The 72,089-nt window shown below is 38.8% G+C and overlaps 2 long non-coding RNA genes and 1 other non-coding gene across 3 annotated transcripts; all 3 read left to right on the top strand.

The window, feature by feature from the left end:
• The first annotated feature begins 19,219 nt into the window (after nt 1–19,219).
• LOC136211642 (uncharacterized) lies at nt 19,220–19,857 on the top strand. Its single transcript, XR_010678843.1, has 3 exons — nt 19,220–19,366; nt 19,443–19,511; nt 19,618–19,857. It is a non-coding gene; the product is annotated as an uncharacterized lncRNA (long non-coding RNA).
• Nucleotides 19,858–46,060: 26,203 nt separating this feature from the next.
• On the top strand, nt 46,061–46,167 carry LOC136216239 (small nucleolar RNA R71). The gene has a single exon (XR_010683234.1). It is a non-coding gene; the product is annotated as a small nucleolar RNA R71 (small nucleolar RNA).
• Nucleotides 46,168–66,683: 20,516 nt separating this feature from the next.
• On the top strand, nt 66,684–67,281 carry LOC136211631 (uncharacterized). The gene is made up of 3 exons (XR_010678832.1): nt 66,684–66,784; nt 66,884–66,952; nt 67,035–67,281. It is a non-coding gene; the product is annotated as an uncharacterized lncRNA (long non-coding RNA).
• The last annotated feature ends 4,808 nt before the right edge of the window (nt 67,282–72,089 follow it).

Below are 72,089 nucleotides of genomic sequence, written 5' to 3'. Positions count from 1 at the left end.
ATTGGTGGACATATTTTAGGTAGTTAATTTTTTTGGTTAACATGGAAGGCACTAGGCCCAGGGAAAGAAGAAGAGGGGAAAAAAAAGAAAAAAAGAAAAAAAAGGGAGAACTAAAGAGCAACTTTAGCAGCAGACAGATCTGCTGACAGCCGAACCCTGACAGTCTGCATAGAGTATATCCTGGAGACCTGCAGGAGGTAAATCAAACTCTTGATAACCCGTGATACTAGAACCTGCGAAGTTCGCCAACCAGTCGGCAGCATAATTACTCTCTCTGTAAATGTGTGTTATTGTGGCAGTCCAGTTTCTCACTTTTAAATCCCGGCAGCGATCAATAATCCAAGAATAGAGGTGACACCGATCCACCCCTTCATTTATCAGCTTCACCGCCACCTTCGAATCCATTTCCACCATGACGTTCTGAAATCCTTTCTCCCAAGCTAACCGCAAACCATAGTATAGACTGTTGGTCCCTAGTAATTAGTTCCAAGGGGGGGGGGGGGTTAGGAACTAATGTAACTTTTTCGCTTTTAATTATGCTGACTTAATGTTATTTTAAGAGTTTGATAACTCAGCGTGTTGGTCAGCACGGGCGATTGATCAGTCAGACAGTTTTAGTTCTATGCTGACTAAGACTGCTTGACTTGAGAGTTGGGAATTGACACTTGAAAGGTCAGCTTCCAACTTAGCACTCAGATTTACTCAGTTTCAGTTTTAACAATTTATAAGCTGAGTAAATACAACAAGCAACACATGCACATATATATATTGAGAGAAAGAGTTTAGAAGTTACTCAGCACGACTTATCCTGGTTCGGCCTCTCTGCCTACGTCCAGTCCCCAGTTCCTCCTGGGATTTTCAATCCAATACTGAGCTCTTTCAAGGCAGAGCACAAACCCTTTACAAGGCAGTGAGATGCAAGAGTACGTCCTCTATTCGTCTACTCAGCTCCTACTAAGTACTACAACCTAGCACTTAGATTTTTCTACCACTGAATACTTACAACCAAGTACTCAGCTCAACACTCTCAATATTCCTATTGATCACACACTTGTTCTTTTTCAACTAAAGAACACCTTAGATGATTACAAAACAATCAATCTAGCATTTACACAGAGAATAGAAAAGTTGGTGTAAGATCTTTTTGTATTTGAGTGCTTTCAAGATTTTCTCTCTTGTATTTTTCTTTTGATACTTCGGCAAATGATCCAAGGTTCTTGATTGTCCTTTTATAGATGGAAATCTAATCCTGGATCATTTTGAATTGGTTTAGCCGTTGTGTCCAAAACGGCTCTTTTAGGGAACATCTTCTGGTCAGCTTCAGACTATTCCGTCATTCCCTTCCTCTGTTTTCTTCAGGCGTCAGATTTTGTCTTCTTGCATCAGACTTGTCTTTTTGTGCCAGTTGTCTTTTACCAATAATCCATAGACCCATGTTTCTTGGAATTAGTCTTCTGTGTATTTTCGAGGCTTCAATTATTGGTGCAGAAGATTGGCAGACTTTGTCCTTTAGTGAACGGATCCTTCATGATGTCCTAACTGTCACTCAGCTTCATTCGTTATCTTCGAATGTTCAACTTCCAAGCTGAGTTCCTTCTTAGTCAGCTTCGTTCGGTTTATTCAATTTTGAAGGAGTCTTCTAATTTTGTCAGCTTCGTTCTGGCAACTTTGAAGGAAGCTTCTGATGCTGAGTTCTACTTCACTCAGCTTCTATTCTTTCATGCTGAGTTCCGTTCCACTTAGCTTTGGCTTATGCTGACTTTTGACCTGTTTAACTTTATATATATATTTTTGCACTCAATATTGAACAAACGCATTAGTACAATTAAATCAAAGCATTTAAATTTAATTGTCTCTTAATCATGGATGATTTTGTCAAATCAAAATCTTGTGGAAAAGTGTTTCAACAAACTCTCCCATTTTGATGTTGGCAAAATACATAATTATGGAACTCGGTTATAAGTTACCCCATGATTGATATATTTTTGAAATGACTCCCCCGTAAGGGTTGCACATATTGTCTTAACTTAATTCTAAACCTTCCAAGATTTAATTGAATTATCCTTAAGACATTTGTGTATACTGACTTAATTTAATGTTAGATTTTTCAAGATCTGAGCTAATTTGATTTAAGTCAGTTTTCAAAAATATCAGAAGTATGTTGCTACTCAGTTTATTACATAAGTATTTTAGTGTTAATGTATACTGAGTATGTTTTACTTCTTAATTTGTTTGTTCAATTTTATCGGCCAGATTGAGGAAATAGTACTTGACATAGATTAAGCAAAAAGATAAAGCAAAAACATATATGAAATATTTCTAAACATTGACTAGACTATATCTAGTTCTTCTTCTTCTGAGCTTGTTGGTCAGCTTGAGCTATTCCTTTACCTTTGTCTTTACTTCCTGCAAGCTGAGTTCCTTCTTGACTTGTCTCCCCCGTTTTGCCATCATCGGGTTTATAAATGAATGTGTCGGTGCGAGCATGAGAGGAGAGGTGAGTTGAGTAACGCTGGAGCCTCTTAGTACTTTCTCGCAAGCCATCAATTATAGGAACACTGTCATCTTGGACATGGCGAGGAACCCGAAAAGAGCTGCTAATCATGCTGAGCAGGCATTCATGAGATTTGCTAAGCCAGGTGAGTGAGCTGGTGAGCTGACCAAAAGATTGGTGGTACATCTTGAGCAAGGCAGAGTCATAAAATATGCGCTGGGCATTGTTGATGCGCATTGCCTTCATAATTGCTTGGGAAAAGCTCAAGAGTTGACTGTTGGAGACTGGATCAACATCCATTTGTGCTTTGTTGATGTTGAGTAAACTTACTGCTTCACTCAGTTGGTCAATTATGCACTGAGAGGAGGAAGATACTAAGTCACGCGTACTGGTCAGCTCAGCATTAAGCTTGGTAAAGCATTCTTGAAGTTCAGCAGAGGTGGCAAACTCAGCATTGCCAGGTGCGCTTGATTTGGTCAGTTCTACAGTTAACTTAGCAAAATATCCTTAAAGTTCAGCGGAAGTGGCATACCCTGGATTAACTTCTGATGGTTGTTGGATTTTGCCTTCAAGCGAGTTCAGATGGTTCACCATTGTGAGAACCAATTCAGTCAACTTTGTTATTTGGTCTTGCCTTGGTTGTTGAGTTTGAATGGTGGTCATAACACTTACTAGATCCTTGAGTCCTCTTAGTTCATTGAGAAGCTGAGTGATTTCAGGCAGTTGAGAGGACTCAGTATGAGAAGATCTAGCAGCATCAGCTTGAGGAGGGTTCAATTCTTGAAGCAAGGACTGAGCAGAGGCAATGATGCGTCGGCCTGACTCAGTGGCATTCAAGTAGGTGAATTGAGCCGCATTTGTCTCAGAGGCTGGAATTGAGCTTGATGGTGGAGGAGTTGGCTGTTTGCCAGATTGATCACCTTGATTTGTGACTGGACTTTGATGCAGATTAGCTTCAGGAGCTGAGTTGTCAACGTGCTGAGTTGGAGGTGGAGTTTGGTTAGTCATGTTGATCTGCTCATCCTGAGTGGGTGAAGTTGAAGCAGGATTTGTATCATCTTGAGTAGTTTTTGGATTCTCCGGAGTCTTGGCTTGTTCCTCAATATGAGTAACAGAGGCTTGGTTTTGCACAAGATCCGTTGGAGGAGACTCAAGCTCAGCATCATGAGAGAAATATTTGAACTGAATTTTGGACATTTCAGCATCAATATCTTGAGGAGGAGAGTCTGCAAGGAGATCAATAACTTGAGTTTTATGGGGTTTCTTCTTAAGCCGCTTGAACTTTGTTTCTTTAGCAGGAGATGGGTCAGCATGAATGTTCTCCTCATCAGTATCAACTGTCTTTTCTACCATAGTTGGATGCTCATGTTGCTCAACATGATCATCAACAGCAACATTTTCTTCTTCCTCAACTCTTTGCTCAACATCACCCTGAGGTTGCTCAACATCAGCAGGTTCTTCCTGCTCAGTATGGATGTCTTTCTCAACAAAAGTTTCTTTGTCAGCATTTGTTGTATCTTCCCTTTCTACTTCAATATTTGTTTTCTCAGCTGTTTGCTCAGTTTCTTTCTCAGCTTCCTTTTCTAGGTCAGTTCCATGACCTTTGGAAGATACAACCCAATCTAGGGGATCAGCTTCAACTGTTTTTAAGGTATTAACCTTCTTCCTTTTCATCAAAGGGGATTCCGGAGTTCCCTCTTCTTCATCCTCAGGCTCTTCTGGCCTCTTTCTCTTCTCTGCCGACTCAGCTTTCTCCTTAGCCTTGTCAGCTTTAACTTTTTCTTGTGACACTAATCTCACTTTCTTTGGGACAGCATTGATGTCTTTGGAGCATGTGTCAATGGCCTTTCTCTTCTTCTTCTTCTTTTCCTTAGGTGACTCAGCAGGAGCCTCCACTTCTTTCTCAGGCTCATTTTCAGGCTCAATTTCTAGCTCAGCTTCATCATTTTCCTCAGCATCTACAACTTCTTCATATCCTTTCAATGGTTGATTGTATAATAACCCAACCAGCAAAGCTGCTGTGATCTCATTTCCCAAGGTATCAGTTTCATTGATTGTCTCAATCTGTTTGTCCTCAATGATCTTAGTGATCAGAGAACCCAGCCTGAGCTTCTTTCCACTGCGTTGAAGAGCCCCAACCAGAAAGACGGGCATGTTAAGTGGAGTGTAGGTCAACATGTGCCATATGAAGCACTGTTCAAAATTGGAGGCAGATGAGGCTGAGTTGAGTTTGGGGAAGATGAAGTTGGTCAGCATGTAGTGAGCCATCTTCTATTCTTGCCCCATACAGGTGCTGGGTATTTCACCTTTATGATCTGTGGGTTTGCAGAACCCCTTGATATTGTCAAGCTTCTCCTTTGGTACCTTCTCTTTTGTTGTCCTAAATTCTATTCCTTCGTTTGGTAAATCTAGCAAAGTAGCTAGATAGGCAGGGGTTATGGTGATTTTCTGACCTTTGACTGTAGTCTCCAAATAGTCAGCATCTTCTTCATCAACAAATATGTTGGAATAGAACTCTCTGACCAGTTTAGGGTATGTTTTTCCGGCGAGTGAGAAGAGACTGGTCCATTTGTTCTTCTCGATCCAGTCGCAGAATGGCTTCTCAGAAGTGACGAATCCTGGAGAAAACCATCTGCACTTCAGAACCTCCAAGTTGTTGACCTTTTTATGGACCTTGATCATATTCCTTTCTATTTGCCTTGAAGAACCAGCGGGGTCAGCTTGAGTGGGTTTGCCAGAGGTTTGGCCAGGCTGAGTGGTAACGTTAGGGATTTCATTTTTGCCGGAAGCCATTGTTGCAGATGAAGGTTTTGAGGTTTAGGAAGAGAGAAGGATTCGATTACAGAAGATCGTAAGCGTAAAGAGTAATGAGTGGGGATTCTTCCACTACTTATAGAGTTTTGAGTCATTAATGAACTAGCCGTTTTCATCTTGGGACTTTAATCGACAAAGATTCTGTCATTTATGACAGGTTCGGCGTATGGGTATTCATTATTACTTGCGTTTTTCTAGGTATGATTTGTTACACGTGTCATTGTTTATTGGTGCAAGTGGGCATTTACTCAGTTTGCCAGAATATGAGTCGTTTATGATACTGAATATTTAATTCTACGTAGATGGATTTCCTATCTCTTAGTAACTCAACATACGTTCATCACACAACATGTACATTCACTCAACATAAGGTGATTACTCAATATGTCTATCTACTCAACACGGAATATTTACTCAGCATTTGTATCTACTCAGCATAGACTATTAAGCTCAATGTGCAGTAGTTACTAGATTGATATGAGTCAGCATGACAATCACTCAACATTTATTCAAATACTTAGAATTATTGAAGAGGATTAGACATACCAATAGCTTCCCTTAGTATGTTAAATTGTTCACGAGCCAAAGGCTTGGTGAAGATATCTGCAAGCTGTTCATTTGTTGGCACATAGGTCAGCTTGATCTCACTCTTTAGTACGTGATCTCTGATGAAGTGATGCCTTATGCTGACATGCTTCATCCTGCTGTGTTGAATGGGATTTTTGGATAGATCAATGGCACTTTTATTATCACATTTGATCTCTATTGTCTCAGTTCTTACTCCATAATCCTCAAGCTGTTGCTTTATCCATAGGACTTGAGCTACACAGCTTCCAGCAGCAACGTACTCAGCTTCAGTTGTAGACAGAGCAACTGATGACTGTTTCTTGCTGAACCAAGATACTAGACAGCTTCCAAGGAAATGGCATCCTCCTGAAGTACTCTTACGTTCTAGCTTATCCCGTCCATAGTTAGCATCCGTGTATCCTATGAGTGTGAAGTCATTTGAGGCTGGATACCACAAACCTGCATCAACTGAGCTCTGCAAATATCTAAAAATTCTTTTTACAGCAATTAAGTGAGATTCCCTTGGGCCAGCTTGATATCTTGCACAATAACATTCTGAGTACTGTATATCAGGTCTACTAGCAGTGAGATAAAGTAAGGAGCCTATCATACCTCGATAAAGTTTACTATCTATTGACTTACTTTTCTCATCTTTACATAGGACAGTATCAGTACCCATAGGGGTTGATATGGGCTTACAATCTTCCATATCAAATTTCTTTAACATCTCCTTGGTGTACTTGGACTGACTAATGAAAATGTCGTTCTTACCTTGCTTGATCTGAAGTCCAAGGAAGAAGCTGAGTTCTCCCATCATAGACATTTCGAACTCAATCTGCATCTGTTTGCTAAACTCTTGACACAAAGATTCGTCAGTAGCACCAAATATTATGTCATCTACATAGATTTGTGCAAGTAGGGTATGTTTACCCTTTTTCTTAATGAACAAGGTTGTGTCAGCTTTTCCTCTGACATAATTCCTCGTCAGTAGGAAGTTGGTCAACCTTTCATACCAAGCTCTTGGAGCTTGCTTCAGGCCATATAAGGCCTTCTTAAGTTTATAAACGTGGTTTAGAAATTTTGGATCTTCAAAACCCGGAGGTTGATTAACATATACCTCCTCGTTTATAAAGCCATTAAGAAATGCACTTTTAACATCCATTTGATACAATTTAAAGTTCATGAAACTAGCATATGCACACAATATACGTATAGCTTCTAACCTAGCAACTGGTGCAAAAGTTTCACCATAATCAATGCCCTCTTGCTGACTATAGCCTTGGGCTACAAGTCGAGCTTTGTTTCTGATTACATTTCCATGCTCATCTAGTTTGTTTCTAAAAACCCACTTAGTTCCTATGGATTTTTGATTCCTAGGTTTAGGTACTAAATCTCATACCTCATTTCTTGTGAATTGGTCAAGCTCTTCTTGCATAGCATTGATCCAATACTCATCATGCTCAGCATCAGCAAAGTTCTTTGGTTCATGAATTGATACGAAAGCAACGTTGCAAAGGAATTTCCTAAGCTGGTCTCTAGTCATTACTTTGTTGTTGGCATCATCAAGGATGGACTCTTCTGAATGTCCTCTTGGAATTTTTATCTCCTTGGGTAATGTTTAGTTGTTTGGAACAGGTGTTTCTACAATCTCTGTAGGGACAGATTGGTCAGCAAAGGTAATTTCAGTTTCAATTTTACCTTTGGTCAGCTCTTGTGCTAATGGCTCAGCACCTCCAGTTAGGTCAGTATGAGCTGAGTTCGGCTCATCCTCCATGGGTTGAGTTGTCTTACCTGCAGGGTTAGTTTCATCGAAATCTACATGGACTGACTCTTCTACAACTTGATTTCTTTTATTATAAATTCTATATGCTTTGCTGTTTATTGAGTACCCTAAAAAGATTGCTTCGTCAGCTTTGGCATCAAACTTTGCCAAATTATCTTTAGTGTTGAGTATAAAACATTTACACCCAAAGACACGAAAGTATCCAATATTGGGCTTTCGTCCTTTCCAAAGTTCATAAGGGGTTTTCTTTAATATAGGTCTTACCAAGGCCCTATTCAATATATAACATGCTGTATTGACAGCTTCTCCCCAAAAATACTTTGGAAGCCTATTTTCACTCAGCATTGTCCTAGCAATTTCTACTATTGTCCTATTCTTCCTTTCAACAACTCCATTCTGTTGAGGAGTTCTAGGGGCAGAGAAATTGTGGTTAATACCATTAGTTTCACAGAATTCATCAAACATTTGGTTTTTGAATTCTCCACCATTATCACTTCTAATGTGAGCTACTCTTAGGTCTTTGTCATTTTCAAGCTTTTTGACTAATGAAGTAAACATCTCAAATGTTTCATCTTTGCTACTCAGCAAGATGACCCAAGTATACCTAGAGAAATCATCTACAATAACTAAGGAAAATTTCTTACCTCCCATGCTGAGTGGTTGGATAGGTCCGAAAAGATCCAAATGTAGTAATTCCAATGGTCTTTTGGTTGAGACAACCTTTTTGCTATGAAATGACTTTTTGATTTGTTTACCTTGTTGACAAGCATTACAAAGTTGATCTTTTTCGTACTTTAATTTGGGTAATCCCTCAACTAATTGCTTTCTATCTAGTTTGGCAAGGAGGTCCATGCTGACATGCCCCAGTCTCCTATGCCATAGCCAAGAGTTGTCCTCTTTTGACACCAAGCATATACTTTTTGAAAATTCTTTTTCCAAACTCAACATGTAAACATTTTCTACACGAGGGGCTGTTAAAATCAAATCATTTGTTTTTCCCTCGAGTATTTGACACTTAGTATCATCAAATATAACCTTCCTTCCACTCTTGCAAAGCTGAGCTACGTTTAGAAGATTATATTTGAGACCTTTAACTAAGGAGACTGACTCAATTTTAGGGTTACCTCCGATAGTTCCTGAGCCAACTATCTTGCCCTTCTTGTTGTCTCCAAAGCTTACACTACCTCCTTGTTTAAGCTCTAATGTGATGAACTGAGTTTCATCACCTGTCATGTGTCTTGAGCATGCGCTGTCTATATACCAGAGTTTTGATTTCTCCACGCATGTCAAGCTGACCTGCATTTTAAACTATTCGTTTTTAGGTACCCAATTCTTTTTGGGTCCTTTCTTGTTAGTGTAAACAGGTGCAAAGTCATATTTTAACTTGTGACGACATACTTTTGTAGTATGGCCACTTTTACCACAAAAGCCACACATAGTTACCCTTTGAGGGTGATGTTGAGTGTGGTCAGCATTGTTGTGCTGAGCATGCCAACATACCTTGGTAGTATGACCTTTCTTACCACAGAAGTCACATTGGACAGTCTGTTTGTTATTCCAGCACACAGCTTTTGTGTGTCCTTTCTTCCCACAACAGCTACATTGAGTAAATTGTTTATGCTGACCAGTACCTGAGTACTCAGCATGGGGTTTATTCTTAGTTGAACCTTTTATTTGGTTCTGTAAAGTTGTGACATCCTTTCTAAGTTTCTTTGACTCAGTTTGAACCTCCGTGACAAACTTATGTAAGATTTGCATGTTCGTATGTAAATCTGAGTTGTCCTGGAGGAGATATCGGAGGTCACTTAGCTTGACCTCCTCAATCTCGTCGCAGCGCCTGCTGAGTGCCTTAATCTTTTTGTTACACTTCTTAGTTAGTGTATATAAGTCACTCAGGGCATTTACCATTTCGTTTCTAAGCAAAAGTAAGGATGTTACCTCATTGTTGTTTTCCTCCTGCTCAGAATCTCTAGAGAGGCCAGCTTGCTCAGATTGAGATTGGTCAGCTCATCATCTGCCATGAAGCATATGTTGGCTGTTTCATTTTGCTCAGCTTCAGTTGATGTCGACTCATCACTGTCACTCCACGTGGCCACCATTGCCTTTTTGCTTCCATTCTTATCTTTCTTTAGATTAGGACAGCTTGACTTAATATGCCCAGTTTGATGGCACTCATAACATGTGACGGGCTTGGAGCTGTCCTTTTTATATCTGGTGTCACTGGACTCATCTTTATATCAGTCTCCTCTCTTGTATGGCCGCTTACTATTTCTTTCATTTCTTCTGAACAGCTTTTTCATTTTTCTAGTAAACATGGCCATTTCCTCATCATCAGTTGACTCAGCTTCTGTGGAGTCAGCTTTCATCACTAGTGATTTCTATTTCTTGTCCTCAGATTTTTCTTTAGCTTCAAAGTTTTTCATGGAGATTTCATGGGTCAGCAAGGAACCGATCAGCTCATCATATTTGTATGTGGTCAGGTCCTGAGCTTCCTCTACAGCTGTCTTCTTGGCTTGCCAGCTTTTGGGAAGACTTTGTAAGATCTTCTTCACTTGTTCTTCTTCAGTGAAATTCTTACCGAGTCTTTTAAGCTCATTTATTATGTTGGTGAACCTGGCATTCATTGCTGAGATGTCCTCATTGTCAGTCATCTCGAACAGCTCATACAATCGCATGTGTTGGTTCACTTTGGATTCCTTGACCTTGCTGGTGCCTTCATAAGTTACTTCCAGCTTTTTCCAGATCTCTTGTGCTGACTCACAACCTGAAATCTTATTGTATTCTGCAGCATCTAGAGCACAGTGAAGCATATTGATAGCCGAAGCATTATTTTGTAATTTTCTGAGGTCATCCTCTGTCCACTCAGTTTCACTCTTGATAACTTTCTCATTATCAACAGTTTTATAAGGTATATATGGACCTTGAACTATTGCAAGCCATGCACTCATGTTTGTGGCTTGAATAAAGTTCTTCATCCTATTCTTCGAGAATGTATAATTAGATCCAAAGAATAGGGAAGGTCTAGTGATTGATAATCCCTCAGGGAGTATCTGTGTTGTTTTGTTTCCTAGGAGGAAACGAGTGCTATTCTCACTCATTTTTTGGGATCAGCTCAAGATTGTTAGATCTTTGAGTAGTGAGCTTAGGCTCTGATACCACTTGTTGGTCCCTAGTAATTAGTTCCAAGGGGGGGTTAGGAACTAATGTAATTTTTTCGCTTTTAATTATGCTGACTTAATGTTATTTTAAGAGTTTGATAACTCAGCGTGTTGCTCAGCACGGGTGATTGATCAGTCAGACAGTTTTAGTTCTATGCTGACTAAGACTGCTTGACTTGAGAGTTGGGAATTGACACTTGAAAGGTCAGCTTCCAACTTAGCACTCAGATTTACTCAGTTTCAGTTTTAACAATTTATAAGCTGAGTAAATACAACAAGCAACACATACACATATATATATTGAGAGAAGGAGTTTAGAAGTTACTCAGCACGACTTATCCTGGTTCGGCCTCTCTGCCTACGTCCAGTCCCCAGTTCCTCCTGGGATTTTCAATCCAATACTGAGCTCTTTCAAGGTAGAGCGCAAACCCTTTACAAGGCAGTGAGATGCAAGAGTACGTCCTCTATTCGTCTACTCAGCTCCTATTAAGTACTACAACCCAGCACTTAGATTTTTCTACCACTGAATACTTACAACCAAGTACTCAGCTCAACACTCTCAATATTCCTATTGATCACACACTTGTTCTTTTTCAACTAAAGAACACCTTAGATGATTACAAAACAATCAATCTAGCATTTACACAGAGAATAGAAAAGTTGGTGTAAGATCTTTTTGTATTTGAGTGCTTTCAAGATTTTCTCTCTTGTATTTTTCTTTTGATACTTCGGCAAATGATCCAAGGTCCTTTTATAGATGGAAATCTAATCCTGGATCATTTTGAATTGGTTTAGCCGTTGTGTCCAAAACGGCTCTTTTAGGGAACATCTTCTGGTCAGCTTCAGACTGTTCCGCCATTCCCTTCCTCTGTTTTTTTCAGGCGTCAGATTTTGTCTTCTTGCATCAGACTTGTCTTTTTGTGCCAGTTGTCTTTTACCAATAATCCATAGACCCATGTTTCTTGGAATTAGTCTTCTGTGTATTTTCGAGGCTTCAATTATTGGTGCAGAAGATTGGCAGACTTTGTCCTTTAGTGAACGGATCCTTCATGCTGTCCTGACTGTCACTCAGCTTCATTCGTTATCTTCGAATGTTCAACTTCCATGCTGAGTTCCTTCTTAGTCAGCTTCGTTCGGTTTATTCAATTTTGAAGGAGTCTTCTAATTTTGTCAGCTTCGTTCTGGCAACTTTAAAGGAAGCTTCTGATGCTGAGTTCTACTTCACTCAGCTTCTATTCTTTCATGCTGAGTTCCGTTCTACTCAGCTTTGGCTTATGCTGACTTTTGACCTGTTTAACTTTATATATATATTTTTGCACTCAATATTGAACAAACACATTAGTACAATTAAATCAAAGCATTTAAATTTAATTGTCTCTTAATCATGGATGATTTTGTCAAATCAAAATCTTGTGGAAAGGTGTTTCAACATAGACCCCATAATTCTGCCAAAGTGACGGTGCACCATCCAATTTTGACTCCAAATCCCCCTAACCAAGCACCATTCAGGTCACGAATTAACCCACCAGCCGAAGCTAACCCCGGATTCCCTTTAGCAGCTCCGTCTGTATTAACTTTGATCTAGTCTTCCTCGGGTGGGTGCCAGCGAACCCAAATACGGTGGATATTGATCACATTTGAGTTAGCCAGCAATTTCTGAACATGGTAGAATTCCTTGCACATGTCTAAGACTCGATTTTTCCCCATGCTTTGGCCATTATCCCTACCAAAGACCCAATCATTTCTGCATTTCCAAAGAATCCAGATCGCAAACGAAAACACAACTGACCAAGGTATTTGATGGTACAGCCAATCACACTTGATATTACAAGAAATCCACTCCTTTAAGTTACCTCTGAAGAAGACCGTTTTGAAGTTCCATGGGATGAGTTGGGCCCAAAAGCGTCGAGCTATATAGCAGTTCCGCAAAATATGGATTTCCGTCTCTCTCTGTCTACACTTGGTGCAATCTGGATCATTAGTTAAGCCCCTTCGGACCCGATTCGCATTACAAAGAATTCCTCCCTGTAGAGTCGTCCAAATGAAGGCTTTGATCTTCTCTGGGGCTGCAATTTTCCACACCACATCCCAGTTACTGTCTCGGTTATTTGTCTGATGTATTAACAACCCATATGCGGAGCTTACTGAATAATTCCCAGAAGGGCTGAGCGGCCAGTACCAGGTATCCGCCTCGCTACTATCCGAGCAGACCGCATAAGCCGCTACGCGCAAGAGGTCGGTAGCCGCCAGCAGGTGGTTCAGACGTGACCAGTCCCAGCAGTTCATCGCCTCATCCCAGTATTCTGCTACTGTTTTATTCCCTTCCTCTGTTGTCAAAATTCCCAAATTTTTTGCAACCAACATTGATTTTCCACACCAAATTTCCTTCCAGAAACGAGTATCTCTTCCGTTGAACACAATTTTAGCTGCACCCTGATTTAGAATTACTTTTCCTGTTGAAATGCTCTTCCAAGTTGCTGAGCTCGAAGGTTGGGCTTGTAAGAGATCCAGCCCTCATCTATTTCCCCCATATTTTGCCTTTAGAACTTTTACCCAAAGGTTATCCGAGTTTGTTAGCATGGCCCAGCTCAAACGGCCAATCATTGCCGTGTTGAAATCTCGCATACTTCGAACCCCAAGGCCGCCTTCTTTCTTAGGTCTTGTAATTTTATTCCAATTTACAAGATGGATTTTCCTCTCATCACCCACTGAACCCCATTGTTATCTTGCATTTTCATATAGTTTTTAATATATTTTAATTATAATAATTATACATTTTAAGATATTTTTTAATATTTTATAATTATTTTATGTTTAGTTTTGTGTTTCAAGAACTAATGCGTGTTCCATATGTTTTTAGGTATTATTTGGGGCAAAAATGCAATTATGGAATCATTACTGAAGTAAATAAAGTTGCCCAGTCAGAACTCCCTCCAGTTGCGACCTCGTAGCAGTTCAAGAATGAAGAATCCATGACTCTTTAAATAAATCCTTATTGTCATAAATTCCTAAAATAACTATCCAAGGAATGTTATGAAAGTTAAAGAGTCTTTTGAATGCTCAAGAAAGAGTTACAGTACTTAATGCTCTCTTTAATTCTATGAAAGTTAAAAAGTTACAAAGAAGAATTCAACTCTCCATTAATCTTCTTTTTAACTACATCAAAGTTAGGGAGTTAGAGCAAAGAATTCAATCCTCCATTAATCTTCTCTTTAATGGCATTAAAGTTGGAAGTTATAAGGAATGCATGAAGCATGTGCAACTATAAATACCTACATTGTGAAGCATGAAAGGAGAGGTGGAACAGACCTCAACACAGAGCTGGAACACATCTGTTAATTTCCTATTATAGTCTTCTTTTGGTTCCTTTTTCTCTTTCTTGTAAACACATTCTAGTTTTTATTTCAAAGTTTATTCTCACTTCATCTTTTCTTCTCTTTACTTTAGTTATGTTTTCTATTAGTTTGTTTTCTATTAAATTTCTCATTTTTGTTCCATCTACCATGAACTAACTCCTCCATAGCTAGAGCTATAGCGGATCCTAATCGAAGTAGATGATTTACTTACAATCCTATTTCAAGTTCATAATTTATTAAATAGAGAATTAAACTATGGAGCTTAATTTCCTAGTTAGATATCTGATCAATATTTAGCTAAATTACAATTAATTATTTTGGTTGACCGACACTAAGATAATTAATGGAATTACATAGTTTAGACATGTGTCTATGCGGTGCGGTTTTTCAGGGTTTAGTTTCACGACTTAACTTTGGGGTTATTTCAGAGAACTTAATGCTTTCATTATATCTTTATTCTTGAGTGGACCAAAGCTAATGTAATTGTATGTGAAATAGGATTAATCTTGACTGGCCCAAAGCTAGGTTAATTACTTTAGGAAATAATCACCGTCTCTAGATTAAAACTTAAGAACTTGGATAGGACTGTTGTGTGGATTATATACATTAGGTTAGGTGAAGCCTTGCTCTAGCACCTTTATCATAAGAGTTACAAATATTGTTTTTATTTTCTTTAATTAATTGAGTGCAGTTATTTTTGTTTTTAGTTTGGTAATCATCAAATCCAAAATTTATTGCTTAGATAATAGAAATTCATAAAAATCAATAGCTATAAACACAATCCTTGTGGGAATGATACTCTACTTACTTTATATTACTTGATTATGATAAGGTGCACTTGCCTTTAGTTTTGCACGATACACATTTCGTCCATCACCCATAAGAATCCTCTGTTGAATTTATCCAGTCGATCACAGATGCCTCGGGGAAGGACCATGGTTTGCATAGCATAGTTATGCACCGCAGAAGTTACCGATTTAACAAGAGTCAAGCGGTCTGCCAAGTTCAGGCTTTTTGATTTCCATCCTGCCAACTTTGATTGGACTCTTTCAATTATCGGACCATAAAGCTCCTTGTTAACTCGTTTATGTATGATCGGCATGCCTAGGTACTTTCCCAGATTTGTGGTTTTAGACATACCTAGACTTTGGCAGATCTCATGGCTCATGGCTTCCGACACATTATTGGAGAAAAAGACTCTGGATTTTGCATTGCTAACCTTTTGCCCTGAACAATTGCAGAACTCATCTAGGCTCTGTCGTATAACCAAAGCTTGCTCCACCGACGCTTCAGCCAGTAGGATGATATCATCTGCAAAAAGAATATAGGATAGTGCAGGCCCACCTCTTGACAGTCGGACAGGTTTCCAAGTGCCCGTATTAGTAGCATCCATTATCATGTGACCCAGTCTTTCAAGGCAAAGCACAAACAGGTAGGGCGAGAGAGGGTCCCCTTGTCTGAGTCCTTGGGATGGTTGAAAAGACTGGAGTGGTTCACCATTCCACAAGACTTGCATGCTTGACCCTGTGACACAATTCATGATTAGATTGATTAGAGAGTTTTCCAGACCCACCTCTTCAAGAGTGCTTCTTAGGAAGTTCCAAGATAGCCTATCATAGGCCTTTTCCAAATCTAGCTTCAGAACCATCGCACCCTTCCTCCGTTTTTTCCGTTTAAACGAGTGGATGGTTTTCTGGAGGAGAATAATGTTATCTGCAATCTGTCTTCCCGGTACAAAACTACTCTGAGAGGGACTGACAATCGCACGAAGGGACGGCTTCAATCTGTTGACAATACATTTTGTCACCATTTTATAGAGCACAGTGCAAAGACTAATTGGTCTGAATTGGGTGATCAGCTCAAGATGTGTGGCCTATAGAATGATAGTGAGGAAGGTTTCATTCCACTCCCTAGGCACCTCCCCTGAATTTAACACCGCTAGGACTTCATCCGTTATCATGTCCCCTATACTCGACCATACCCGCTGATAGAAGCCTGCTTGGTACCCATCCGAACCCGGAGCTTTAAATGGGCTCATATCGAACAAAGCACGGCGGACCTCTGATGCAATAAAGGGTCCCTGTAGATTCGTGGATAATTGAATCCGTGGAAAATTACAAGCCGTGTGCAAACTTGGTCTGTTTTCCATTTCTTCCGTGAAGTGCAAGGCGAAATGGTTTGAGGAATGATTCTGGAGCTGTCTGCCTTCCCAAATCCAATGCCCGGAGTCATCCTTGAGTCCCTCAATTTTATTCCTGCGCCTTCGAATGATAGTTGAAGTGTGAAAGAAGGCTGAGTTCTTATCCCCAAACCCAAGCCACTTGACTCTGGATTTCTGATACCATAAAGTTTCCTCTTGCAGAAGGGTAGCATTTAGATCCGTCAATAACTTGTGCTCTAATCTAGCCAGCCCACGAGAAAACCGTATGCCAAGAAGCCTCTGAACCCCTTTCAGACGCCTGTATAGTCTCTATTTTCGGTAAAAAATATTTCCAAAGACATTGTGATTCCACCGCTTCAGCTCAGGGATAAGTAATTTGAGACTCTCAAAAGCTTTAATACCCCTCTGCCAATGTTGTTCAAAGAAAGGTAGGAAGTTCTCATGTTGGATCCAGGCTGACTCAAGACGGAAAGGTTTGTGTCTTGTTGTCGGAGTATTCGGCTTCAGATTGAGGGAAATTGGTGCATGATCTGATCCATTACGGGGAAGGTGCGTGATTACTGCTTCAAGGAACCACCTGCGAAAGTCCTCATTACAAAGGGCTCTATCCAATCGGCACGCGATCCTGGTGCGCACTGTTGATCCCCGGAACCAGGTGAAAGGGGGTCCTTGGAAATCCATATCAATGAGTTGCATACGATTGATCCATTAGGCAAAGAAAGTACATCGGTCCAGGACTCCCGACACCCCTCCACGCTTTTCTTCCATGCTCTTGATACAGTTAAAGTCACCAATGATAACCCAGGGTCTACTTACTCTGTCATGAAGGCTCATCATGTCTTCCATAAACTCTCTTTTAAACTGCATTTGAGGCCTGGCATATATAAAGGTTGCACAGAAGATTCTGCTATCAAACTGCCCCCCAGTAAGAGTGATTTCAGTATGAAGAAGTTGTCTGTTCTGTTCAATGATTCTAATGTTTAAGATGTCTATATTCCAAAATAACCAAATCCCCCCACTAAATCCTTCTGTGTCCACAGCAACAACTTTAGAGAAATTTAACTTTTGCCGAAGGTCCTCATCTTTAGGCGTCAGTAAACGAGGTTCCAGGAGTACCAGAATCTCTGGCTTATAAATTGAAAGCAAATGTTGAAGAGCCCGGTGAAACTCATTACCACCGGCTCCAAAGCAGTTCCAAGACAAAATCATAATGAAGATTAAAAGAAAGAACACACCGTCATGCTAGGCAATGTTTAAAACCTCCAGACCATTTGCTTGTTCTGGTCCTTCAATCATAGCATTACTATCTTGGTTGGAGAGGGGAATTCTAGCTTCAGAGGCTGAACGGCTTCTTTTGCTTCTTCCCGGAGAATCCATATTGACCTGGTTGTTTTCCTTGCCTTTGGCCGCTTGCAACATATCAATTGAGGAATCACTAACATTGTTCAAGAGCCCTCCAAAAACATTGTTTGAATTCGAGCCTTGTCCATGCTCAACAATACCTCTTTGTTTTACAATTCTTCCTTTTAGGCCTGTCGTTTTGAAAGTGAACCCTGTATAGTCGTTTTTGCTTTCATTCCGGTTAAACACTTCTTTGTTTGCTGTCCCTCGTTGATCTGATGGTCTAATGCCCACATTAGGGTGTTGCAGCTGTGTATCCGGCCTCTTCGCACGTGGTGTATATTTTCGTTTCGGAACACAGAGCCATGCCCCATACTTCACAGGTGGTTCTTCATTCATATTTGGTTCTGTGGTTATCAAAAGTTCCCTCTCTGAATTTAGTGTGTTACCATTTTCAACATCTGGGTCCTTCATTGTTGCATCCATTCCTGGCTTAGCTGTTCCCTGATCACCTCCATTGGTTACTGCACTTTTCTTAGTCAAACCCTGTTTACTGCAAACCTCATTTTCATGCCCGTAAGTGCCGCACATCAAGCACGCTGTGTAGAGGCCCTCATACTCAATGTGATATGTGTACCCATTAAGACGGAATTGGCCAATCAACGGTTTACTAAGGTCGATTTCCACACAAACCCGTGCAAACTTCCCCCTAGCTTTCCCAATGGTGTTCTTGTCAGCCCTTACTGCTCTTCCGAATGAGTTACCAATGAGAAGTAAAGCATCCTCTTGATAGAACTGTAGAGGTAGTTCGGGGAATCGAGCCCATACCATTGTTTTGTCTACTGATGCTGCGGAAGGAACAAACGTAGGAGACCACTCTCGAACTGTTAAATAATGACCTTGAACCATCCATGGTCCATCTTGTATTACGTGGTCTTTGTCCGATGCTTTGTCGAAATTAACAAGGTGAAATCCATGGCCCAATTCGATCATCGTAAAGTCTCCTTCCGTTTTCCATATTTCAGAAGCTCTGTTTCTGATTGCAATAAACCCAACATTCCGACCCAACACTTTAATAATTAGGGCATTAGCCCACACATGGGACCATTCATCTACAAGCTCTAGAGCAATTCTGATTTCTGGGAAAAGCGGGTCCTCATTCACAAAGCTAATCGATCCCTGTCCGGTAGTTCGAAGGTCTATGGGCGTTCGTCGTGGTTCCGCCATCGAGACATCATTCAGAATAATGAGATAAATTTGTATATTAAGATTTAATATTGCAATGATAAATTTGTATCTTATCTTTATCTAATAAAAGTACTTTTTTTATTAAAAAATACATTTTTAATATTTATTTTCTAAAAATATGTAGTCGACAAGTTAAAAGTTTTTTTTTCTGTAAAAAAAGTTAATTATTTTATTTATGAATAATGGGATGTGATGGCACAACAATATAAACCCCACAAAAATGGAAGTCATTAATAGAATGAGATGGAAGAGAAGAAGAAAGTAAAACATGTTACATAAAATTAGTTGATATGTGGCAAGCAGTGATTGGTTAGAAAGTAATATAAATATTGATGAAAGCACAAGGTTTATTCATCAATTAACACCAAATAGTAATCAAAGAAGAAGAAGATGAATACTAAGGATATGAGTTTCCAAGCTGGAAAGGCCGCCGGCCAAGCTCAGGTTTTTCAATTTTTATTTTTATTTTACATTTTATTTTTCATGGAAATATCATAATTATATAATATGTGATTTACAGGAGAAATCAAGCCAGCTTATGAACAGTGCCACGAGTGCAGCTGTGTCTGCCAAGGACTCTTGCATAGGGGTTCGTTCGATCTCTTTTTTATTTTCTTCGAAAAGGAATTAGTATTTAATTAAGTTTTATGTACAGCTTAATTGAAATTAACAGATAAAAATAAATTAATACGCAGGCTGGGCAGCAAGTTATGAAAACAGCAGCGAATGTGACTGAAGCTGTAAAGGACAAAGTTGGACTTGGAGCTACTAAAAAATAGTTTAAGTTATTAAATTTTTTTTTTTTAATGCTCTCGTGATAGGCTTTCCCTTAAACTAAGATGATAATCGGTTCTCTTTTTTTTTTTTTTTCTGTGTTAAAATCTTGTATCCCAATTTCCACTTTGCCAAAATAACACTCCTTGCCTTTTCTTTTACTTACATTCTACTGTTTCTTCTATAAATTAGATGAAAAATTCCAAAAATAACCTTGTGGTTTTGTTGATTTACATATTATTTTCTGTGTTTTTTTTCAAAAAATTGAACTGAGGTTCTCGTTTGCAAAATCAAAAAGTTTAAACGTTAATGATCTCAAATTAGAAAAGTTCAAGAATTTATAATATTACAAGTAATTTTAATTATTCAACCTTTTAGTTGTAAGATCATTTAAGATTTGTTTGGTTAGTAGAAATAAAATTAGTGTTTAAAGAAAGAACTTAAAAAATGGCATGGTAAATATGTTACTAAATAAATTTAATTATTGAAATTTTTTATTTTGAAATCAATAACAATCAATTGATTTCTGTAAATGCGTGATAACCTTAGTCTCTTTTAATTTTTCAACAACAAAAACCACTCATCTCCTAGTTATCTTTGAAGTTATCCTTAATGTATATACTACATATTAAAGTTAGCATCCAAAAACTTAAAAGTCTAGACTTTTAAGTTTAAAAAAAAACTTAAAAGTATAGACTTTTAAGAGATATCTTCGTTAAAAAAAAACACATTTTATGAAAAGAACAAAGATATTTAAAAGGCAGTAGTATACTATATAATAGAGTTTCTTATTTTTATTATCTTTGAAGTATATACATATTCAAGATATTCAAAGCTTAGAAACACTCTTAACATCCCCAGATATTCAAAGCAATTTTATTTAACATTTAAAATAATACAAATTTACTTTTAATGTTAGTAGCAAAGAGCATGTGTATATATATATATATATATCCCTAAAAATTATCAAGTGATGTCGATTTGAAAAATAATTGATCAATATTTCTTCTCAGTCATAACTCGTGTTATCTACAATTCACATTTATGTCATTTTTATCACTAATTATTAACAAATCACAAATATAAAAAAATTAAAAAATTATATTGTATAATTCAAGATAATAGATAGGAACGAGAAAAAAAAAATTGAATTCGAGACTGATGCTAAATTGGTGGCAGATGGTATAAATTCCAGATTACATCGGATTTTGGCAGTTTAATTCAAGATTGCAGGAAATTTTTCTTTGAAAATTCTGACTTTTTAGTTAAGTTTATTTATCGTTTAGCGAATTGTGATGTGCAAGTAACTTTTAGACATGCTTGTTCAAATGTTATCGATTTTAGTTCTGATATAGTACCAATTTAGCTCATGGATATAATTATTAAGGATGTTGATCCTATTTGATTAATAGATATTTTCTTTAAAATAATAATACTAATACATAGTTTTGATTTAATATTTACTTTCCCTAAAAGTCCAACACTTATGTGTCAGAAACTTTATTGTTAAATTTCAAAGGGTAAATTACATACATGATGTACAACATTTATCTGTTTTCACACTTTGGTGTACAACAACAACAACAACAACAAAGCCTTAGTCCCGAAATGATTCGGGGTCGGCTAACATGAACCATCATATAAAACCGTGAAATCAAGTCGTGTCAGCGACACAAATTCGCGTCCTCCACTCCGTCCTATCCCCTACCATATTTTCCTCAATTCCCAGTAAACTCATATCACTCTCGATCACCCTCCTCCAAGTTTGCTTAGGTCTTCCCCTACCCCTCACCACTACATCCCTTTGCCACTCTCTGGTTCTCCTAACCGGCGCATCAAGCGCTCTACGTCTCACATGACCAAACCACCTTAGTCGGTTTTCTCTCATTTTATTCTCAATAGATGTGACCCCTACTTTTGTCCTAATTATTTCATTACTCACCCGATCCTTTCTCGTATGACCACACATCCATCTCAACATACGCATCTTCGCCACCGACATCTTATGGATGTGGCAGTGTTTCACTGCCCAACACTCCGTACCATATAACAATGCTGGTCTAATTGCCGTCCGGTAGAATTTCCCCTTCAATCTATTAGGCATGTCGGGGTCACAAAGGAAACCCGTATCACTCTTCCACTTCGACCAACCAGCTTTAATCCTATGAGCAACATCTCCATCTACTTCTCCATCCGTTTGGATAATAGATCCTAAATACCGGAAGCAATCCGAGGCTTGAACAACTCTCCCATCTAGGGTGATTGTCCCTGCCTCCCTACTCCTATGGCCGCTAAACTTACACTCCAAATATTCTGTCTTACTTCGGCTCAACTTAAAGCCTCTAGATTCTAGAGTTTGTCTCTATAGTTCCAACTTCCTCTCCACTCCTTCTTTCGTCTCATCAACCAACACAATATCATCTGCAAACAGCATGCACCATGGTATACCATCTTGAAGTGAACTTGTTAGTTCATCCATAACGATAGCAAAAAGAAATGGGCTTAGTGCGGAACCTTGATGCACTCCAATCGTAATAGGAAACTCTTCAGTCTTCCCAACACTAGTACGTACACTCGTGCATGCTCCCTCATACATGTCCTTTATGATGTCAATATATTTCCGCGAAATGTCTTTCCTTATCAAGGCCCACCAAAGTACTTCCCTTGGTACCTTATCATATGCTTTCTCCAAGTCAATGAAAACCATATGCAAGTCTTTCTTCTTATTTCGATAGTGCTCCATTACTTGTCTCATTAGATGGATGGCTTCCATAGTTGATCTTCCCGGCATAAAGCCAAACTGGTTTTCCGAGATCTTCACCGTCCTCCTTAGCCTTTTTTCGATCACTCGCTCCCAAAGTTTCATAGTGTGACTCATTAATTTGATTCCCCGATAGTTGGCACAATCTTGGACATCACCTTTGTTCTTATACAAAAGGATTAAGATACTTTTCCCTTTATTCTGATGGCATCTTATTGTTTCTCCAAATTTTGTTGAAGAACGTCGTCAACCATTCGATTCCTCTTTCTCCCAAACATCTCCAAATCTCAATAGGGATGCCATCAGGTCCTACTGCTTTCTTCAACTTCATCTTACTTAATGCCATTTTGACTTCACCCTTTTGAATTCTCCGCAGGCATTCATGATTTATCATATCACGATGGATACTTATATCTCCAACATCTTGTCTGCAATCTCCATTAAATAAGTCATCAAAATAGGACCTCCATCGTTCCTTGATATCCTTATCTCCAACTAGGACTTTCTGGTCCACATCCTTCACACATTTAACTTTTTCGAGATCTCGCGTCTTCCTATCTCTCATCCGAGCAATTCTATATATGTCTCTTTCCCCTTCTTTCATATCCAATCTGGTATACAGATCCCAATTCACCTTTGCTTTAGCATCTCGTATGGCCTTCTTTACTTCCCTTTTAGCCTCTTTGTATTTTTCATAGTTCTCATCACTCCTACATTTCCCCAATATTTTATAGGATTCTCGCTTACTCTTTACTACTTGTCGTACTTCTTCTGTCCACCAAGATGTGTCCTTACCCGGTGGCATGCTACCTTTAGATTCCCCTAGACCTTCCTTCGCTACTTCCCTTATACTATGCTCCATCTTAGTCCATATCGAATCTATATCTAAATCCATATTACAAGTCCAAACATCTTTTTTGGTCATCTCATCCACAAATTTTTGTTGATTGTCTTCTTGCAATTTCCACCACTTAATCTTAGTCTCTACTTGTGGTGTTTGTTTTCTTATACATTTCCTACTTCGAAAATCAAGCACCACTACTCTATGTTGGGTTGTCGTACTCTCACCAGGGATCACCTTAGAATCAATATAATTCTTTCTCCAAGCACTCCTTACTAAGAAGAAGTCAATTTGGCTCGCATTACCGCCACTCCGATAAGTCACTAAGTGGGATGTTCTCTTCATAAACCATGTGTTCATGATACTCAAGTCATAGGCTGATGCGAATTCCAAAATATCATTTCCTGCTTCATTCTTATCTCCAAAACCATACCCTCCATGAACACTCTCAAACCCATCTCGCCTAAAACCCACGTGTCCATTGAGATCACCCCCCAGTACCATTTTTTCATCCCTAGGAACCTGTTGCACCACTTCCTCTAAGTCCTCCCAAAAAGCTTGTCTTATAGAGACATCTAATCCTATTTGTGGCGCATATGCACTAATGACATTCACAACCTCATCCCCTATCACTAGCTTGACACTCATAATTCTATCGCTCTTCCTAGACACCGCTACTACATCATCAATATACTCCTTATCAATAAGAATACCTACTCCATTTCTACCATTATCCTTTCCTGAGTACCAAAGCTTATAACCCCAAGGAGCTATCTCTCTAGCCTTGGCTCCAACCCACTTGGTTTCTTATAGGCACATTATATTTATTCTCCTCCTCTTCATAACATCTACAATTTCAGCTAATCTTCCTGTCAAAGAACATATGTTCCTTGTCCCAAAGCGTAACCTACTACCCTTACCCCTACCCCTACCCCTACCATTACCGTGGACTAGCTTATTTACCCGCAACCCTTGCATATTTGACACCACCCCCGGGTCCTAGGGTGGTGCGCCGCTTCGGGGCGATGACCTAGCAACCCTTGCACATTTATCACTACACCCGGGTCTAGGAAGTGCAGCGCGTTGCTGAGTAGGGAACGCCCCAACGGTATTTATAGTATGGTTCATGTCATAAGATGTGGCTAAGTTTTACGCTGGCCGCCACAAACCTACCGCAACCCTCCTCCTTTGTCCGGACTTGGGACTGGCTGTAAAGGCCACCAAGTGACCCTCACAGGCAGAGTTTTCACACTTTGGTGTACAAAAAAAAATTCACACTAAAGTGTACAACCTTTAGATGACCTTCCACTAAGGTATACAACCGATTTTTGTGACTGGTCAACGCAGGTCAACTATGCCACATCATCAGTTTTCACTTTTTCTAATTAAAAAATGTGGGCTAATATAAACCAAATGACCTTTATACCCTTATTTACAGAATCCCTAAATCATTCTTTGAGCCTCCATCTCTTTCTTTCTTTTCTACAAAGAAGCCAGAACTTCTTCTATGGCTTCCCTGCTTACACTCTCTTTCTTTCTCTTCTCTCACAAAACACAGACAGTCCCTTATTATCTTCTTCTTTCTTTCTCACAAGATTGAAATCATAGCTCAGCCCCCTTTCACGGTCGATCTCTCTCCGTGACAGCGACAAAGTTGCATGCTCTTCTTCCTCGTATCACCGGTGGACGTTCCAATGGAGTTCTTCCTCCACCGATTCAACTCGTTCCGATGAAGGTAGAAACTTCCTTGTCTCGTTTTTGTCTCATTCGATTTTTATTTCAATGATTTCTTGCTACATGTTGATTTTTCATTCAGATCTTTCTTCTTTAGTTTGATTCTGATTTGAAGCTCTATTCTTTTTTCCAGATCTAGGCTTCTGGTGCTTGGCAAGATGGATTAATTCCTTCTTTTGGTTCTTGTATGTTCATGATGACCATAGGTGAAAACAGAACCAGATCTAGGTTTTGGGATTAAAAGCAAGAGTTTGAATAAATGAATTCTTCTCATTTTCTAGAAAAGTTAAACAAACATAAATGATTTCTTTTTTAATCTAATTAATGAATTTATAGAAAATCAAGTGATTGGAGATGAATGGATTAAAAATATGGGAGAAATTTGGATTCCAGTGAGGGAAACAATAAAGGGGTATAAGGGTCATTGGTTTTTAGTGGGTTTTTTTAAATTAGAAAAAGTTAAAAATGATGACGTGACATAGTTGACCTGCATTGACTGGTCACAAAACTGGTTGTACACTTTAGTGGGAGGTCATCTGAAGGTTGTACACTTTAGTGTGAAAAAATTTTGGTTGTACACCAAAGTGTGAAAACAGATATACGTTGTACACCACGTATGTAATTTACCCGAATTTCAAATGTATGAAATATTGATTTAAATGGGGTAAAAAGTTTATATGAGAAAAGGTGTTAAATTAAAAAGAACAAAACAATTTAAATGAATGTGTCAAAAGCCAAAATTAATAAGAAATCGGGGGAAGATAATGATTGCTTACAAAGTTAGACAAAACAAATTACATCATCAACCAAGAAGAAGAACAACTTAAAATGCACAAAGAGATAATGATTATTTTTTCAATATACTTTGTATATGCATTTAGCCTAATTATGACCTATTTGGTTCAGTTGTTAGCTATTAGCGGTTGCTGTTAGCCCTTTGCAGTTGCAGTATGTTGTTTAATTATTAGTGTTTAGTAAAATTATATTAAAATGTTGTTGTTAGTATTTAAAATGTACAATATAAACATGTTTTAAAAATATTTGGTGGAAATAAAAAAGATAATTTTGTCAATAACAAATAACTACAAAAAATTCTTCATCAAAAGCTCCAAAACGCTGCAGTTTCGAGAGAAAATGTTAAACGCTGCGGTTATAACGCTATATTTTCTGCGGTTTGGAGTGAAACTGATACAGATCGGTTTCGGGACGAGTTAGTTTTAATCGTAAACTAACAAAGATATTTCTTCTCTAGCTAAACTAGGAGTTAATCCCGGTTTTATGGACTAAATCCATAGAAAATAAGAATTTCCCATTGTTGAAGGTAAAAACCTTAACAAGCTTCAATGAAGAAGAAGATATAATTTGTATTTGATAAAAGGTAAAGATTACAAAAGAAAGAGACGACTTTATATCATCTCAAAACCCTAAAAAACAAATTACAATAAAGGGTAAAGACATATAATTAATTATATCAAACTTAAAGGAGTAAAATGGGTTGTAATCAAAGGGGTGGCATGGATGGTAATTAGAGAGTGGCATAGGTTGTAAATAGGGAGTGGCAGAGTTGTAATTAAAGAGGAAGCTGGAGTAAGGAGCAAGTTCTTTAAAATGATTCCACGCGGAGCGTGCCTAATTCCAAGCGGAGCGTGGATTGGTTGCTGGAATTTTCTCCGGATCAAGCCTTCCTTCACGCGGAGCATGCCTCAACTGTTGGCTTATCGCGTGAGACTGTTTTGGCCCCTTTAATCACATGATCCTTCGTGCTCGGTTCTTCCTCCAACTTCCCTCGTCCGGACTCAGTCCTCAAAGGAGATGCTCCGCATCATACACTCTCTTTTAAAAAGAACTTGACCCCAAGTTTCTTGCCACATATTGATGAGACATGTTTGCTTTGAGCGGACCCCAAGCTCTCAAGTCGAACTAAAGTGTTGTTCGAAATGAATTCAAGAAGTCTACTCCATCTATTGACGGATTCTCATTCACCTTGAACCGTTCCCCACATCTCAACTAGTGCCTCACCCCGAGTTTCATCCTCCATGGTACTCGTCTCCTAACCTCCACCGACATCGAATGGAACATCTCGTCGGAGTTGGTCAAACTAATCCTCCATAATGTCTTCGAGGCCCTTTCCCTTCTGAACCTCATTCCCTTCCTTAGATTTAGCTTCGTTAAGAGAAAGGTTAGGTAAATCATCCACGAAACCCGAAGCATTGCGAACCGATGTTTCTTTCGTGCGACCAAGACACCCATTTTCACTCAACTTCCAAGTTGGACAAGCTCTCAAGGTGGCGTTCCTCTTCTCACTAGGCATTAGCACCCTTGTCACTAAGTATACATTATGCTCATAGCCCTCGTCCTCACCATCATAGATCTCCTCATTTTGGCTCCACCCACCATCCCCTAACTCATCATCACAATAGAATCCTTCTTCCGCATCTCCATAAGGAGCCCTATGTTGATCCCACTCAACATGTCGAAGCTCACCCTCATCATAGTAGACTCCATCTTCGTCTTGTTCATAAGCGGCCCCATACCGGTTCCACTCAACGCTTCGACGCTTATCCTCCTCAATTCCCTTCTCTATCTCATCTTCTTCATGATCATATGCAATTTCACTTTCCTCTTTGTCCTCAATCTGTTCTCTCCCATGACCTATCATTTCCATTTTCTTCTCTCTATAGCTCAAGCTGACTAATTCATGTGCCAAGTCGCTTGCCTCAAGAGACATACTACCATCCAACATGGTAGAACCACTAACATCTCTCCCATCACCATAGTAATCATTCTCTACCCAACAAGTGATTTCCTTATTCTCCTCAACAAATCTATCAAGCCCCAAATCCCTCTCCCCTTCTTCAAGATAAATGTCCTCACATCCCTCAAGCATACCAATGAAGTTATGTTCAAGGGGCATTTATCAAACACACAGGGAATCCCCTTCTCAACATGGGATTTTCTCAAGGTCTTCACATATTAACCCCCCATTCCTCCTCATTCACACATGCATTTAAGTCCTCACCAATAATTTCATTATAAATAACTCCACAATGAGAACTTAAATCTACTTCAACATCACACATAACCAAATTCTCACTAGCAATAGAACCCATAACTTTCACATCAAAAATTGGAAGTTTTGGATTTACCTCTTCCTTATGTAAAGGAGAAATGATTGGTGATGGATCTCTAGGAGGAACTTCCAATGGTGGTTGGAAGGCATTTCGGTCTTCTAGCTTGAGGCTCTCAATAGATGCTTTAAGCCATCTCATTTGTTCATCTTGAACCCGCCGTCCCTCTCTAAGAGTCTCTTCAAGCCTTCTCATGGTAGCCTTAAGACTTTCCCATCTCTTGTTGGTGGTTTCTTCAGATGGTAGAGATGAACTTGGTTGAACTATAGTCGAAAGAATTCTCCGTTAGGATAACGATCGTCTCTGATACCAACTGATACAGATCGGTTTCAGGACGAGTTAGTTTTAATCATAAACTAATAAAGATATTTCTTCTCTAGCTAAACTAGAAGGAGTTAATCCCGATTTTATGGACTAAATCCATAGGAAATAAGAATTCCACATTGTTGAAGGTAAAAACCTTAACAAGCTTCAACGAAGAAGAAGATATAATTTGTATTTGATAAAAGCAATGTTTTAAAAACCAGACCGAAAGTTGAACCGGTGAGACAACTGGTTCAAAGTTCAATAGGTTCAACCGGTTGAACCAGACTGGTTCAACCGGATAACAATATATATATATATATAGGGAGCAAAACCGCGTGGCGGATCGCTTGGCAGCTGCTGGGCATGGGGGGATGTTAGGTGTTTCTACCCTTTCCGTTCCTCCTTCTTTTCTGTTACCTTCTCTTCTTGAGGATAGGATTGGGGTCAGTCTTCCTAGACTGATCCCGGGTTAGGTTTTTGTTTGTTTGTTTTTTTTTCTTCCCTTCTTACCAAAAAAATAAAAAATAAAATCATGTTTCATTGAACATAAAATTAAAAATTTCATGCATATAATAAACAATTCTTAAGTTAACATATTAATTAAAAATTAAAAATACATACAGATAATATAAAAATTCACACATTATAACCAATCATTAATTTAAGGGTAAATTCCAAAAAAAACCTCTGTGGTTTGATGTTGTTCCAAAAAATCCCATGTGGTTTGTTTTTACAAAAAAAAAAAGGAAAGTGGTTTGCGCCGTTACCCGAAAAAAGGAAAATGGCGTAACACCGTTAAAGTGCTGACGTGGCACAGGGGTAAAACGGGAAAATCGATTTTTTTTATTTTTTTTATTTTTTTCCCCCTTCTCTCTCCTCCTTCTTCCTTCTCCCTCTTCTTCTTCCTCCTTCTTCATCTCTTCTCTTCTTCTTCTTCTTCTTCTTCTTCTTCTTCTTCTTCTTCTTCTTCTCCTCCTCCTCCTCCTCCTCCTTCTTCTTCTTCTTCTTCTTCTTCTTTTTTCTTTTTTTTTAAGTTTCGAAAATTTCCAGATTTCTGAAAATTTCCAGAAATCTGGAAATTTCCAGAAATCTGGAAATTTTCCAGATTTCTATAAGTTATATTTTTATTGTATATTTTTATGGCGGCAACATTACCATCTTCTCGGATTCCACCTTCTTCTCCGATGATTTCATTCACCATTAACAATCCGAATCCGAATTCCAATCCTTCATCTTCTTCTTCTCCGTTTCAAAATCTGAAACCAAGCATTCTCGTTATTCTCCTAATCCTCTACATCACTTTCCTTCTCTCAATTTCTCTCTGTCTTCTCCTCCGTCATCTGAATCGGCGCTGTCTCCGCAACGTTTCTACCTCCTCAACGATCTCAACATCCGCCGCTGCTCTCACTTCTTCCTCCAACCGTGTTTCGCCTGAGGTTAATCATGTCTTCTCTCTCATCGACTCTCTCCCGGTGTTCGCTTATAGCTCCATTAACCGAAGTTCGACGACCTCTAATGGCGATTGCGCTGTTTGTTTGTCGAAGTTTGAACAGGAGGATCAACTTCGTTTACTACCGTCCAGAATTCTGGAATTCTCCTGAAATTCTGGAAAATTCCAGAATTCTGGAAATTTAAAAAAAGAAGAAAAAAAAGATGAAAAAAAGAAGAAGAAGAGAGAGAGGAAGAAGAAGAAAAAAGAAGAAGAAGAGAAGAAAGAGAAGAAGAAGAAGAAGAAGAAGAAGAAGAAGAAGAAGGAGGAGGAGGAGGAGGAGGAGGAGGAGGAGGAGGAGAAGAAGAAGAAGAAAAGGAGGATGAGAGGAAGAAGAAGAAGAAGAAAAAGAAAAAGAAAAATTAAAAAAAATAAACAAATTTCCAACTCTACCCCTTGCCACGTCAGCACTTTTAACGGTGTTAAGCATTTTTCCGTTTTTCGGGTAACGGCGCAAACCACAGTCCTTTTTTTGTAAAAACAAACCACATGGGTTTTTTGGAACAACATCAAACCACAGAGTTTTTTTTTGGAATTTACCCTTAATTTAACACATTAATTAAAAATTCACACATCTAAAATCAAACTCATAGTTTGAAAGAGTTTGACACAATGAATTAAATTAAAATTAAATAGGTTGTTCTGCTGTCTAATTTTTTAGTTTTTTCTTTAATTCAATATTTTTTTTCAAAAAATGGCAAAAAACCAGGTTCAATCCGATTCACTGGTTCAACATCGGTTCGCGGTTCGACCCTGGTTTGATGCGGTCTGATATAATTAAACCTGTATAGTTAAAACCGGACCGGATACTTAACGGGTTCACGGTTCAACCGGTTCGAACGACCGGTCCGGTCCGGTTTTCAAAACATTGGATAAAAGTTAAAGATTACAAAAGAAAGAGATGAATTTATATCATCTCAAAACCCTACAGAACAAATTACAATAAAGGGTAAAGACATATAATTAATTATATAAAACTTAAAGGGGTAAAATGGGTTGTAAATAAAAGGGTGGCATGGATGGTAATTAGGGAGTGACATAGGTTGTAAATAGGGAGTGGCAGAGTTGTAATTAAGGAGGAAGCTGAAGTAAGAAGCAAGTTCTTTAAAATGAATCCACGCGGAGCGTGCCTAATTCCAAGCGGAGCGTGGATTGGTTGCTGGACTTTTCTCTAGATCAAGCCTTCCTTCACGCGGAGTGTGCTCTCATTCACGCGGAGTGTGCCTCAACTGCTAACTTGTCGCGTGAGACTGTTTTGGCCCCTTTAATCGCATGATCCTTCTTGCTTGGTTCTTCCTCCGACTTCCCTCGTCCGGACTCGGTCCTCAAAGCAGACGCTCCGCATCAGAAGCGCTAAACGCTCTTCCAAAAAACTAAAACAAATACCCACTTAGTCCTGCAAGTTGTCGTGATCTATCTTTATAAATCTTTATGACCGGTATAGTTTCAGCTTCAGCTAAGTCTTTCATTTCAAAATGTTTTTCTAACCATTGCGTCACCTTTAAAAATGTTTCAATGTCATTTCCAATGAGTAGAATATCATTACAAAAATACTAAAATACTTCCACTAACCTTCTTGTGTACACAAGGCTAATCTTCGTTCTTAATGAAGCCACACTTTTTGACTGCTTAATCAAAACGTATATTCCAATTCCGTAATGTTTGCTTCAGTCCATAAAGAAATCTTTTTGCAATCGACCCCTCATTTATTCTATCACTAGCATTTTTTTACATTTCTTTTGGGAAACAAGTTAACTAGAGTGAAGGGAAGAAAAACAAAAACAAAAAATATTATCCATCTTTGTAATAAAGCTTGTTTTTCTTCATATATAAACTTTCTGAAGTACCATTAATGCCATATTATTGTAAATACCTTTTTCTGGTGCTAGAATGTTAACCCAAAAATAAATTTAACTGCTTGACATATCCTTAACCTTAGCTTCATTACAACACGAGAGACTGTTTTTGATATCGTTTGAGTCATTAGCAAAGTAGAAATATTCAGATGAACGTGCAAACTCAATGTAGCTTTATACAAGCACAAAAGCCGAGAGTAAAACATTTAGCCATAAAAAATTATGCGATTGAGCGAACAACTTTTGGTGAGGTGTTTATTTGGGTTTTCCCCTTAAGCCCGTTTAAACTAACATGTCTCCTTTTACTCAAAAGCATGACATGTGCTAATCGAACTGCGACTTTTAGACATCATGTCTTTATTTGCTCTCTGAATCTATGTGATTATAGCTGCTTGTTTTGTGTCGCTCACTTGGCTAAACTATGAGGTTTTCTAGTTTAGCTAGTTCATTTACGGGGTTGATTTTAGTTTACTGGGGGACAAGTAAAGCTTAAAGTGTGAGGAGGTTTGATAGGGGCATTTTACCCCTATCTTTTATCTACAGTTTTTGGGAATATTTCATATCGTTTTGATCCATTTTTGTGTCATTTTAATTACGTTAATCTATTTTTTTTGTCAACTTTTAGTTTTTATTTTTATAGCACTTATTCACGATTTTGCTTAAGTTATGTCATTTTTAATAAAAAGAATACAAAATTTAGCTAAGTTTATTTTAATCCAATATCCATATATTAGTTTATCAAAAACTAAATTTGGCTTGGAGATTTCAGTGGATACTATTTTTAGCCAACTAAAGACCAAGTATGAGACCGATGACCAACTTCTGCTAGGGGCCAGCTGGATGAGTTGGCCACTAGCGTTGGCAGTCAGCTCGACGAGTTGGCCCTTCGAATCATTCCAAATTGACTGATTCTTCCCCTAAATCAACTTGTAATCTCCATAGATATTTTAGCTAATGTATTTTATTTGAATTTCATAGTTAGGATTTGTTTTCTTTGCCTAAATAAAGACATTGGATATTCATTCCAAGGCATCCATAATTATCTGTAAATTTTCTTCCACATTGAGATTCTGAGCTTCCACATTCTTCCATTGTCATATGAAAAAGCTCCATCCACCATCATTGCAAAAGCTCTCAATTTCTCATCACCTCCAAGTTCGGGAAGACGGCCACTCATGTCGACAAGTCTTCAAAAGGTGACCACTCTCCTTTACTTCTTGTCAACTAGTGAGATCTCTCTATGAATTTCGAATTGGTTGTAAGATTGTGTCATTTTGTTTCCATCTTTAATACAAATATCACTTCAGTTTAGCTTCCATGTTTATGAGTTCTTTAATGTCTACATAGCATATTGATTGAATGATTCAAAAGTCCCAATATTGACTAGGTTCATATTCTGAGTCGAATCCAGTCATCTATACCGCAGATTGTAGGTATTGACAACACCATAATAACAGACATGTATTCTGAACCCTTAGAGTTAGTTATGGCCTGTAACAAAGGAATTACGTGTTAAGCACCCCAAGAGTATAAGTTGGCTCAATCGTTAAGTATGTCTAAGTTATATTGAAAATTCCTTGTAATCATAAATCAAATCATGTTTGAATACTTGTTTATCGTATCACATCATCTGCATTTTTGGGAATAATGAATTGCTCTGGATCACCTTAGGAGTAGATTAATATAGAAAACAAACTCAAATCAACTTATCACCACCTAAATAACGATCGAGAATTAAGTAGTTCAGTACTTGCGGTATAAATCATGTGGATTCAATACCTTGACTTCTCTAAATTATTACTTGATAACAACGGGGTACACTTATCACTTAGTGAGTCTTTTGAGCGTCAGGTCGGGACGCATCCGTAACGCAGTCGTAGATCTTTTCATCGTCCCTTGACTTATATCATATTATCACTCATCAATGATAAGATGAAAGACACGTGTATGTAAGTGAAAATAAAATAAAATAAAGTAATTTCAAAAAATCACGTGTATACGTGTCTTTGATCTAGTACACAACAAAAGATATAATATAACGCACGTGTGGAGTGAAGATAACGAAATTCGTGTAGAGTACTCTATTAATAATAAATTAAAATTGGTCCAACTTTTGAACTTTAGAATTAAACTTCGCACAATTTTCAAATATTAGAGATATAATTGTACTATTTATAATGTTAGGGATAAAGTTGCTCTTAACTATCAATGATGAAAGTAATTTTTTTTTGTACCTTATCCCATTTTCAATTATTATTGGTAGGGCACTTTATGCAATCCCGAGTCTCACCATTTTCACTTCATTTGTATGTTATGTTACCATTCATCAATACTATATCAAATACATATGTTGATGAGGGCATCCACCCTCTAGAGGCGGACCCGAAACCTAAAGACGAGACCCGTAGAGAGCTAGCCGAGGGAGATGAAGAAAAGGGCGAACAGGGGAGCACGCGGGTGATGGGTTGTGCCTAGTAGGTTGTGAATAGAGTGTGGATGATGGGTGAGAATATATAAGTGTAGGGATGCACGTGTTCTTAGACTCTACTAGACGCGGTTACTTAGGGGCAAGTGTACCCTGTCGTATCAAGTAATAATCCGATTAAGACCGGGTATCGAATCCATGAGATTTATAACTACAAGTATTAGACGACTCGGTTTTATACGTTATCTAGGCGGTGAATACTTTGAGTTGATTCGGGGAACAACTACAAAATACTCCTAACTACGGTTGAGACAAATTTATATAACAAAAACTCTACGAAATGATGCGGATGGCGATAAGTTATAAATATGACAAACAATGACTCCCAATGTATATACGGTTAACGTTTACTCTTGCAATGATGACTACGTGTAGTGTGACCGACCCGTGAAGTACTTAGACTACGTGGTTCCTAGTCAAGGCGTGTCTAATGCTCGGGATCAGAAATTAGGGCCCGTAAGTTCCGTGGCTTGTCAGTTCCTACGGTTTCCGGAGCGTCACTTCCGGTAAGGCAACACCTATATGAATCCCTAAAGATAGCCCGAATGGCGTCGGAAATCGTGTTCCCCTACACAATAATCAATTACAAGTATCAAAACAAGCAATAAACATCAACACGTATATAGAAACGAAAATTGCAAATCATATATTATAAATATGGAAAACGTAAATACGGAATACAACCAAGCCTAGTACATAGGAAGAGTGCAAGCTAGTTAGCAAGTAAAAAGGGAAGAATCCACCCTCGGAACTAGCTAACCGGACTCAAGGCCGTCTCTTAGGACTTGGAGGTGCAGCTTTCGAGCTTGGTGAGCGGAGATGGAGCGGGACTTTGATGGAACGCCGGAATCAACGAACAAGCTCTCAAGGTGGAAGAGTTTTGCTCTATAAATACAATCTCAAACAAAAATAACAAGACCTTTCACTATAGTAAAATTGTATATCAAAGGTGTAAGGTGTCTAAATGAGTGCTAGTCACTCTTATTTATACGCATCAAGCTAGGGTAGAATTGTAATTTCATAAGATACAAGCATGGAGGAATATGATTTTCTGCAGATTTCCCATGATACGCCTCGCGTATGGTGGAGTACGCCCCGCGTATTTGTCCATTTCGTCAGAAATCTCCTGTATGTGGACCACATCCAGATCTTGTTTTCTCAACCACGCCTCGAGTAGACTTGGGTGCGCCTCGCGTGGTTGAGTTTCTGAGATTTTATTGCTTGAATTGGGTCATTCACGCACCGAGTAGCTGAGGCACGCCCAGCGTAAATGAGTCTCTGAGCTTTTTGGATTGAAGAACTTCCTTACACGCCCCGCGTGTAAGGTGGTACGTCCCGCGTAGGGTAGTTGACTCAGGGAGACCATGCAATCTGACTTTCAGGATTAGGCTTATCATTTCTGACACATGTTCCACGTCTCGCGTGGTTGTTGATACGCCCCGCGTATTGGTGACTAGATCCCACGTGGTGCCTGTGGATTGAACAATTATTTCTGACCAAATGTTCCACGCCCCGCGTGAAGGGTGATACGCCCCGCGTATGTTGGTGGATTTTCACTCCTTGCTCGTACCTGAAATACAATTCTCGAGAGCTGAGTTAGCTTGACATTTTATTTTCTAAATTAATCAAAAATACGGAAAATTAACCGAAAGTATAGAATTTATTTTTATTTCGTTATTTTATTAAAACACTCTATTTTTGCAATTAAACTTATTTATTTCTCTTAAAATTAATCCGTAAATCACGCTAAAAGATAGGGACGAAATGCCCATATCAAACCTCCTCGGACTTTAAAGTTTTACTTGTCCTCAAGTAAAAGAAATCGAAAGACAAGGGATTGAGATTATTAAGAAACAAACCGTCAGTTGGTTTTACCAAGTGCGTGATTCCGAAGCTAAAGTTTTATGCAAAGTTTTCGGCAAGTACTTTGTTATCGTCGTAATTTATAGCATTTTTAGTATTTAATTACTAGTTATTTTGTACCATTTTAATAAATTTTAATAATGGTTTTTGTATATTTTCTTCATTTTATGTATCTAAGCCAATTTGTGTGTTTTCTAGGCACTTTCACAAGGTTTTCGGCACAAATAACCAAGTCGGGGCTTAAGGCGGCAACTCAGGAGTAAAAGGGACCAGAAAAAGGAGTTTTAGTGACACCCAGCGTGCACTTCGTCGCGGATAGGTGCTGTAAAATAAAGTCCAATTGTTCACACTAGGACAGATTTGACACATTATCGTATTTTCAACTTATCTCCCTCATACGGACTCGGATTGAGGCGATTCAAAATGCGTTGGAAAGCTAAGAGAAAGATGAACAAATGTCTAATAATAATCATCTCCAAATTCGAAGTGCATCAGGCCCAGAAAATTATCCAAAGTTGATGAATATGTTGAAGCCTAAGATTCCTTTGACATTTCAACTCCTAAATTATTAAAATCTTCCCCCATGCTCTCTTAAATGCTAAATTCAGATGATAAGGAGTGGGAGGCCATAAGGATGACTTGGTCTTTGGAATTTTGTGTACCATTTTACTATAAAAGGAGGCATTGGGTGCCATTTGAAGACACACCAAGCTTAGGCTTAATTCTTCCCTCTATAATGTTATTTTGTTGATTCTTATCCTTAAGAATCAGTTGTTTGTGTTGTTCTTATTGTTGTTAGAGTGTTGTTTGTGCAAAAGTTCATCTAATAAAAGTAAGTTTCAAGTTACCGAAGAAGTTCGTTCGGTAATCGTCACTACGGTTTCTTCTAAACTTTAATCTCTTTTATTAATATGAACTCTATTATCTATCTTTCTAAAATTTGTTTTAATCTAATGATGGGCTAAACCCCTCTTAACTAAGGCTAAAAGTGGATCTTAACCTTAATTATGTGGTAATTACGTTTAACCTATTTAAGTTATCTTTATCCTTTTGGAGAACTAACTTATGATTCTTAATGCTTGTAGGAGATGGGCCAACTCTCTACTTGGATATAATTAATCGTTTATATTGACCGTGATTAAATTGATTAATCGAAATTCATAAGTTGGACCTAATGACCATTTAGTGTGGCTTATTGGTTTTCCAAGGTTTTTCATGAATCTTATTACAAATCTTTAATTTATTACTTGAGCCGGACCAAGGGAAAGTAATAAATCGAATGTTTGGAAATAAGAAAACTTAATGCTTCTTTGGATTAATTACTTGAGCCGGACCAAGGGAAAGTAATTAATCGAAAGTTTAGAACTAATTACTCGAGCGGTTTTTCTTGAATCCTAAGTAATCACTTTAGCCAGACCAAGGTAAAGTAGGTTAAAAAGGTTTAGATTTAATCTTGTTACAAATCTTAGATTTATTACTTGAGCCGGACCAAGGGAAAGTAATAAATCGAAGGTTTGGAAATAAGAAAACTTAATGCTTCTCTTGACTAATTACTTTCACTTGGTCCGGCTCAAGTAATTAATAAGAGAAGCATTAAGTTTTCTTATTTCCAAACCTTCGATTTATTACTTTCCCTTGGTCCGGCTCAAGTAATAAATCTAAGATTTGTAACAAGATTAAATCTAAACCTTTTTAACCTACTTTACCTTGGTTCGGCTAAAGTGATTACTTAAGATTCAAGAAAAACCGCTCGAGTAATTAGTTCTAAACTTTCGATTAATTACTTTCCCTTGGTCCGGCTCAAGTAATTAATCCAAAGAAGCATTAAGTTTTCTTATTTCCAAACCTTCGATTTATTACTTTCCCTTGGTCTGGCTCAAGTAATAAATTAAAGATTTGTAATAAGATTCATGAAAAACCTTGGAAAACCAATAAGCCACACTAAATGGTCATTAGGTCCAACTTATGAATTTCGATTAATCAATTTAATCACGGTCAATATAAACGATTAATTATATCCAAGTAGAGAGTTGGCCCATCTCCTACAAGCATTAAGAATCATAAGTTAGTTCTCCAAAAGGATAAAGATAACTTAAATAGGTTAAACGTAATTACCACATAATTAAGGTTAAGATCCACTTTTAGCCTTAGTTAAGAGGGGTTTAGCCCATCATTAGATTAAAACAAATTTTAGAAAGATAGATAATAGAGTTCATATTAATAAAAGAGATTAAAGTTTAGAAGAAACCGTAGTGACGATTACCGAACGAACTTCTTCGGTAACTTGAAACTTACTTTTATTAGATGAACTTTTGCACAAACAACACTCTAACAACAATAAGAACAACACAAACAACTGATTCTTAAGGATAAGAATCAACAAAATAACATTATAGAGGGAAGAATTAAGCCTAAGCTTGGTGTGTCTTCAAATGGCACCCAAGGCCTCCTTTTATAGTAAAATGGTACACAAAATTCCAAAGACCAAGTCATCCTTATGGCCTCCCACTCCTTATCATCTGAATTTAGCATTTAAGAGAGCATGGGGGAAGATTTTAATAATTTAGGAGTTGAAATGTCAAAGGAATCTTAGGCTTCAACATATTCATCAACTTTGGATAATTTTCTGGGCCTGATGCACTTCGAATTTGGAGATGATTATTATTAGACATTTGTTCATCTTTCTCTTAGCTTTCCAACGCATTTTGAATCGACTCAATCCGAGTCCGTATGAGGGAGATAAGTTGAAAATACGACAATGTGTCAAATCTGTCCTAGTGTGAACAATTGGACTTTATTTTACAGCACCTATCCGCGACGAAGTGCACGCTGGGTGTCACTAAAACTCCTTTTTCTGGTCCCTTTTACTCCCGAGTTGCCGCCTTAAGCCCCGACTTGGTTATTTGTACCGAAAACCCTGTGAAAGTGCCTAGAAAACACACAAATTGGCTTAGATACATAAAATGAAGAAAATATACAAAAACCATTATTAAAATTTATTAAAATGGTACAAAATAACTAGTAATTAAATACTAAAAATGCTATAAATTACGACGATAACAACACCCCCAAACTTAAGCTTTGCTTGTCCTCAAGCAAAGAAAAGCTGAAAACAAAATTTATCGTCGAATAAGCTAACGTAAAGACAGGAATTATTTCGATCGAAAATGAGCAAAAATTCTATATTCAAATCTCGGACTATTTCTTTGGATAAAATGATTTGTTTTTACACTCTTATTTTCCAAACCGACATTTTTCATTATGTTGAATAAAATTAAACCAATTTAAACACCTCACATGGAAGTCACTCTTACGCTCAAGTGTTTAGGGCATTAAATTTTCGCTCAAATCCGATAAAAACACTAACTATTAAAAATTTGCATGGTCATCCAAATCTTTACCAAACACGACTGACTATAAACACGATCAAAAGGTCTTTAACGGGTTGTAACGTTGGTTGAGGGTAAAGGTATGGAGAAAAGGAAATTTGTGGGTAAATAAATTCACGGGTAATTATTTGATAGATTCTCAAGAGAGATTTTCTCTTTCAGAAATTCAAAATTTTGTAACGGAAATCTCTCTTTTATTTTTATTTATATATATGATACTATATATTTTTATTTTTATATATATATTTTTTTTTTCTCTTTTTTTTGACTTTATATATATAAATATCAATATGAATTTTATTTATATGTATATATATATATATATATATATATATATATATAAAGTATGAAATATACGAAAATAGAGAGGTATAACCGTTATATATCGGTAGAAGTGTTTGTCTGAATTTCGTATTTATTGTGAATCATCATCTCAAGCATATTGGTTACTAATTACCCATAAATTTAGGGGGAACAAAAATGGTATTTATGAAGGGAATGCGGCTTGTAACGTGGTGAAATGAATGGAATGTCTAGGCTCGAAAGGGTGAACGACGGAAAATATGTTTAAGGTGGGCTATCATTTTGAGTATGAAATGTGGGGGTAAAACAAGGAAGGCCTTAATCATGTCATGTTTTGAGCTAGACGCGTGAGGTTTTGACCGGTATTTGATGCAAATTCTCAAGTTTCGTGTAATTATGGAACACTCGTGAAAAAAAATGAATCATTAGTGAATGCTTTTTAAATTAGGCTCAAAAACTCACTTTGGAAATGTAATGTGTGCCAATTAACTCAATTTTATTCCTCAAAATGTAAATGTCGATTTGTTAAATACTGAGTGAAATCAAAAAAAATTACGTATTCAAAATAGTCCAAAATTCGTTTACAAAATTTAAGATTTTCAAATAAAGTTTCATCCTATCAAAATTTAACATTTATTCTAGACAAAATTTTGTTTGATTTTCTTGTTTGATTAAAGCAAAACTTTAGAGTGGGGTTTTTATTCAAAATTATCTAATAAAAATATTTATTTAAAAGCTAAATAAAGATAGTAAAAATAAAGTGAAAAATAAAGGTGGTGAAAATAAGGTGCAAAATAACATCAAAGTAAAAATAAAGTGTAAAACAACATTAAAATTAGAGGTACGTCACACGACTGAAACAAAAGTACGAAAATAACAATAAAAGAGAAAATAAAAATAACGTTCTATCCTTTACTTACATCCCCCATTAGTGTAGCATTTAGTCCTGAAATGCGAAATAAAAACTAACACTAAAGTAGAAAGTAAAGGATAGAAGGACTCCCTGTCGAAGGCAACTATGAGGATTATAGTGTGTGGGGTTGATCGGAGGTAGAAATTAAATGCTTAATGGAGGTTATCGCTGGAAAAGTCGCCAGAGATGGATGGAGGGATGGACGGCTGTGCTGCAAAAGAAGAGAGAAGAAGTTAGAAATAAGGAAGAGAATAAAAGTGGGGCATTAAGCCCTCATAATCACCCACCTCGTCGAGGTTGAGCCCCACCTCGTCGAGGTTGAGCCCAACCTCGTCGAGGTTGGGATGCACCTCGTAGAGGTCGGGATGCACCTCGTCGAGGTGATGAGTTCCAGAGACTTGCAAAGTCTCTGGAACTTTACACGTGTACACCTCGACGAGGTGTACCTGTAGCCTTTTTTTTTTAAAGACGAAAAACAAAACGAAAATAAAATTGAAATAAATATATATTATAAAAGTAAGAGTGAAAGTTGAGATAAAGAGGTTAGAAATATCGGGTTGCCTCCCGACAAGCGCTAAGTTTAACGTCGATCAGCTCGACGTTATTGAGTGGCTAGTTGCTCGTGGTCGGGGCATTGAGGTATACGACGGAATCGTTCATGCTTGTGTCTCCGGCCTCGTATAGTTTCACTTATTGTCCGTTTACTTTGAATGGTGTCACACCTTCTCGTTGAACCGCGACCACTCCCGAAGGGAATGTTTCGGTTACTTCATACGGCCCGTGCCATCTCGACTTCAACTTACCGGGAAAAAGTCGTAACCGAGAGTTGTATAGAAGAACTTTATCCCCCGGTTTGAATGTTCGTGGAATGATATGCTTGTCATGCCAACGTTTAGTCCGTTCTTTATATAATTTCGCATTTTCATATGACGAAAGGCGGAATTCATCGAGTTCGTTGAGCTGCATCAAACGTTTTTCTCCTGCAGAACATATATCAAAATTTAAAAACTTTAGAGCCCAAAACGACTTGTGTTCTAGCTCTACGGGTAGATGGCATGCTTTTCCGAAAACTAGACGATATGGTGAGGCACCTATAGGGGTTTTAAAAGCCGTCCTATAGGCCCACAACGCATCGTCTAACTTAATCGACCAATCCTTTCGGGATGAATTTACCGTTTTTTTCTAAAATGCTCTTTAATTCCCGGTTTGATATTTCAACTTGACCACTTGTTTGGGGATGATACGGGGTGGCTACCCGATGGGTGACTCCGTATTTCGTCAATAATTGGTCAAATTGCTTGTTGCAAAAGTGCGTGCCACCATCACTAATGATTGCTCGGGGTGTTCCGAATCTAGTGAAGATGTTTTTCTTTAGGAACTTCGTAACCACCCGAGCATCATTAGTAGGTGAAGCAATCGCCTCTACCCATTTGGATACGTAATCAACTGCAACAAGCACAAATTGGTTACCAAATGAATTCGGAAAAGGACCCATAAAATCAATGCCCCACACATAAAAAATTTCACAAACCAATATACTCGATAGGGGCATTTCGTGTCTACGTGATATGTTACCCGTTCGTTGGCACTTATTGCAAGATTTTACGAACGCATATGCATCTTTAAAGATCGTAGGCCAATAAAACCCATATTGTAAGACTTTGGCAGCCGTACGGTTTGGACCGTGGTGGCCATCGGGTTCACGTGAGTGACAAAACTCAAGTATAGATCTTACCTCTTCTTCTGGAATACACCTACGAATTACATTGTCTCCACAAACCCTAAAAAGGAAAGGCTCATCCCATAGATAGTGTTTTGCATCGGCGAAGAACTTACGTCTTTATTGGTATGTGAGCCCGTGAGGAAGTATATTACCTGCTTGAAAGTTTGCGAAGTCGGCGAACCATGGTAATGTTGATACGCTAAACAGTGATTCATCTGGAAAGAACTCCTTGATCTCTCTTTGCACGTCGGTTTTATGTGGTTCAGACTCCAATCGTGAAAGGTGATCGGCAACCACATTAGCTACCCCTTTCGTGTCTCGTATCTCCAAATCAAATTCCTGGAGTAGGAGAACCCATCTTATCAATCTTGGTTTTGCATCCTGTTTAGATAAGAGATATTTTAGTGCAGAATGATCAGTGTAAATAATAACTTTAGAGAGCACAAGATAAGAACGAAATTTATCAAAAGCGAAAACAATTGCTAGTAGCTCCTTTTCGGTTGTTGTATAATTTTGTTGTGCTTCATTCAACGTCCTACTAGCAAAGTATATCGGTTGAAAATTCTTATCTTTCCGTTGTCCCAAACATGCTCCAACTGCCAAATCACTAGCGTCACACATTAGTTCAAAAGGTAAACTCCAATCGGGACTAATCATTATTGGTGCATCAATTAACTTTTCCTTCAATAGTTCAAAAGCGGATAGACATTCATTGGAAAATTTAAACTCAACATCTTTCATCAATAGTTGGGTCAATGGCTTTGAAATTTTCGAGAAATCTTTTATGAAACGCTTATAGAATCCTACATGTCCTAGAAAGCTTCGGATAGCCTTAACAGAATTAGGCGGTGGCAATTTTGCAATCACCTCCACCTTCGCCGGATCTACTTCTATGCCTTGACATGATACTTTATGGCCTAGAACAATCGATTCATTAACCATAAACTGACATTTTTCCCAATTTAGAATCAAATTAGTATCTTCACATCTTTTAAGCACTAGTTCCAAATTATGCAAGCAACTATCAAATGTTTTTCCAAACACGGAAAAATCGTCTATGAAAACCTCCATGAAGTTTTCAATCATGTCATCAAAAATTGCCATCATGCACCTTTGAAAGGTAGTCGGGGTATTACATAATTCGAAAGGCATTCTACGATAGGCAAAAGTTCCATATGGGCATGTAAAAGTTGTTTTCTCTTGGTCGCTTGGAGCAACCGGGATTTGCATGTATCCGGAATAGCCATCTAAATTACACATATAAGCATGTCCCGATAATCTTTCAAGCATTTGATCGATGAAAGGTAAAGGAAAATGGTCTTTCCGAGTGTCATCATTCAATTTTCGGTAATCAATACACATGCGCCACCCGGTTACCTTTCTTACCGGAATTAGTTCATTTTTTTCATTAGCTTGAACAGTTATGCGTCCCTTTTTAGGTACAACTTGTACCGGACTTACCCAACTACTATCCGAGATTGGATAGATGATACCTGCATCAAGGAGTTTTAGAATTTCAGTTTTCACCACCTCCTTCATGCTTGGGTTTAGGCGTCTTTGAGGTTGGGCCGTCGGTTTAACTTGTTCTTCCATGAAAATTTTGTGTGTGCAAATAGAAGGACTTATTCCTTTGATGTCCGCCAATGTCCATTCGAAAGCTTTCTTATGATCTTTGAGCACATTAATCAACTTTTCTTCCATTTCACCTGTCAAAGAAGAAGAAATTACAACAGGTAAGTTTGAGTTTTCACTTAAAAATGCATATTTCAAATGAGATGGTAGGGGTTTAAGGTCTAATTCGGGTGGCTCTTCCAATGATGATTTGGGCCTCGGTTTGTCCCCTCGAACGATTTTCTCATACTGGTCATGGATCCACATACAATCCTCGGGGTCATAAGTCAAGTTGGCAACTTCTCGATCTATCACGACCTCCTCTTGATTTAACCCGAGATCATTTAACATTACTTTTTCCAATGGGTCTTCACACATGTCATTCTGAAAAACATCTTTAACAACTTCGTCTGTTATATCAAGAAAGTTACAATGGTCAATATTGTCGGAAGGATATTTTAAAGAATTGAAAACATTGAAAATCACTTCCTCATCTTGTAACCGAAGAATTAATTTTCCTTGTTGCACATCTATAAGTGTTCTCCTGGTTGCTAGAAAAGGACGACCCAAAATTATCGGGACTCGATCATCCTCCTCCATATCAAGAACAATAAAATCAGCCGGAAAGATGAATTTATCCACTTTAACCAACACATCTTCTACAAACCCTTTGGGGTATGCAAGAGAACGGTCGGCTAATTGTAAGGAACCTTAGTGGGTTTCGGCTCTCCTAAACCCAATTTTCGAAAGATACTTAATGGCATGAGATTTATGCTTGCTCCAAGATCACATAGAGCTCTTTCGAAATACATACCACTGATAGTACACGGGATAGAGAAACTTCCCGGGTCCTTCAATTTGGGTGGTAGTTTATTGAGTAGGATAGCCGAACATCCTTCCGTTAATTTCACTGTTTCATTATCCTCCAATTTTCTCTTTTTGGAAAGTATATCTTTTAAAAATTTAGCATACATGGGCATATTTTCCAAGGCTTCCGCGAACGGAATATTTATATGTAATTTCTTGAAAATGTCGAGAAATTTGGAGAATTGCTTTTCTTGTTTCTCTTTGTTTAACCTTTGGGGAAATGGAATTTTTGTTTTGTAAGGTTGAACAAGTGGATCCGTAAAAAGCTTAGGAGGAGATGAAACTTGAGGTTGAGAAGTACTTACCTCATTCGTGGTATCTTTTACCTGTTTGCTCGGAGCCGATTGTAACTCTTTGTTGTTTCTCAATGTGATGGCTTTCACATGCTCCCTTGGGTTTGTTTCCGTGTTGCTTGGAAGGGATCCCATAGGACGTTCGGATATGGCTTTTGCTAATTGGCTTATGCTCGTTTCAAGCCCTTTTGTAAATGTCTCTTGATTTCTCTTCCACTCCTCCATACCTGCAAGACGAGATTCCATTTTTGCAAGAATTGTTACAATATCCGAAGCTTCATCACCAACATTTCTCTTTTCATTAGGATTAAATCCGGGTGGATGTCTTTGCGGATTTTGCACATTTTGATTATTAGTCCATGAGAAATTAGGGTGATTTCTCCAACCATTATTGTATGTGTTGGAATAAGGATTAGATTGCTTAAAATTTCCCACAAAGTTTGCACTAGCGGTATCCCCAAGAAATGGGTTTGCCGCTTGACAATCCTCACTCTTATGTCCACTTAAACCACATAAATCACACAAATTATTTTGGTTCAAATTAGCCATTAATAGATCCAATTTTTTATTTAACTCATCAATGCCGGATCTTGATGACGAATCAACCAAATATGTTCCCGCTCTTGTTTCGAGGTTTTTCTACGCTTGCCAATGAGAGCACCTTTCTGCCAATTCTTGGATTAAATCATAAGCCTCCGTTTGGGTCTTCTTAAGGATGTTTCCACCTACGGCGGAATCAATTGTGGCAGAGTTAGCGGAAGATAAACCATTATAGAAAATACTAACCTGTTGCCACTTCTCAAATCCATGATGTGGGCATTTCTTCAATAGTCGACGGAATCGCTCCCACGCATCATATAATGTCTCTCTCTCGGTTTGGCGAAAAGAACTTATCTCGTTTTTGTACGTCGCCGTTTTAGATGGAGGGAAGTACTTAGCTAAGAATTTCTTAACTAACTCATCCCATGTTCCAATGGATCCGGCCTCGAGAGAATCCAACCAGTCAGCTGCATCATCCCTTAAAGAAAAAGAAAACAATTTTAGTTTAATAGCTTCTAGTGGTACCCCATTTTGCTTAAGCATAGAACAATGTTTAACAAATTTATTTAAATGGGAGTTTGGATCTTCTCTCGGATCTCCGCCAAATTGACCGGAGTTTTGTATAACTTGGATCATTGCCGGCTTGATCTCGAAGTTGTTTGCTCCAATGGTAGGTTCCATGATACTTGAATTCATGTCCAAACGGTTTGGAGTGAGTAGATCCATGATGGAACGTTCCTCTTGCGCCATGTTTGCTCTTCGATTAGCCAAGTTCCTGTGGAAAGTACGCTCAATTTCAGGATCGGGCAATAATAAAGGCCAACTTAAACTGCTTGTGTTCATAAAACAACAAAAAAAGGAAAATAAAACGTCTAAATTAATAGAAGCTCGACTAGATTAATATTATAATTCTACTATCCCCCGCAACGGCGCCAAAAACTTGATGCGCGTTTTACGTATACGTGCATGTGAAGGCAAGTGTACCTTAGTCGTGTATCAAGTAATAAAGTGAAAGTAGAGTATCGTTCCCACGAGGATGGTGATTATAAGTACTAATCTCTTTGCCTACTATCTATTATTTAAACAACCAAAATATAGAGTTTGTTGGACAACCAAGCTAAGACTTAAGCAAGAAATGAAATAAAAATTACACAAATTAAGTGAGAGATTACTTATAATAAAAGAAACTAAGGCTTCTAGCTTCACTTAACATCTTTGCTTGGTAATAACACTTAACCTCTTTTAAGTTGTTTTATCCTTTTTAAGATGACGATTTTTCTTATTAACTAATAGTTCTCGAGATCGGTTCTAAACTCTCGACTAATTACTTTCCCTTGGTCCGGCTCAAGTAATTAATCAAGAGAAGCATTAAGTTTTTTTATTTCCAAACCTTCGATTTATTACTTTCCCTTGGTCCGGCTCAAGTAATAAATCTAAGATTTGTAACAAGATTAAATCTAAACCTTTTTAACCTACTTTACCTTGGTCCGGCTAAAGTGATTACTTAAGATTCAAGAAAAACCGCTCGAGTAATTAGTTCTAAACTTTCGATTAATTACTTTCCCTTGGTCCGGCTCAAGTAATTAATCCAAAGAAGCATTAAGTTTTCTTATTTCCAAACCTTCGATTTATTACTTTCCCTTGGTCCGGCTCAAGTAATAAATTAAAGATTTGTAATAAGATTCATGAAAAACCTTGGAAAACCAATAAGCCACACTAAATGGTCATTAGGTCCAACTTATGAATTTTGATTAATCAATTTAATCACGGTCAATATAAACGATTAATTATATCCAAGTAGAGAGTTGGCCCATCTCCTACAAGCATTAAGAATCATAAGTTAGTTCTCCAAAAGGATAAAGATAACTTAAATAGGTTAAACGTAATTACCACATAATTAAATCATAAGTTTTCGGCAAGTACTTACGCAAACAAATGAGTGACCAAAACTCGTTTGAAACCTCCATGATCAAATTTAATAGGCAATATTAACGTGGGTTGATTATCTTTTGAGAACCCGATAGTACCTCACCAAGGGATTTCACTCTTACACTCAAATTTTGGTGGGTCGGTGTTTTTGCACTCTTCTTTGCACTTACTCGAAGTCACTTTGAGTTTGCATTTTCATCCGGGTTTTTCCTCATATGTTATGGTCTAGGCAATATTAAAAATGAACCCGGAGGGGGTTGTAATGTGGGTGGCTTTTTAGTGGTTAATTTTTAAGAACTCGAGTTTAAACACCATTTTGATGATCGCACCGTGTTTTTATTTTGGCCTTAGTAGGTTCGTGAAATATAACTCGAAATTGCTCGGGTGGGGCTTGAGAATGCCTTTTGCTCTTTATTGTGTTTTTTCTTTTTCTTTTTGTTTTGAGAGCGGCACAAAAACGATTTCGAAAGCTTATGATGCTTACTTATCAAGGCCTCGGCTTATTTCGGGTGAGATTTGATTTTGTTGGTATTTAAACAAGAGGAAAAATGGTTAATTGTTAAAAGGGTATTAACAAGAAAAGTCGGTTAATAGGCTCGAGGGGGTTTCCTAGAGTTTGATGAAAACGAGAAAAATAATTTAAGAAAAGAATTAGACTAAGTGGGTTTGTTTTATCATCTATTGCCATTTTAACCAAAATAAGTGTACTTAACCCGGTATTAGGTGCAAACTCTATGAGTCGAGTGAAGTCAAAGCTCTCAAAAATTGTGAAAGAAATAGAGTTCTCGTGCGAACTCTTTTAGGCTCAAAATTACCTCACAAAATTCGGGTTAAATTATGTACGTTCAAGTTCTCGTCAAATTTTCAACTATCCCGTTTTTATTGCCTTTTTAAATTTTATTATAGAGATAACCTTTGGGTTAGGACTCAATGCTTTTGTATAGTACGAACCTAGGCTTTGCATAAATTCTAGAGCTTCAGAATTCAGACTAAAATTTCTTACTAAAACCGATCCTTTGTATTAATGTCTTTACATCTAAGGACAAATAACAGAACTTTTATTAATTTCCGAGGGAGGTAGTGTGTCGGAATTTTTTTTTAAGAATCAATAAATTAGTCTAATTATTTTGTTGTTTATTTGATTTTTTTATTTTTGTTTTTGTTAGTGCAAAACAAACGGTAAGTGCGGGGTTGCACGGCCCTCCGCGTTATTAAAATGACGTCTATTCCAAGGACGTCGCAAAAGAAAAGAAAAACAAAAACAAAAATAAAGATGGAATTTAAATTAAAAATAGGACCCTTGAAGGTCAGGTCCTACGCGAGGCATGCCCAGGGGGGCGTCCCGCGTAGGAGGTGCGTTTTAAACCAATTGTGGCCAGAGACTCAAATACGCGGGGCGCACTAAGAGGGGCGCCCCGTGTGGCCAAAGGTTTGATCTTAGTAAAAAGATCAGAAACTTGGCTACGCGGGGTGCACAGGTACGTACGCTTCGCGTGATTTGTCAAAATGGTGCCAGAGACTCAACTGCGCGGGGCGTGCTGGTGTGTACGCCCCGAGTAAGAAACTTGGATCAGTATGGGATTTTTTTTTTTTGATTTTAATTGAAGAAGAAAGGAAAGACAACAAACGGATATGATACATATATATAAAGGGTTTGAGGGACGCAAACCGAGGCTATGTTTAGAGTCGGAGTAGCTCGACTTTCTCCGGATGTGGCTTCGCCGTGTTGTGGAAGAGTGCCTCCGCAATATATTTTCAGACGGTGGCCGTTGACCCGGTGGGTTGCGTTGTCAGAACCTTGGATATCGACCGCTCCGGACGAGTGGGCATTAATAACGGTGTACGGTCCCGACCACCGACTTTTTAATTTTCTTGGGAATAGGCGGAGGCGAGAATTATATAGGAGGACTTGGTCCCCTTTGTTGAATTCCCTGATTTGCACGTGCTTGTCGTGCCATTTCTTCGTACGTTCCTTGTAAATCTTGGCATTTTCATACGAACCGAGATGAAGTTCATCAAGGGTATTGAGTTGGAGAAGACGTTGGTCCCCCATGGGCTGCACATCAAAATTTAAAAATTTCAGAGCCCAATAGGCCTTATGTTCCAATTCCACTGGTAAATGACACGATTTCCCGAAAACTAAACGATAAGGAGACATCCCGATAGGCGTTTTAAACGCCGTGAGGTAGGCCTAAAGAGCGTCGTCGAGCTTTAGGCTCCAGTCTTTCCTAGAGGCACTAACCGTTTTTTCCAAGATACGTTTTAGTTCACGGTTAGAAACCTCGACCTGTCCACTAGTTTGTGGGTGGTAGGGTGTGGAGACTCGGTGTGCAGCCCCGTATTTTTGTAAGAGTTGGTCGAATTGGCGATTGCAAAAATGGGAACCTCCGTCGCTAATGATAGCTCGAAGGGTTCCAAACCGAGTAAAGATGTTTTTCTTTATAAATTTCCCTGCCACCTTAGAGTCGTTTGAAGGTAAGGCAACGGCGTCCACCCATTTGGAGACATAGTCAAACGCCACGAGAATCTAGGAGTTGTTATGCGACTTAGGGAAAGGTCCCATAAAGTCTATCCCCCAAACGTCAAAAAGTTCGCAAAACTAGGATCCCTTGTTGGAGCATTTCATGTTTACGGGAGATGTTCCCGCTCCGTTGACAAGCATCACAGGATTTGACGAAGTCTTGGGAATCCTTGGACAAGGTAGGCCAATAAAAGCCACATTGTAGAACCTTTTCCATAGTCCGACTAGGGCCGAAGTGGCCCCCCGGCTCTTGGGTGTGACACATATGCAACACATGATTTACCTCTTCTTCCGGTATGCACCTACGAATGATATTATCAGCACAAGATTTAAACAAGTAGGGTTCTTCCCAAAAATAATTCTTAGCGTCGTGAAAGAACTTCCTACGTTGCTCGTAAGTAAGGTGCGAGGGAAGAATATTACCGGCTTTGAAGTTTGCCATATCGGCATACCAAGGTAAAGGTGTTACCACATAGAGAGTTTCGTCGGGAAAGATCTCCTTGATCTCCACAACGTCCGGAGATGTGGCTTGCTCGCTTTGTAACCGGGAAAGATGGTCGGCTACGACATTCTCCACTCCTTTTTTATCCCTGATTTCGATGTCAAATTCTTGTAGGAGTAGAATCCACCGTATCAATCGTGGTTTGGCATCCTGCTTAGTCATTAGGTACTTGAGAGCTGCGTGGTCAGTGTATACGATAATTTTGGATAACACGAGGTATGATCTGAATTTATTGAAAGCAAAAACTACAGCAAGCATCTCTTTTTCCGTAATGGAATAGTTTTGTTGGGCTTCATTGAGCGTTTTGCTCGCATAAAAAATGGGGCGGAAAATTTTATCCACCCGTTGGCCCAAACAAGCACCTACGGCCAAATCACTCGCATCACACATAAGTTCAAAGGGAAGACTCCAATCGGGTTTCACCATGATGGGTGCATTAATTAGTTTTTCCTTTAGCGTGTTAAATGCAAGCAAACACTTGGATGAAAAACTAAATTCTGCATCCTTTAAGAGGAGTTGGGTCAAGGGGGTTGCTATTTTAGAGAAATCTTTAATGAATCGCCTATAAAACCCCGCATGACCTAAGAAACTCCGGATTCCTTTAACATTGATTGGAGGAGGCAATTTCTCAATCACCTCAATCTTGGCCGGATCGACCGCGATTCCCTCCCCAGACACCTTGTGTCCTAAGACGATACAATCTTGAACCATAAACTGACACTTTTCCCAACTAAGAGCTAGGTTAGTGTCCTCGCAACGTTGAAGGACTTTATCAAGACTGCTTAAACAAATTTCAAAGGACGACCCAAAAATAGAAAAATCGTCCATGAAGACTTCTATGAAATCCTCAATCATCTCGGAGAATATAGCCGTCATGCACCGTTGAAAGGTGGCGGGGGCGTTACAAAGCCCAAACGGCATCCGCCTATATGCAAATGTCCCATACGGACAAGTAAATGTCGTCTTTTCTTGATCCGAAGGATCAACGGGGATTTGCATATAGCCGGATAGGCCATCGAGGGTACAAAAGAATTTATGTCCCGCCATTCTCTCCAACATTTGGTCAATGAACGGCAAGGGAAAATGATCTTTTCGGGTGGCTTCATTAAGTTTCCTATAATCAATGCATACTCGCCACCCCGTTATCTTTCGTGTGGGAATTAATTTTCCTTGATCATTTTCCATCACCGTAGTGCCCCCCTTTTTAGGGACGCATTGGACCGGACTAACCCATGGACTATCGGAGATAGGAAAGATTATACCTGCGTCGAGGAGTTTGATTACCTCGGCCTTCACTACCTCTTTCATGTTGGGGTTAAGTCGTCGTTGCGGTTGCATGGAGGGTTTGACTTTATCCTCCATAAAGATGCGGTGTGTGCAAATGGTGGGGCTAATCCCTTTAATGTCGTGAATGGTCCATCCAAATGCGCCCTTGTGTTTTTGTAACACCGCAACCAATGCTTCCTCCATTTCCGCTGTCAAAAGTGAAGATATAACAACGGGTAAGAAATTAGGAGGTTGCAAAAATACATATTTTAAATTAGGAGGCAAGGGTTTGAGTTCCAAAGTCGGAGGCTCTTCGAGAGATGACTTTGGTTTTGCTTTGCTATCCCGGTCCAAACCCTCGAACCGGCTCCTTGCCAACAGACATTGTTCAATCTCGGAGGAGCACTCAAATGGCTTGTTCAATGGCTCCTCATCCAAATGCTCATTACCATCTATTTTCGAAGAGGTTCCCTTCGAAGACCTATCACAAAAATCCTCAACAAAAAGATCAATAGAGTCTACAGAATTTAAAAAGTTGCAATCCTCCATGGTATGAGACGGGAATTTCATGGAGTTGTACACGTTAAACTCTACCTCTTCGTCTTGCAACCGTAGGATGAGCTTACCTTCGTGGACATCAATGAGAGTCCTACCCGTTGCAAGAAATGGTCGTCCTAGGAGGATTGGTACCGAATTGTCTTCCGCCATGTCGAGCACCACAAAATCGACAGGAAAAATAAGCTTGTCCACTTTTACTAAGACATCCTCCACAACTCCTTTTGGCCGGGCAATGGATCTATCGGCCAATTGAAGCGTTATATTGGTAGGCTTTGGCTCCCCCAAGCCGAGCTTCCTAAAAACAGACAAAGGCATTAGATTGATACTAGCACCTAAATCACATAAAGCTCTACTAAACTCAACATTACCAATCGTTCATGGGATAGAAAAACTTCTTAAATCCTTGAGTTTAGGTGGGAGTTTATTCGTTATAATTGCGGAGCATTCCTCCGTAAACGCTACCATTTCATTGTATTCTAACTTCCTCTTTTTGGCGAGGATTTCCTTAAGAAACTTCGCATAGGTGGGAATTTGTTCCAATGCCTCCGCAAGTGGGATGTTAATGTGAAGTTTCTTAAAGATTTCAAAAAACTTGCCATATTGATGATCCAATTTTTCCTTTTTAAGTCGTTGTGGAAAAGGGAGCTTCGGTACGTAAGCTCCAATTAGATCACACACATTCTTATTCTTATTCGAGGAAGTCGTGGGTTTCGAATCCGAACTGGGGTTGCTTACCACTTCCGTTTCGTCACTTACCTTTAGAGCGGTTGGAGTCGCCTTTGGAACCGGTGGTTCCAAACCCTTACCACTACGGAGAGTTATTGCTTGTGCGGTCTCCCGGTTCTTTGGTCTCGAGTTTTGTTCGGTGTTAATCGGGAGAAACTCATGTTGTCTCTCTTGTCATTGGCGACTTAATTGTGCCACTTGATGTCCCAAATCCCTGCAAAAAGCCTCATTGTCAGCAAGACGGGAAGATATTTCTCTTAGGAGATTAATTACCGTGGAGTCTTGCGCATTGCTAGGAGGTTGAGAACTTTTTCCTCCTTGGGCATTGGGGAATTGGCCCAAACCTTGCTCCCTGGACTCACTATGGAATCCGGATGGGGGCTTCAACACCTTTTGATTATTGTCGTAAGACAAATCCGGGTGTGGGTGTTGAGGCCTCCATCCGTTGTTGTTATTATTATTACAGTGGTGGTAAGCATTCGAGTTATGGAAGGAGTTGTAATTAGAATTATACCTCGGTTGTCTTCCTACATAACTTACGCTCTCGGCATCATCGGCAAAAGGGCTTTCGGCTTGACAATCCTTACCGTGGTGGTCACCATCGCAATGTGAGCACATCAGGACTTTGGAGGCTCAATTGCGCCACTAAGGCGTCTAGATTTTTATTCATCTCGATCATAGAGATCTTGGGAGTCTCGTCTTCTACGGCAAAAGTTTGATGTCGCGAGGGCCCGTCAAGCCGATCTTCTTGCCATTGGACACTTTTCCTAGCTAATTCGTGGATGAGCTCGTAGGCCTCGCTTGCCGATTTTCGAAACAAATCCCCACCTGCGGCGGAATCAACAGTTGCACGATTAGTGGGAGTTAAACCATGGTAGAAGGTACTTACCAAATCATGCTTAGGGATGTCATGGTGGGGGCAGTTTCGAAGCAACTTCCGGAACCTAGCCCAAGCTGAATGGAGGGCCTCGTATTCGAGTTGCCTAAAGGACGTGATATCGTTCCTCAACTTAACCGTTTTGGAAGGCGGGAAGTAGTAAGAAAGGTACTCCTTCTCGAGCTCCTCCCATGACGTGATCGATCCCGCCTCCAACGAGTGCAACCACTCCAACGCTTGTCCTGTCAAAGAGAAGGGAAACAACTTTAGTTGGATGGCCTCAACCGGAACACCGTTTTGCCGAGAAGTTTCGGCACACATAAGAAATTTATCAAGGTGTTCGTTAGGGTTTTCATGGTGTTCCCCTCCGAATTGACCAAGTTGTTGGATTAGTTGGATCATGCTAGTCTTTATTTCATATGTGTCGGCCGGAATGGTGGGGGCAATGATTCCATTGCGGTTTTGAGGACGGTGCGGAGTAAGAATCTCCATCATCGAGCGCATGTCATTGCCTCCACCATTGCAGTTGTTATTCACGGGTTGCACCGGCAGCCTTTGGTTGACCTCGGACTGATTAGCTTCATTGTTGAGGTTTGCCATTTTCTCTCTCCGAATCCTACAAAGAGTGCGTTCAATTTCAAGATCAATAGGAACGAGAGTATCACTCCGGGATCGGGTGTGCATAAAATAAATAAATGAAATAAATTATGAACAAGAAAGAATGTTGTTAGTAAAAAGTATATATAAACAATTTATACAAAAATAATGCTTAGACTAACAATAAAACGTTTTTGTCTAATATTGCAAGAAATTATAAATCCCCGGCAACGGCGCCAAAAACTTGATGGGTTGCGCCTAGTAGGTTGTGAATAGAGTGTGGATGATGGGTGAGAATATATAAGTGTAAGGGATACGCATGTTCTTAGACTCTACTAGACGCGGCTACTTAGGGGCAAGTGTACCTGATGCGTGCGGCGCCTAGGTAGAGTTTCTACGACGAAATATATATTACAATAAGTGCGTTATGGCTATGGATGTGATCTTCCTAATTACTTTATCTCTACTAGACGCTACGACTTAGGGGCAAATGTACCCCGTCGTATCAAGTAATAATCTGGTTAAGACCGGGTATCGAATCCGCGGGATTTATTACTGCAAGTATTAAACGACTCCGTTTTGTATGTTATCTAAGCGATGAATACTTTGATTTGATTCGGGGAACAACTACAAACTACTCCTAACTACGGGTGAGGCAAATTTATATAACAAAACTCTACGAAATGATATGGATGGCGATAAGTTATAAATATGATAAACAATGACTCCTAATGTATATACGGTTAATGATTTACTCTTGCAATGACGACTACGTGTAGTGTGACCGACCCGTGAAGTACTTAGACTACGTGGTTCCTAGTCAAGGCGTGTCTAATGCTTGGGATTAAAAATTAGGGCTCGTAAGTTCCGTGGCTTGTCAATTCCTACGATTTCCGGAGCGTCACTTCCGGTAAGGCAACACCTATGTGAATCCCTAAAGATAGCCCGAATGGCGTCGGAAATCGCGTTCTCTTACAAAATAATCAATTACGAGTATCAAAACAAGTAACAAACATCAACACATATATAGAAAAAGAGATTATGAATCATAAATTATAAAGATGGAGAATGTAAATATGAAATACAACCAAGCCTAGTACATAGGAAGAGTACAAGCTAATTAGCAAGTGAAAAGGGAAGAATCCACCCTCGGAACTAGCTAACCGGACTCAAAGCCGTCTCTTAGGTCTTGGAGGTGGAGCTTTCGAGCTTGGTGAACGGAGATGGAACGAAACTTTGACGGGATGCCGGAATCAACGAACAAGCTCTCAAGATGCTAGAGTTTAGCTATATAAAGCCTAAAAACAAAATCTAAAACTACAATAACAAGAACTTAATCTATATCAAGAGTTTTTTATATCCAAAAGAGAGATATGAAATGAGTGCTAGTCACTCCTATTTATACACATCAAGCTAGGGTAGATTTGTAATTTCACAAAGTACAAGCATGGAGCAACATTATTTTCTGCAGAATTCCCATAATACGCCTCGTGTATGGTGTGGAACGCCCTGCGTGTTTGCCCATTCCGTCAGAAATCTCCTGTATGTGGACCAAATCCAGATCTTGTTGTCTCAACCACGCCCCGCGTAGAGTGGGGTGCGCCTCGCGTCGTTGAGTCTCTGAGTTTTTATTACTTAAATTGGGTCTTTTACGCCGCGCGTAGCTGAAGCACGCCTCGCGTAAATGAGTCTCTGAGTCTTTTAGGTTGAAGAACTTCCTTACACGCCCCGCGTGTAAGGTGGTACGTCCCGCGTAGGAGTAGTTGACTCTGGGAGACTATGCAGTCTGACTTTCAGGATTAGGCTTATCATTTCTGACACATGTCACACACCTCGCGTGGTTGTTGATACGCCCCGCATATTGCTGAGTAGATCCCACGTGGTGCCTGCGGATTGAGTCAATGATTTCTGACCGAGTGTTCCACGCCCCTCGTGAGGAGTGATACACCCCGCGTATTTTGGTAGATTTTCACTTCTTGCTCGTACCTGAAATACAATTCTCGAGAGCTGAGTTAGCTTGACGTTTTATCAAGAAAAATAATTTAAACAAGAGGAAAAATGGTTAATTGTTAAAAGGGTATTAACAAGAAAAGTCGGTTAATAGGCTCGAGGGGGTTTCCTAGAGGTTGATGAAAACGAGAAAAATAATTTAAGAAAAGAATTAGACTAAGTGGGTTCGTTTGATCATCTATTGCTATTTTAACCAAAATAAGTGTACTTAACCCAGTATTAGGTGCAAACTCTATGAATCGAGTGAAGTTAAAGCTCTCGAAAAATTGTGAAAGAAATAGAGTTCTCGTACGAACTCTTTTAGGCTAAAAAATATCTCACAAAATTTCGGGTTAAATTGTGTACGTTCAAGTTCTCGTCAAATTGTCAACTATCCCGTTTTTATTGCCTTTTTAAATTTTATTATAGAGATAACCTTTGGGTTAGGAATCAATGCTTTTGTTTAGTATGAACCTAGGCTTTGCATAAATTCTAGAGCTTCAGAATTAAGACTAAAATTTCTTACTAAAAGCGATCCTTTGTATTAATGTCTTTACATCTAAGGACAAATAACGGAACTTTTAAATAATTTCCGAGGGGGGTAGTGTGTCGGGAAAATTAAAGAATCAATAAATTAGTTTAATTATTTTGTTGTTTATTTAGTTTTTATTTTTGTTTTTGTTAGTACAAAACAAACGGTAAGTGTGGGGTTGCACGGCCCTCCGCGTTATTAAAATGACGTCTATTCCAAGAACGTCGCAAAAGAGAAGAAAAACAAAAACAAAAATAAAGATGGAATTTAAATTAAAAATATGAACCTTGAAGGTCAGGTCCTACGCGAGGCGTGCCTAGGGGGGCGCCCTGCGTAAGAGGTACGTTTTAAGTGCATTTTGACCAGAAACTCAAATACGCGGGGCGCACTACGAGGGACGTCCCGCGTGTTTGAGTTTCTGAGATTTTTATGCAAGAAAATGACTAACACGCGGGGCGTAAAAGGGAGTACGCCCTGCGTGAAGGTTATTAATGGTGCATTAAAAAAATGAACACGAAAAGTAAATAAAACGAATCATAAAGGAAAATCGTAAATATATTAAAAGAACAAAAGAAAGTACAATAAAAACACAAAAAGAAAACAAAAAAGACAAAAGAAAGACGAACTAAAATAAACACAAGACAACGGAAACATAAAAACAAAGAAATGGAAACTACGGTTGAGGCGAAGGAGGATTTCCGTGGATGTTGAAGTAGGAGGCGAAGGAGTTAGTGAGGGCGTCGAAGCGAGTATCGAGATGGGCCTGATCCTCACGCCTTTGAACCTCGGAGGCGTCGAGGCGAGCATCGATGGCATCGAAACGGGAGTCGAAGTGGGCCCGATCTCGGCGTTTGTTGTCCTCCAAAATATCTAATCGGGCATAAAGGGAGTTGAAGTCGTGGAGGGGTGGTGGACTGAAATTGAGGCCCATGTCCGAGTCCGAGCCCTCCTCTTCGTTTGAGTGGGCCGCGCCTGAAGTTTCACCCGGGCCGGAGGTAGGGCGCTTGAGTGATTTGAAGGTATTTTTCTCCAAAGGCCACGGCTCCAAGCTGGGGAGGCGGTCAAGGGCGGCTTCGCCAAGAGCGGAGGTGGCGAAGATGGTGATGAGATGGCCCAACCCGATTCTCCCACGTTTTCGGGTGGGCATGTGGTGGAGTTGGACGGCCACGAGGTAGGAAAGGTCGTAGGTGAGGCCGTTTGCACAACAATAAAGGGCCAAAAGCTCGTGCTTATTGACCTTGGTGGACTCGGACTTCCCCGATAAGTAAAAGGAGATGAAGCGGTGGAGAAGTTGGAGGATCAGATCATGGATGCATGCCGGGCGAAGGTTGGAGATATCGTAATCGTCGGACCCCGTGATGGAGGTCCAAAAATCACGAGGGGAGACACCCTCGGGCCAATGTGCAATGCCCGCCTCCACTTGACGGGTGAAATGATTGCGGAGCCATTGGGTGCCAATGGTGAAAGGTTGGTTGTGAAGGCGGAAGTTGAAGAGGGCGGCTCCGGGAACATTGTTGGATTCTAGGGAGGTGTAGAACTCCATGACCAACGAAGAGTAGACATGGTGGCGGGCCCGATAGTGATCGAGCCAATTTAGAGCACAGAGGCGGTCCTCGAAGGCACCTCCAACGTTGTAGCGATCAAGAACGCTACGTTCAATGTATGGGAGCTCCATCACGTGGGCGGCGGAGAGTGTTTGGTAGGATTGGGCTTCTTCTTCGGTGAGAAGATGGAAAGGAGCCCGGTATTGGCGGGTGAGTGGCGGTGTTTCCTCCCGTTCGGGGGGCGGTGGTGATTGGCGTGGTTGGGTACGAGAGGTACGGGCCCGAGTGGACCGTGGGGGGCGCATGTCGGCAACCTGTTTTTGCCTTACCATGGTGTGAGTGAGGGATTGAGAGAGTGTGTAGGAAGGGTGTGGGAGGTTAGAATGAGTTGTGAGGAAGAAGAAGGGAAAAAGGAGGAGTATTTATAGGGGAGGAGTGGGGAATCCAAGTAAAACTCGGATTCCCAGAGGGGTATGCGGGGCGTGAAGGGGCCACGCCACGCGTATCCCACCTTCTGCCCATTATTTGACATGAAAATGGCACGGTACGCGGGGCATGCGGGGAGTCACGCCTCGTGTATCACACCTCCTGGCCCGAAATTGAAGGGAGAGGGGCAAGGACGCGGGGTGTAAATGGAGGTACGCCCCACGTGGAATGAACAGTTTTTCGGTTTTAAGGAGTTTTTTGTATTTTTATGGGTTTTAATTGCTTATTTAATGTTTTTATTATTTTAATTAACAATTAAGAAGATGGTTACAAAAATAATGAAGAGGGAAGTTTTGAATTTGAAAAGGTGAAGGGTGATTGGAGGAGAGAGGAGGTGGAGTGGAGAAGTGGGAAAGATTTTTGAGGAAGAGGAGAGAGTGATGGGAAAGGTGGGAGAGGGAAAGGCTGCCATGGGGAGTTGCAATTCATAACTCCCCGAGGATACGCGAGGCGTGCCCTAGAGCACGTCCCGTGTGTCCTTCCACGTGGCTTTTATTTCGGGACAACTAATTGCCGAACGTTACGCGGGGCGTGGTAGGAAGGACGCCCCGCGTAACGTGTCTTTTATTGTAAAAATGGGTCAGACACGCAGATGCGTGGGGCATATTGGGTTGTACGTCCCGCGCGATTAAAAATTTTTGGATTAAAAATGGGATTTGTTTTTCTTTTGATTTATGAGAAATCAAAATAAAAATAAAAATAAAAACAAGAAAGAACAATAGAAATTAAAAATAAAAATAACTAAAAGAAGAAAACTAAAAATAACATAAAAGAGAGAATAAATAAAAATAAAAATAAAAATAAGTTGAAAAACGGTCATGATACATATAAACAAGAGGTTTGAGAAATTCAAACCGATGCTACGTTTAGAGTCGAAGTAGCTCGACTTTCTCATGCGGCGGCTTACTGCAGGTTGTCCGAGTTGGAACTTGACGAGTCCGAACTTCTACTATTTAGGAGCGTTATCGCCTGTCCGAACTCTCTATTTTTGCCCCGCGGGTTCTGCTCGGTGTTTACCGGGAAGGTTCCTAATGGCCTCTCCTATTGCTGACGATTCAAGTGAGCTACCTGATGGCTAAGGTCCCTGCAAAACACCTCACTATCGGTCAGACGGGTTAAGATATCCTTTAACAAGGATGTTACGGACTGGCCATGCACATTATCGGGAGGTGGAGCGTTCCGATTACCTGGCACGACTTGTGATTGCCCTAGCCCATTTTCCCGATATTCTTGATCAAAGTCGGATGGGGGCCTCAACACATTATTATTATTGCCATACGACAGGTTCGGGTGTTGGTATCGAGGCCTCCATCCGCCGTTATTATTATTATGGTGGTGTGAATAGGAGTTCGGGTTAGGATTGTACCTTTGATTGCCGCCTATGTAACTTACATTTTCGGTATCGCCGGCAAAAGGGCTACCGGCTTGGCAATTAAGTCCGTCATGATCTCCACCATAGTGATTGCACATCAGGACCTGTGCACTTTTGTTGAGGCTCAACTGGGCTATTAAAGCGTCAAGTTTTTTATTCATCTCCGCCATGGAACTTTTCGGAGCCTCTTTCTCCACGGTGAATGTTTGATGTCGCGAAGGTCCGGCAAGCCGATCTTCTTGACACTGCACGCTTTTTCTCGCGAGCTCGTGAATGAGCTCATAGGCCTCACTTGCTGACTTCCGAAACAAATCCCCACCTGCAGCGGAATCAACGGTCGCACGATTAGTGGGGGTTAAACCGTGGTAAAAAGTACTTACCAAGTCGTGCTTTGGGATGTCATGGTGGGGGCAGTTTCGGAGCAACTTCCGGAACCTAGCCCAAGCTGCATGAAGGGCCTCGCATTCCAGCTGCCTAAAGGACGTGATATCAGTCCTCAACTTGACCGTTTTGGACGGCGGGAAATAGTAGGAAAGGAACTCCTTCTCAAGCTCCTCCCATGACGTGATTGATCCCGCCTCCAATGAGTGTAGCCACTCCAACGCTTGTCCTGTCAAAGAAAAGGGAAACAACTTTAGTCTTACAGCCTCAACGGGAACACCATTTTGCCGAGAGGTGTCGGCACACATAAGAAATTTATCGAGATGTTCGTTAGGGTTCTCATGGAGTTCCCCTCCGAATTGACTACATTGTTGTATCAGCTGGATCATGTCGGTCTTTATCTCGTATGTGTAGGCCGGGATTGTGGGGGCGACAATTCCGTTACGATTCTGGGGACGTTGCGGAGCAAGGATCTCCATCATCGAACGCGTGTCATTGCCCCCGCGGATGTTGTTCACGTGCGGCCTTTGGTTCCCTTCGGGCTGGTTGACTTCGGCATTGGGGTTTGCCATTTTCTCTCTCCGAATCCTACAAAGAGTACGTTCAATTTCGAGATCAATAGGAACGAGAGTATCACTCCGAGATCGGGTGTGCATAAAATAAATGAAATAAAATATAAACAAGAAAAAAATGTTGTTAGTAAAAAGTATATACAAAAAGTATATATAAACAATTTATACAAAAAGAATGCTTAAACTAACAATAAAACATTTTTGTCTAATATTGCAAGATATTATAAATCCCCGGCAACGGCGCCAAAAACTTGATGCGTGCGGCACCTAGGTAGAGTTTCTACGACGAAATATATATTACGATAAGTGCGTTATAGCTATGGATGTGATCTTCCTAATTACTTTATCTCTACTCCGTCGTATCAAGTAATAATCCGGTTAAGACCGGGTATCGAATCCGCGGGATTTATAATTGCAAGTATTAAACGACTCGGTTTTGTATGTTATCTAAGTGGTGAATACTTTGAGTTGATTCGGGGAACAACTACAAACTACTCCTAACTACGGGTGAGGCAAATTTATATAACAAAACTCTACGAAATGATATGGATGGCGATAAGTTATAAATATGACAAACAATGACTCCTAATGTATATACGGTTAATGATTTACTCTTGCAATGACGACTACGTGTAGTGTGACCGACCCGTGAAGTACTTAGACTACGTGGTTCCTAGTCAAGGCGTGTCTAGTGCTTGGGATCAGAAATTAGGGCCCGTAAGTTCCGTGGCTTGTCAATTCCTACGGTTTCCGGAGCGTCACTTTCGATAAGGAAACACCTATGTGAATCCCTAAAGATAGCCCGAATGGCGTCGGAAATCGCGTTCTCCTACACAATAATCAATTACGAGTATCAAAACAGGTAACAAACATCAACATATATATAGAAAAAGAGATTATGAATCATAAATTATAAATATGGAGAATGTAAATATGAAATACAACCAAGCCTAGTACATAGGAAGAGTACAAGCTAATTAGCAAGTGAAAAGGGAAGAATCCACCCTCGAAACTAGCTAACCGGACTCAAAGCCGTCTCTTAGGTCTTGGAGGTGGAGCTTTCGAGCTTGGTGAACGGAGATGGAACGGAACTTTGACGGGATGCCGGAATCAACGAACAAGCTTTCAAGATGCTAGAGTTTAGCTATATAAAGCCTAAAAACAAAATCTAAAACTACAATAACAAGAACTTAATCTATATCAAGAGTTTTTTATATCCAAAAGAGAGATATGAAATGAGTGCTAGTCACTCCTATTTATACACATCAAGCTAGGGTAGATTTGTAATTTCACAAAGTACAAGCATGGAGCAACATTATTTTCTGCAGAATTCCCATGATACGCCTCGCGTATGGTGTGGAACGCCCCGCGTGTTTGCCCATTCCGTCAGAAATCTCCTGCATGTGGACCAAATCCAGATCTTGTTGTCTCAACCACGCCCCGCGTAGACTGGGGTGCGCCTTGCATGGTTGAGTCTCTGAGTTTTTATTGCTTGAATTGGGTCTTTTACGCCGCGCGTAGCTGAAGCACGCCTCGCGTAAATGAGTCTCTATATCTTTTAGGTTGAAGAACTTCCTTACACGCCCCGCGTGTATGGTGGTACGTCCCGCGTAGGAGTAGTTGACTTTGGGAGACCATGCAGTCTGACTTTCAGGATTAGGCTTATCATTTCTAACACATGTCACACGCCTCGCGTGGTTGTTGATATGCCCCGCGTATTGCTGAGTAGATCCCACGTGGTGCCTGCGGATTGAGTCAATTATTTTTGACCGAGTGTTCCACGCCCCGCGTGAGGAGTGATACGCCCCGCGTATTTTGGTAGATTTTCACTTCTTGCTTGTACCTGAAATACAATTCTCGAGAGCCGAGTTAGCTTGACGTTTTATTTTCTAAATTAATCAAAAATAAGGAAAATTAACCGAAAGTACGGAGTTTATTTTTATTTTGTTATTTTATTAAAACACTCTGTTTTTGCAATTAAACTTATTTATTTCATCCAAAATTAAACCGTAAATCACGCTAAAAGATAGGGGTAAAATACCCCTATCAGTACCCCGTCGTATCAAGTAATAATCCGGTTAAGACCGGGTATCGAATCCACGGGATTTATAACGACAAGTATTAGACGACTCGGTTTTATACGTTATCTAGGCGGTGAATACTTTGAGTTGATTCGGGGAACAACTACAAACTACTCCTAACTACGGTTGAGACATATTTATATAACAAAAACTCTACGAAATGATGCGGATGGCGATAAGTTATAAATATGACAAACAATGACTCCCAATGTATATACGGTTAACGGTTTACTCTTGCAATGACGACTACATGTAGTGTGACCGACCCGTGAAGTACTTAGACTACGTGGTTCCTAGTTAAGGCGTGTCTAATGCTCGGGATCAGAAATTAGGGCCCGTAAGTTCCGTGGCTTGTCAGTTGCTACGGTTTCCGGAGCGTCACTTCCGGTAAGGCAACACCTATATGAATCCCTAAAGATAGCCCAAATGGCGTCGGAAATCGTGTTCCCCTACACAATAATCAATTACAAGTATCAAAACAAGCAATAAACATCAACACGTATATAGAAACGGAAATTGCAAATCATATATTATAAATATGGAATATGTAAATATGGAATACAACCAAGCCTAGTACATAGGAAGAGTGCAAGCTAGTTAGCAAGTAAAAAGGGAAGAAATCCAACCTCGGAACTAGCTAACCGGACTCAAGGCCGTCTCTTAGGACTTGGAGGTGGAGCTTTCGAGCTTGGTGAGCGGAGATGGAGCGGGACTTTGATGGAACGCCGGAATCAACGAACAAGCTCTCAAGGTGGAAGAGTTTTGCTCTATAAATACAATCTCAAACAAAAATAACAAGAGCTTTCACTATAGTAAAATTGTATATCAAAGGTGTAAGGTGTCTAAATGAGTGCTAGTCACTCTTATTTATACACATCAAGCTAGGGTAGAATTATAATTTCATAAGATACAAGCATGGAGGAACATGATTTTCTACAGATTTCCCATGATACGCCTCGCGTATGGTGGAGTACGCCCCGCGTATTTGCCCATTCCGTCAGAAATCTCCTGCATGTGGACCAAATCCAGATCTTGTTGTCTCAACCACGCCTCGCGTATACTTGGGTGCGCCTCGCGTGGTTGAGTTTTTAAGATTTTATTGCTTGAATTGGGTCATTCACGCACCGCGTAGCTGAGGCACGTCACGCGTAAATGAGTCTCTGAGCTTTTTGGATTGAAGAACGTCCTTACACGCCCCGCGTGTAAAGTGGTACGTCCCGCGTAGGGTAGTTGACTCAGGGAGACCATGCAGTCTGACTTTCAGGATTAGGCTTATCATTTCTGACACATGTTCCACGTCTCGCGTGGTTGTTGATACGCCCCGCGTATTGGTGACTAGATCCCATGTGGTGCCTGTGGATTGAACAATTATTTCTGACCAAATGTTCCACGCCCCGCGTGAAGGGTGATACGCCCCGCGTATGTTGGTGGATTTTCACTCCTTGCTCGTACTTGAAATACAATTCTCGAGAGCCGAGTTAGCTTGACGTTTTATTTTCTAAATTAATCAAAAGTACGGAAAATTAACCGAAAGTACGGAATTTATTTTTATTTCATTATTTTATTAAAACACTCTATTTTTGCAATTAAACTTATTTATTTCTCTTAAAATTAAACCGTAAATCACGTTAAAAGATAGGGACGAAACGCCCCTATCAGCGGGGCGTACCTGGTAGGGCGTAGGGCGTGAAGAGCCCAAAGCCTGTAGAACAACCCAGCAAGTCGCACACGCGGGGCGTGTCCTCCGAGGCGCGGGGCGTGGAACCAGCCTCCGACGAGAGTCCAGACCAGGAGGTCGAGTACGCGGGGCATATGTCCCGGGACGCCACGCGTAAGAGTGCCCAACAAGAACCACCAAGTCCAGGGACACATCCACGCGGGGCGTGAGGGAGGCCACGTGGGGCGTACCTGGTTTGAGGAATACTTCCTCCCCAAGTTCTTGTTGTTAAGGACAATATCTGCCACCTCTTATTTACTGTTTTGCCATTTAACTATTTACCACTTTGCCATTTAACTTAATTGCTCTTTATTCTATCCTTATGTAATGACTACCTTACCCTTTGGTTCCTTTGTTGATGGTAACCCTAGGGGAGACCTTTTCGTCTTTTGTTTTTGTTTAGAAGGAGTATATATTCTCCTTACTTTGTAATGATTCACAACTTTGATGTATATTATATTTTGAAGCCTCCATTGGAGCAAGGAGAATATATTCTCCTTTTGGGTTTATTCAATGGAGTATATATTCTCATTCCTTTTGGGTTTATTCAACCTTTAAGTTTAGTTTGAGAAGTTTGTAATCTTTGTTGGTTTAAGATTAAAACCTCCAGATCGATTTAATCTACATCATATGTATACACGTTTTTTTTAAATTAAAAAAAATTATGTTCTATTTTGCACCACAAGGTGCAATCTTAGCTTTATCATTTAGCTTCTACATGCCAAAACATGGTGCAATTTGTAAACTTATTAACCTGAAATTAGTTTTTTTATTCATTAGTAGAAAATATACTTTTTAAATCTTACTAGATGGATATGAAAACATCTAATGAGAGTTAAAACTTTACTTTTCAATAAAGTTTAAGATTATATTATTTACTCTTTTCGAAAAAAAAGATTATATTATTTACTACATAAAGGTTAAATTGAATAAATTTCTATCTTATCCCTCCTATCTAATAATACAATAATGTTTTTAAAAAAAGAATACTAAATCAACCAGTTAAAAGTTCCTTTTATTTCTTTTTAACTATAGGATGTGACGGCACAACAATATTAACCCCAAAAAAATGGTAGAGAAGAAGATGTCAAATTATTAATCTTTTTTTTTTTTTTTTTTGATGAAAAAGATGTCAGATTTTAAAGAAAAAAATAATACATAAAATTACTTGACATGTGGCAAGCAGAGATTGGTTAGAAAGTAATATAAATATTCATGAAAACAGTAGGTTTTTTAACAGCAAACAAACAAGTATTTCTAAGTTAGAAAAGAAAAGAAAGAAAGAAAGAAGATGAATTCTAGTTTCCAAGCTGGAAGGGAAGCGGGCCAAGCTCAGGTTTTTTTTTTTTTAATTTATTTTACATTTTACAATTGTTTTTCATTTTATTTTTCTATGGAAATATCATAATTATATTTATTTTTTTATGATTTTCAGGAGAAAACGACACAGATTAGGAACAATGCCAGCAGTGCAACTCAGTCTGCCAAGGACTCATGCCGAGAGGTTCAATCTCTTATTTATTTATTTATTTTTGTTTTTTTGAAAAAGAAAGTTTTTATTAACAAATGATATATTTAATACGCAGGCTGGACAGCAAATTAAGAAAGCAGTAACGGGTATGAATGAAGTTGTAAAGGACAAAATTGGACTTGGAACTAAAAAATAATTTAAGATGTTACTCTTATTATTATTATTATTATATATTTTCTTATTTTATGCTTTCCCTTAAATTAAGAGGATGATCATTTCTCTTTTTTCTTCTTATGTGTTAAAATCTTGTATCCCAAGGTACTATTTTCTATAATTAATATATAAGGAAATAGAGTTTCTTATTTTTCTTATGTTTTAAATATTCAAGATATTCATCAAAGCATAAGATTTTTTTCATCCATATACAGTATCCTACACCAACATGTTTAAGGTCTAGATTCCAGTGATTTTTAATTGAAGGCGTGGTACATGGGAAAGGGAAGGCATCCCAACTATATTGGCACCCCTAGCCGCAGATCCAAACCAATATTATTAAAAAGAATAAAAGAATACAAAAGTTGAGTAAAGAATACGGGAAATTAGGCAAAACGATAAACATGTCGCTTGCTTAAATTACATAAATAAGCTGATGCACAAAATTCAGGGATTGCTTCCCACCAATGTTCCTCATTACTTGTACGTTCGAAATTAGCTAAACGATCTGCGACCTGATTACCCTCTCTGTAGATGTGTGTAACCGCTAAAGTCATGGAAGAAGCTTGTCTTAAACATTTCAACCAGTCCGACCGAATGGTCCAAGGGACTAACCCGGTGCCGCTGCGGAGAAGTCTGACCACGTAGACCGAATCACTTTCGATCCAGAGACGCGTCCATCCACGATTGAATGCCATGTTTATGCCATAGATTGCAGCGGCAAGCTCAGCGACATATGGGAAGGCCCATGGGGATTGGGAGGGCAAACGCACCTAATAAGTGGCTATTCTGGGATCGAAATAGTACCTAAGTCAGTTATTTAATATTTTACATTCGCTGAAGCTATACAGACCCGATTTTTTCTTTTATAATTTATTTGATTATTTTATTCGAGACTCGTCTGTTGTCATTTAGATGCATTTTACGTTAGGGGTAAAATTGCTCTTTGCTTCCAACGTTAAGGGTAAAATAGCATCATTTCAAACGTTAGGAGTATTTTTGCATCTTAACCATTTTTTTTACTTATGAAACAAAATGAAGATCATCCCTTCCGGACAACTTCTTTTCATGAGAAATTATGTTATACTGCAATAGTTCTAACCAGAAAACCACTACAAAAACAAAGGCTTTTAACCATTGACGATATTCTCCTTAAAAGCCTAAATATCCTCTTAACACATTTTTAATGAACATAATTGCTTTTATGGCGCCCTTCATTATTGGGGTGCTTAGTAAAAGTATTAACAAGGACAAAGTATTATCTTCATTATAAATTTACAATTATAATAATTTTATCTCTATTAAAATATTTTTTAATAATATGAAAATCCTCTCATTAACGTATTTGTAATGATTTAAAAGCTTCTCATTAAAATGTTTATAATAATAATAAAAAATTATGATAAAAAAGCAATATTTATATAAAAGAAACCGAAACAAAAGGGGTTTTGAGGCTAAATGAATTAATAGAGGTGTTTCATGGGAGGAAAAAATGTGGAAAAATATATACAATGACGCATAAGTTTATTAATTAATATAGCACCACCAACTTTGTATAATTCCAGAATTTGAAAGAGTTTATTTTTATGTCTAGGAAAGAAGAAGAAAAATCTAGATAATTCAAGTGAAGCAAAGTATCTAAATTTTTATCTGTAATGTGTTACTAATATTTAGAATCTAGAAAGTTTACTAGATTTTTAAATAAAATGTATAGTTATTATTTAGTTGTTTAAATGTGTGGCTAAGAATGAATAATATGAAAAAATCAATACCTTATTTTTTCATTTAGGAGTAGTATAAATAGACTTATGGTCATTAGATTTGTGTGTGTAAGAAACACAAAACTCAAGAGTTAAGATGAAAATATTTTGTATGAGTCTGAGTTGTAAAAATAACTTAAAAATAAAAATAAAGTTTGTTCAAGTTAGTCCTACATTTTCAATAAGTGGTATCAGAATAAACGGTCAAAGACCGACAACAACAATAAAGTTGGAGGCAAAATATGTTCCTACTCTCCTAAAAATATAATATTAAATATGTAGAAAAAGAATACAAAAATAGCTTTATTCATAATTTGGCCTCGGTTTTTTGAATGACTATTGTCAATAATAACTCGTTGGGGTCGGTTTCTTATAAAACCGTTGTCAATATATGGTTTTTTGGTCTGTTTTTTCAAACAACCAACGTCAAAGAGTCTTAATTAAACACACGTCTAAAAACGAAACAGAAATGAAAAGAAATGTAATTTGGAGACCAAATTCCCCATAAATCTTATTAATGTCATAGTCATTTTACATTTTTTTTTCTATCATGTGATTGTTTTTTTAAAATATATAAGGCGGGCTAAACCACGAGAGAGTCAGTGCTCACTTTCAAAACGATATTTCACCGTAGTTGGGATCCACATATTTGACATTATAGGTATGTTGGAAGAAAGTGAGGGCCTGCTTGGAAGCATTGGACAAGGCATCACGCTTGGAAAAAGATTCCTTGCTTTCAAAAGTTTGACGATAATCAACATGACGTGTCATTTTATGTATAAGACGTATTTCTGCAATGTAGGTCATGTCTACAAGATCTTTGGTGTATATGTAAGTAAACTTTGGCAAACTCAATTCTTGGAGAGTTCGGTCCAACCATTCGTAAAGGGGCTCGTTAACATCAACCATTACCATAGCTTCAAGGAATATGCTTCCTCTCTCTCTCTCTTATGTATTGGTTTGGTTTGGTTTGGTTTGGGTATTTAAATAGGTGTAAAGGCATTCAAATATCATAAATGTTAGTAATTAATGGAGCACTAAACATTTATTCAAACTGCAATAAAGTATAAAAACATCTCTAACAATCTATTAATTTGGTTCTTAAGTTAAAATTTGAGTAGGAAGAGTTAAAAATAAACTTCTACACCTTTTAGTGGTTTTTCCTACAAACACTAGGCCCTTGTTTGGAGGAAATTAATGAAGATAAATGAGAGTCATGGAAGGTTAAATATCATATTAAGAGTTGTTTTTGGAGAGTAAATGAAGATTAACGAAAGTTAAATGTTTACTTTCATTAACCTCCAAACTCTAACCTCCAGAATTAGGGGTTAATGGAAGTAACAGAAAGTTTATTAAAAAAATTTAACTCTGCAGAGTAAATTTAACTTTTCTTCCCTCCATATTTAAACTTCCAAACGAAGTTAAACTTTTAGCCTTGTTTACATTCTATAAGCTCTTAAATAAGGTTAATTTCTAACTTTCATTTCCATCTTTTCCCTTTCCTTTTCATTACATCTTTTTTAACTCTCACCTCTATTAATCTCCAAATTCCCAAACAAAAGCTAAGAGTCAATTGTTTATATTATTTATAGAAAGTGTACTAAGAGTCTCTTGAAGATTCTCATAACATCTACTAGTAAACATGTTTCTTTAAAAAAAACATATTTCTTTATATGCCGCAATTGGGATTGTTTGTAATTAAATATAAGGGATAAGGGTCAAATTTAACCCTAACGTTTCAAGCGAAGTTCAGATTTTATGAAGTAGTGTAAATTTAATCAAAACGTTTCAACGTAAGATCAATTTTAGCCATGCGCTATCGAAAATTCGAAAAGACTGGTTTGACTATTATTTAACTGTCACATCAGACATTCCAAACAAGTTTGTCGATAAATTGAAGCAGTTTCGTATACTCTTTGTTCGTTTTTTTATAATTATATTAATAACACAATAAATATTTTAGACAGTTTGACAATAAAAATTGCGATTAACTTACTTGTATCGGATTTAGTTTTTAGAATTTTAACAAAAATTTTGTAATTTTGTTAATAATAGACCAAATATCTTAGACATAATTGATATTTGAATGGTCTTAAATGACTGTTAAATACAATTCAAGCCATTTTTTCTAATTTTTAATAATGTATGGCTAAAATTGATCTTACGTAAAAACGTTAGAGTTAAATTTACATAATTTCATAGATTAGGACTAAAAATATACTTTACTTGAAATATTAAGACTAAATTTATTCTTCATCCTATATACACACGTTAAATAAATTTAATACTCAATTTCAATAGATGTAATTCATTTTCGTAAGCTCTCCTTGAAATGATAATTAGAAAAATAAGCACTAGAAAAAAAGATTCAAATACATCATGTATATTTTTTAGGGAAAATTATACGAATAAACTCTGTGATTTAATCAATTCGCGAGTCAATTTGTGAGGTTTGTAGGTAAAGGAAATATGAATCAAACTTTCAATCAATCAATACTTTAATTTTACAAAGTCATATTTTATATATAAGGTAATTTGCAAAGTAAGTTTTTTTTTTCCAATTTCTTCAAATCAGTTCTTTTGGAGTAAATAGTCACAACAACAATTTTCGATCGACTACATCGTTTGTAAAGTACACAAAACTCATACCGTTACTTGTAAATGTTTAAATAACAGGATTGTCTTTGCAAATCAGCCCAACCACATAATTTATTTTTATATTTTTCCCAATTCAGCAAGGGCTGCTCAAGCAAACCCTCTGGATACTTCGTTTCTTGGACCTTCATGTTGGATCGATCCCTCAAGTCCTAAAAGAAGCAAAACATGAGGAACCTTCACAGAAGTAAGCTTCCTCTTACATGGCTTTCACAACTTACCATGGGAGGGAAATCTAGTCTTGCATAGCTCCAAACATCACAGAAGGAGTAGCACCTAGACATGGAGTCTCGCCAACCGCTTACAGATTAACATAGGTAGCCGACTCACGCTCTGTCAACTCAACCACTTCATCCTCCAGAGGAGATTAGTCGAGTCGATCAGCAGTCGTGCTTTGCGCCATAGGTGCCATAACGTGTTGTTCAAGGTTATGTTCGACATTGACAGACCAATCCCTTAAACCATTGTCATTTTTTCAACCATAGGAGGGACACTCATTTCCTCTAAAACTCCAGCACCAGGCAATGCAGAAATCTCAGCTC

This window comes from Euphorbia lathyris, chromosome 1, assembly GCF_963576675.1.
Source record: "Euphorbia lathyris chromosome 1, ddEupLath1.1, whole genome shotgun sequence".
In the NCBI taxonomy this organism is placed as follows: Eukaryota; Viridiplantae; Streptophyta; class Magnoliopsida; order Malpighiales; family Euphorbiaceae; genus Euphorbia; species Euphorbia lathyris.
The sequence above is the reverse complement of the archived record's forward strand: the minus strand, read 5'-3'. Positions and strand labels throughout refer to the sequence as shown.